We start from the raw sequence: 72,089 nt of genomic DNA on the forward strand, positions 1-72,089 counted from the left end.
GTTAGGTCTTCCCATATGAATTCCACCTATTCCTCTGGAGAATTATTAAGTGGGGACACCCGTGGGGTGGGAGTTGAGTCTGCTTTCTGGTGATCCTAGTGCTTTTACCACTATAAATGATAGCTCCATATTTTAGCCTTGGATCTGGTCTGATATATGATATATGCAAAAGTATGGAATGGTATAGTCTTGAGTAGGTAGAGTTGACTGTACCACTTCAGACTGCAAGTGGGAGGTGCCATTTTTGTATTCTTCCCATTTTTTTCCATTTAAATAAATAAATAAATAAATCCTGAAAATAGGAAAAAATCTAAGACATTAGGGAGAAAAAAATATAGACCAGTTTACTGTGTTGTCCTAAATTCTATAGATATTTATTTACTGTATTTTTTCATGTATAAGACTAGGTTTTTTTCCTAAAAATAATAAGGGGGCATGTTATACACTGGGCCATCTCCCCCCATTTTCTTAAATCAAAATAAACCAAAATAGGGGGCGTCTTATACATAGGGCGTCTTATAGATGGAAAAATACGGTATGCTAATCTGAAGGTCTTGTCTTACTGGAATAAGTCCACACATAATTGTTGTGCTCCTGAAGAAGGTTTCCACTGAAAACATTTATGCAATTTACCCTATGGTTGTAGGACTGGAGATTCAGTCTGGATTATATCCATGGATTCCTTCCAGGCTCATGATTTTGTACCACAGAGGTTTAGAATCCAGTAGAAGAGGCTACTGAACTAGTCAGTACAGTTTATTTGTAAGATAATGGCCTTATATGGCCAATTTAGTGCCGCCATTTACATGTCCAAAGAGGTTGCCCTGCTGCCCTGACCACTGGTCCTGTTAGCTAGGGATGATGGGAGTTGTAGTCCCAAAACAGCTGGAGGGCCGAGTTTGCCTGACATAGACCCTCCTCAAACACTGGTTGTCATAATGACACAGATAATGGAAGGCCCATAGCTCAGTGGTAGAGCATCTGTTTTGCATGCAGAAGATCAGAGGTTCAACCCCTGGCATCCCCAGGCAGGACTGGGAAATCTTGGAGATTCACTACCAATCATTATAGACAATACTGAGCTAGGTGGACCAATGAACTGGCTCAGTGTAAGGCAGCTTCATGTCTTCCTGTCTCTTATCATTTGAAATTAAAGGTCCTGACTACCTTCTTGTGCCAGAGGAAATGCCACTGTTGAAATAAATTTGGCACAGCTTTGATTTCTAAGCACTTTAAAAAAACTCATGCTGGATTCTAATCATTGCTATACACCAGTGACAACATATTTTCATCATGACTTAGCACACTGTCATATATTATGACAACAGCTTTCATTCTGGTATTTAGTTCCATTCTTTTCCCATTTCAATTACCTGCTCTAACAATGTGCACACAGGTCTTTGCCGTACCATTCACAGAATGTTCTCCCTCCTTCTCCTTTTCCTTCAGTAAATTATGAGCAACCAAAACATCTTATAACTGTCTCTGAGGACATCTGGATAAATAGGCTAGCCTTACATACATGTAAATCTCCTTAATCTGAGGAGAGGAAAAAAATAACTCTGTATGCTGAGGGGCTTTGGGCTGGATCGCAAGTGCAAAAACTGCTTAATCACTCTTTAGAGAAAATCAAACTCCAAAACTTCAAAAGGCCCCTTTCATATTGGCCTTCAAAGTAAGATTATTCACCAAAGGTATTTCGAGTTGAATGATTAAAACCCGCTCAAGGCCCAACCCTTGTCAGGCAATGAGTTGCTTGGAGAAGCTTGCTCACCAGTCCAGCAGCTTTCAAATGGAGTTCCTGGGAACCTTGGCATCCCCCAGAAGATTAGAAGAGGTTTCTTGACAAGGGACATAAGGAAAGAAGCCTGCTCATCATTACTGAACTGCTTCACCACATCCTCCAGGGCCATATGGTTCATATGGGGCGACTGCTTGGTCCATTGGACTAGGCCAATCCAATTGGGACAATTGGATTGACTGAGTCATTGATGGATTGGACTATTTACATACTGTCCTCTCATAGAATATCAGGACACTGTGGAACAATCTAAAAACATTTTTAGAAACCCAGACACTCCAGGTGTCCCAATTTTCCAGTCCTGGATTTACAGAAGGAGTCCCAGTTCCTGATTTGGTCCTGGGATGTCCCACCTTTCCTTAAAGGTAAAGGGACCCCTGACCATTAGGTCCAGTCGTGGCCGACTCTGGGGTTGCGGCGCTCATCTCGCTTTACTGGCCGAGGGAGCCGGCGTACAGCTTCCGGGTCATGTGGCCAGCATGACTAATCCACTTCTGGTGAACCAGAGCAGCGCACAGAAACGCTGTTTACCTTCCCGCCGGAGTGGTACCTATTTATCTACTGAAACTTTGACGTGCTTTCGAACTGCTAGGTTCACAGGAGCAGGGACCGAGCAACAGGAGCTCACTCCATCATGGGGATTCGCACCGCCGACCTTCTGATTGGCAAGTCCTAAGCTCAGTGGTTTAACCCACAGCACCACCCGTGTCCCCACCTTTCCTTAGGACAACACTATTTTCATCAGAGAAATGTTGGAGGATATGGAGTTATGAGGACCACCCCACCCCCAAAGCCAAGGAGATAAGTAGTTAAACAACCTTTAGAAGACATCTGAAGGCAGCCCTGTATAGGGAAGGTTTTTTTAATGTTAAATTTTTATCATGCTTTTACATATGTTGAAAGTGTCCCAGAATGGCTGGGGCAACCCAGTCAGATGGCTGGGGAATTAATAATAAAATTCCCTATTTTCATTGGAGAAATGTTGGAAGGTATGAGAAACCAGTTAAAAGAAATACAATTAACAATCGTTAAAATGACTGGCTACTCAAGGAAAATGTTAAACTGCATAGGCCTGTTGGCATAAAAAAGCATTGAAGAGACGCCTGAAAATTGAGAGTGAAGATGCCTGATGAGTCTCTGCTGGAAGAGTGTTTGTCAGCATGGGACTGGTGGCACTAAACACCCAACTTCTGTTTAAGTTGGGTCTCCATAACAAGGGAGCAAATGAGCAATGTTTCTCCAGATGGTGTCGGTGATTGGGCTGGGATTTAAAGGCTCAGGTGGTCCAGGACCCAAGTTCTTTAAGGATTTGCATATCAACACAATAGTCTTGATTCTGGTCTGGTTTCATATGGACCTCCAATAAAGGAGAGTTCACAACTTCCCGAGGGAAGCTCTTAACTGTCAGAAAGTTATTCCTGATGTTTAGTTGGAAACTCCTTTCTTGTAACTTGAAGCCAATGGTTAGAGTCCTACCCTCCAGAGCAGGAGAAAACAAGCTACAAGCTTGAACCCTCTTCCATGTGATAGCTCTTGAGATATTTGAAGATGGCAAGCATATCTCCTTTCAGTCTCCTCTTTTCCAGGCTAAACATACCCAGCTCCTTCAAGTGTTCCTCCTAAGACTAAGTTTCCAGACCCGTGGTCACCTGGGTTGCCCTCATCTGCACACGTTCCAGCTCGTCAACATCCTTCTTCAATTGCGGTGCCCAGAACTGGACACAGTATTCCAGGTGTGGTCTGACCAAGGCAGAATAGCGTGGTACTATTACTTCCCTTGATCTGGACACTATACTTCTGGTGACTTGGTTCAAAGCAGCTTCTTCCATTCCATTCCATGCTGGGAGCCAGCATGGTGTAGTGGTTAAGAGCGGTGGACTTGTAATCTGGTGAACCGGGTTCGTGTCTCCACCTCTCCGCATGCAGCTGCTGGGTGACCTTGGGCTAGTCACACTTCTCTAAAGTCTCACAGCCTCACTCACCTAACAGAATGTTTGTTGTGGGGTAGGAAGGGAAAGGAGATTGTTAGCCACTTTGAGACTCCTTAAGGGGAGTGAAAGGTGGGATATCAAGTCCAAACTCCTCCTCCTCCTCCTCTTCTATATTCCCAAACAAACCAAAGTGAGTGATTTCATCTGGATGCAACCCCAATGTCTGTTTCTCTCCCTTGCATCTTCCTTTCCTTAGCCCCTTCCCTTCCTTCCATGACACCTTATTTGGAGGGGTGCCACAACACAAAGGGCCCTGCTTCTGTTGAACAATCACGTGATCTCCAAAGGAAGGTCACCTTCATCCAGGTCTCAGCTGATGATTTTTAACATATCAGCAAAGGAAAGAAAAATAAACTTGGACACATGACCACAGTATTATCTCCCACAAAGACCTAAAAATGATTTTGTATTATTTCTATATTTTCCTTCCGCAGCCTCAAAACACAGCCTGATATGGCACACCTCAGATATTAGCTTCACTTCAATAACCCTAATGAAGTTTAACTTAATGAAGTAATAAATTCAGGGATGTGTGTCTGCATGCATTTGTTTCATGGATTTATTATCTGCAAATCCACAGATAAAATGCATTGGGATGAAAAGCCAAGACCCGAGAAAGATGCTGAGTATCGGTGCACTATATTCTGCATTACCAATAATTTACAGAAAGGCAGAAAAATTACGTTAGTGATTGTTTAAGACCCAGATTAATGCTTGCTAGGTGTGTCAACAGGATTAGAACAGTTTGAAAAGGGTGTTGGAGGGGGAGAGAGACAGGGGAAAGTGGTACCGAATCTAGTGTGTGACTAATATAATCACACATCTTTGTAATCTTGATGGGTGAATATGGAATTTGGAAACCAAGCCATATGAGGAATGTTTGAGGGAGTTGGCTATATTTAGCCTGCAGGAGACTGGGGGGTGAAGGTGAGCCATCTTAAATATCTAAAGGGCTGTCACACCCACCCCTGACTCGGACATCTGTCCCAGAAGGATACCATGGTCAATAGTATTGAAAGCCACTGAGACATCAAAGAGAATTAGCAGTGCAATGTGATGTTCTTCCATGATTAAGTCCCATTAACCCTGCTGTATGCGAATCTTTTGCAGATTATCACAGTGCCTGGACACAGGCAGTCTGGCCTTCTGGCGGTTCCCTCCCTGCAAGAAGCCAAGTTACAGGGAACCAGGCAGAGGGCCTTCTTGGTAGTGGCACCCACCCTGTGGAACGCCCTCTCACCAGATGTCAAAGAGAACAACTACCCGACTTTTAGAAGACATCTGAAGGCAGCCCTGTTTAGGGGAGCTTTTAATGTTTGATGCATTACTGCATTTTAATATTGTGTTGGAAGCCTCCCAGAGTGGCTGGGGAAACCCAGCCAGATGGGCAGGGTATAAATTATTATTATTATTATTATTATTATTATTATTATTATTATTATTATTAAAGCTGGATGGTTTGACAGTGGCTGTTCTGCACTTCTCTGCTGCAGGAAAATCCCTCTTCTTCCTTTGCTCCTCATTTGAAATCCACACCTCACGCTCCATCTCTCCTCTACCTTTAATACCCTGCTGCTGTCAGAAGCCATGTCATCATGTATGAATTGGAAAGGAAGCACTGCCTACCTTCCAGCTCGGTTCTCTAAGCTGCAAAATCTTTTTGAACCATTTGGTGGGTGCGGTGAAATGAAACCCTCCTGAAAGATGATGGGGGGGGATGCAATTTAATTTTGAAGGGGGGGTTGCCACTTATTCTTTCTTCTTTTGCAGCTTCTCACATCCACAGGGTTGCCAAAAAGTAAAAACCAAGACACCCCAAAATTGTCTTTCGGAAACCACCGAAAATGCCAAAAAAACCATGATCGTTCAGCCGACTTGCTAAAGGTCCAGGACAAAGAACCACCTTTCGGAAATTCCCCCTGGACGTCAATTCTGCCTTTGAAAATCAGGATGTATTGCAAACCCTGCACATCCATATTTGGACAGACACCTCTTCAAGCTCTTCTTGCACCCAGGCCTGCTGTTAGTCTTGGCTTTATTGTATTTCAACTACTGCTTTTATCCTGTTTCTTTTTGTTACTTTGCGTTTCATAATGCTGTTTTTAAAGTGTTGTAAGCCATCTTGACGCAGGTGGCGCTGTGGGTTAAAGCCTCAGCGCCTAGGACTTGCCGATCAAAAGGTCGGCGGTTCGAATCCCTGCGGCAGGGTGCGCTCCCGCTGCTCGGTCCCAGCGCCTGCCAACCTAGCAGTTCGAAAGCACCTCCGGGTGCAAGTAGATAAATAGGGACCGCTTACCAGCGGGAAGGTAAACGGCGTTTCCGTGTGCGGCTCTGGCTCGCCAGAGCAGCGATGTCACACTGGCCACGTGACCCGGAAGTGTCTCCGGACAGCGCTGGCCCCTGGCCTCTTGAGTGAGATGGGCGCACAACCCCAGAGTCTGTCAAGACTGGCCCGTATGGGCAGGGGTACCTTTACCTTTACCTTAAGCCATCTTGAATCCCAACTCAGGAGAAAGAAGAGATATAAATGCATTAAATAAAGTAATCACCACCATTGTCATAATGGGTGGAAGAAAAATAATCGCAGGCCCTTACAACAACAACAGGGTGGTGTGGTGGTTACAGTGATACCCTGGAGCCAGGAAGGCCTGGGTTCAAATCCTCATTCAGACACAAACCTTATTGGATGACAGTGGGTTAGACCAGCCTGGGCTGCTTCACTCCCCTGGAGATATCTCCTCGGGCCGGATCACCCACACGTGTTCTGGCATAGAGGAGGCGTCCGTGTGTGCGTGCGCATGCGCAGATGCTATTTCCGGTGCCAAGTAGGTGTCTGCAGCTTCCTATTGGCTGCAGGAGCTTCCTGCAGCCTATAGGAAGCCCCGCCAGTGCTACAGAAGTGAGTCCCTGAGCCACGCTGCGCCGGTTTAGCGCAGCATGCAGGGACTTGCTGAGCGGTCGGCAGGGTTCGTGCACTGCTTAGGGGCCGGTTGAATGACCACTTTGGGCTGTGTCCAGCCCCCGGGCCTTAGGTTGCTGACCACCGAATTAGACCCTGACTCTCAGCTGAATCTGTTGTTGTTTAGTCGTTTAGTCGTGTCCGACTCTTCGTGACCCCATGGACCAGAGCACGCCAGGCACTCCTGTCTTCCACTGCCTCCCGCAGATTGGTCAAACTCATGCTGGTAGCTTCAAGAACACTATCCAACCATCTCATCCTCTGTTGTCCCCTTCCCCTTGTGCCCTCAATCTTTCCCAACATCAGGGTCTTTTCCAGGGAGTCTTCTCTTCTCATGAGGTGGCCAAAGTATTGGAGCCTCAGCTTCACGACCTGTCCTTCCAGTGAGCACTCACAGCTAATTTCCTTAAGAATGGATGCGTTTGATCTTCTTGCAGTCCATGGGACTCTCAAGAGTCTCCTCCAGCACCATAATTCAAAAGCATCAATTCTTCGGCGATCAGCCTTCTTTATGGGACAGCTCTCACTTCCATACATCACTACCGGGAAAACCATGGCTTTAACTATACGGACCTTTGTTGGCAAGCAGCTGAATCTAACTCCTAGTATTACTGTAACAGTAAAAGGGAAACAAGGAAGGCAATATATGGTGCCCTGGATTCATTGGGGGAAAGGGGTGGAATTGTAGCAAATAAACCCCAGTTTCCACTAAAATCAGTTGAGGACTCAACTCTCCTCTATCTCTTTTAAAAACAGACTACATTCAGTGCACCCGTACACCAGCTTCTTTCCCTTCTCCAAACTCTGGTAAGTATCTCATTCATAAACAGAGAGAGATCCCTTAGCTATCAGGAAATTGCCTCCCAATGATCCAACACCCTGGCCTCTTAGCCAACCACCTCCCTAACAAAGGAAAAGGCTAGCCAGCCGCTGTAACATTAGATACCATTTCATGTTGCTTTTCTGGCAAACTTATTGCTCGCTCTCTCGCTCACACGCAGAGGAAAGAATGAAGGCAATCGTATTCTGGAGGGGACGTTTTATTCTGAATGCTAAGTTATGGGTTTGCTATCACTGTAATAGCTCCCCTGTCTCCTCATCTTGGAGTACTTTGAATTCCTATGGCAGCTTGGTGGTATGATTTACAGCTGTGATTCAGGCTCATTGTTCACTGCAAGCCCACAGGGGGAATGCATGTTAAGTCCAGCATCCTTTTCTGCAAGCGAGCTTATGAGGGCTCAGATGCTGACTTCCTAGTGAATGCTTCGATTTCACTCTACAGAAAACCTTAATACAGGCATAGGCACACTCAGCCCTCCAGATGTTTTGGGACTACAACTCCCATGATCCCTAGCTAAAAGGACCAGTGGTCAGGGATGATGGGAGTTGTAGTCCCAAAACATCTGGAGGGCCGAGTTTGCCTATGCCTGCCCTAATATCTACCATTACCCGATATGCCCCATGGAGGACCTTAAGGTCCATAAATTGCAACACCATAGAGGTCCCGGGCCCTAAGGAAGTCAGATTAGCCTCAACCAGAGCCAGGGCCTTTTCAACACTGGCTCTGGCCTGGTGGAACACTCTGTCTCATGAGACCAGGGCCCTGCAGGATATGATTTCTTTCCGCAGGACCTGTAAGACAGAGTTGTTCCATTTGGCTTTTGGCTTGGAATCAATTTGATTCCCTCCCCCTCTTTCTTTTTTCCTTTCTCCTTCTGTGTTGGAACTCCTATTTGACGACTTCCCTGGCTTTTTTCTGGCCCATGTAGGACCAGTCTGGAGAGCTAGCCTTGGTGAAGACTTGACATTTTTATTCTCAAAAAAAGTTTTTGATTGAGTTTCCACTGAAATGAGGTTGCATTTTAATGTTTCAATGTTGTATTTTAATCTTGTTTTTAAAGCTGTATTTCAATCAATTGTTTTTATATTTGGTGTTAGCCGCCCTCAGCCCGGTCTTGGCTGGGGAGGGGGGTATAAATAAATTATTATTATTATTATTATTATTATTATTATTATTATTATTATTATTATTATATTACCAAGGCAGGAAAAGACACAATATATATTAAAAAAGAAATTACAGGGTGTAAAGTGACTTCCTAGTCTACTATAGATGGCAAACTCTTAAAGGAGGAATGGTGTTGCTGGTATCTTTTTAGTTCTTCACGCAGCACATCGTTAAACTGTGGAACTCACTCCCACAGGAAGTAGCGATGGCTTTAAAAGTGGATTAGACAGATTCATGGAGGAGAGGGCTATTGAAAACTACTAGTCATGATGGCTATGCTCTGGCTTTGCAGTTGGAGACAGCAATGCTTCTCTACTCCACAACCATCCTGATTTTCCTAGGACATCCCAGAATTACAGAAGCCACCCCAGCTTCTGAGTGGATCTGGCAATGTCCCATTTTGGTGCCGTGAGTCAGCTGGTTCTCGCAAGACACCAAAAGATTTTAATCAGAGGAATGCTGGTGGGAATGTGCTTCCGAATACCAGTTGCTGAAATTTATAGGAGGAGAGAGTGCCCTTGTGCTCAAATCTTGCTTGCTGGTTTCCCAGATGTATCTGGTCAGCAACTGCAAGAGTAGGAAGCTGGCCTAGACCGGCCATTGGCCCGGTCCAATAGGTTCTTATTAAGTTCTTACATTTGCATATGCCGTGTCTCACCCAATGGGATTCTCTTTGCCAAAAGAGATGATGCTGGTGATGATGATGATGTTTACAATTTGTATATAGCCCTTCACCTGAAGATCACAGAGCAATTCCCAACACAGAAATACAAAATGAGAACACAAAATCCAAGACCAAAGCAAACAAAAGCAAGCTAATAACCTCACCTCCCACAAACACATTTAAAAGGTCACAGATTGTTAAATCAGCCAAAGGCCTAGTTATAGAGATGTCTCCAACCTGGTGCCCTCTAGATTCTGGCTGGATCCACACTAACCTGTTTAACGTTATTAGAATGATATTAGACATATCGTTTTAAAACGTCACAGGGCATACTTGTAAAATAAAGTGTTTTCTACCTTTGTTTTTTCCCCCTCATCAAAACAGCTGTCTCTCTACTGCTGGTAGCTGGTTGCTCTGCTGCGCTCTCTGGTGTAACAGTTTAAGAACGTATTGTGAACGTCCAAAAAAGAACGTTGCGTGTCCATATGGTTATCAAAACCATTCCTTAACCCCTAAGTTTAAAAACCGTGAGTGTAGATCTGCCCTCTGTTGGACTCAAAATCCCATCAGCCCAAGGTAGGATGGTCCAATGATCAGGGATAATGGAGTCTACCGGCATCTGGGAGCAGGCCAGGTTAGAGGAGGTAGTCCTCTCACTGCTGCAGCCAATGGAAATTCCACTACTGTGTTCCATGCAAGCAAAAATAGCAAATAAATTTGAGGCAGTTTTGTTTGACAGGTTTTCCATTTGAAGAGCGCTGTTGAGGCATCTAATCATAAGCCTGCATTTTTTATCAAAGCTTATATATTGCAATCAAGGCTTGTATTTAAAAATGAGCTTAAAAAAAAAAAGGATTTTCAAATGTTTCATGCCAGGCAGAAAGAACCTTGGCAAGAGGTTTTTCTCCTAAGACAAGGGGGCCCCATTGATTTATAGTAGAAAAACAATTCTCAAAGTCATAAAAAAGGGAGAATTACATATGCTGCCCCAAGGCTGAAAAAACACAATTAAAGGCAAGGGTAAATAGTAAAATAATACCAATGTGCCTCTCAGTAAAATGAGCCAGATCTTCTTTCCAAGGTTGAAAGGCCAAGAGCAGTGAAAAAGGCAACTGGCTTGGCTAGAAGAAAAGAGAGCATTTTTGGGAAATTTTCTAAAGCTGTTGGGAAGAGCTAATGGGAGAAGCATCTAGCTGGCTGGGAAAGGAGGGGGAAAGGGGGGAGGTGTAAACTGAAGAGGCTTCTTTTTAAAAGCTGTTTTTTACTGAGTTCCTTTTTACTTTACAAAGGCTTTATTCTTTTAAAAGGCTACCTATGATAAGTGAATGAAATATATTAGCTTAAATATATTGGCTTAAATGTAATTATGCAAAGGATTTAAGGAATGCTAGATTCTTATTTCATATGGTTGTAAGAGTTGTATTTATCCTGAAATTAAGTCAGCCACCAGCCTAGCCCCCCTGCTAGACAGAAGACGCCATCCAAGCACTCTTGATATATATGGTTGTCAGGCATTTGTTTAGAAACTTTCAAATGAAGGAAATCTTTCAATATTGATGTGAAACTCAAGATCCTTGACATCTGTTGAACATAAAAATGTAAGATTAAACATTTGTTTTAGAAGGCAATAGGGCAAGGAGGGCAAGAGGTGAGCTGGTAATTAAGATTCCATGTAAGATATATTATTACTTATTTGTCATTTATATATAGCTCTTTGTCTCCCTTATAAGGGCAAGGAAGTGGGTGTATCTTTTGTGGGTGTATCTTTTGTGATTGGTTCTACCAAACAGCCAATAGGAATTTCAACCAGGCTGATTGGACAGAGGCAGCCACAGGAGGAGCAAAGGGGGCTGGATTAAGGGAATATAAGTGCTGGCCAGGATGGCAAGAGGCCAGGCCAGAGCTTGGTAACCATATACCACTGAGCCTCTCATTTATTTGTCTGACAAATAAATTATTATTTTAATTTCTCTATTGCTGCGTTGAATATTTCATTCCAGCTAAGCGTTAACCACAAGCAGGGTGCTACATTTTATGGTGCCACTGTGACTCGGATAAGTGGTCTGCTGGAACGCAGCCCCTTCGCCCTACTGGACAGGGTACAAGAGAGAGGACCACTGCTTACCCAGCGCGCACTGGTAAATTTTTCCAGGGGGAACGCAGAAGACTCGTCTGTCTGATACCCTGCTCACTGGCGGCGACGGACCGAGGGAAACAGGGAACCAACCAAGGGTAAGTGCACAAAGGGATTTTTGGCCCTCCAATTAATTGGGAGGAAGAGAAGTCTTGATCAAACTTCTGCGTCTCAGTAAGGGGAAACTGAGTACGCTAGGTGGTTGGGTACATCAGATGTTGGTCTGGTGGAGGAAAAGGGAAAATTGGGAGGTAGAGTGTGGTGAAGTATCTAGCGCATTGTATGTGTGAGAAAGTACAGAGCAATCTGTAGCTGACCTGAGTGTGGAGTGGGCAGTACTTCGGTTCCTAGTAAGGCGACTTCACTAGGCAAGGAAACGCACAAAGCGTGTGTGTGAGTGACTGAGTGGATACTTCACAGGGCCATACAATGGGAGTTGGGGGTTCAAAGGGGGAAAATACACCTCTTGAGTGTATGTTAAATAATTTTAAGAAAGCCTTCTCAGGGGCATATGGAGTCAAAATGACGCCAGAGCGCTTGAGAACGTTATGTGAACTAGAATGGCCGAAACAAAATACTGAATGGCCATCTCAGGGAACTTTTGATATAAATTTAGTAAGCAAACTTTGGTCTAACATCGCCAAAGAAACTGGAGGGTGCCCAGAACAATTTCCATATATAGATTCCTGGCTGAGCACATTAAATAAAAATCCTCCATGGATAAGGGAATGCAAAGTCAAACGATGCAAATTATTGGCTGTAAAAGCTGAAGCTAGGAAAGGAATCTTGCCAAATAAACTCAAACCCATTTTTGAGGGACCAGAGGAAGAGGTGCTTCCACCTCCACCCTATGCTCCACATCGAAGGGAGCTTAATTCAAACACTCCGCCAGTTGTAACCCCAAGGCAAGAAAGTGGAATGAATAATGGGAGTGGAGTCACAGAGCTTGATTCCTTGATAGATTATGATAAATATCTTCAGGAGGCATTGGAGTCCTATAATAAAGCCCAAGCAGAAGTGGTTATTCCACCTGTGGCTCCTAATAGACCTGCATCTACAGTCTCCTTTAGTGGAACAACTGATTGCCCACCCCAAACCCCTGTACATCCAAGTCCTAGAGAATTATTACAGAAGTTACAGGGAGACCTTAATCGGTCAGCAAGCAATACAGCCAGGCGTATAAAGCTGCTAAAAGAACGCCTTGGGACAAATACCATCCCCTATGATTTGAGGCCCCTAGAGCAAAGCGAAGAGAAAGATCACGTAGTAGCCCCTCTTAGAAGAGTATTTGATGCACTTGAGGAGCCTGCGCTGGTTAACGGGCAACCCGGACCACGGCCACCTCGAACTTCGACCCTGCAATATATTCCATTCACAACTACAGATTTGATGAATTGGAAAACACACACCCCATCTTTTGCAGAAAAACCTCAGGCTATGATGGACTTGGTGACTTCAATAGTAAATACTCATAGCCCTACTTGGACAGATTGTCGCCAGCTCCTAAATACTCTTTTCACCACTGAGGAAAGGAGAGACATAATTGAAAAGGCACAGATATATTTGCGTGAGCAGGCCAGAGTGGGAAATATTTTTAATATTGACCGTCATCTCCAAGATAACTTTCCCTTGGAAGATCCTAATTGGGATCCAAACAATGGAATTCATCTGGCCAGACTTACCACCTACCGCCAGACGCTTGTGCAAGGTATCCGCAGGGCATGCCAGAAGCCCACTAATATGTCTAAAGTCTCAGAAGTAGAACAGAAACCAAATGAGAGTCCAGGAGACTTTTTAGAGAGGCTGCAAGAAGCCTATCGTATATGGACTCCTTTTGACCCTGAAGCCCCTGAAAACAGCAGAATGATTACTGCTACATTTGTGGCCCAGTGCGCTTCTGATATTCGTAAGAAAATTCAGAAATCAGAAGGATGGGAAGGGATGCTGATGAGCCAAATTATGGCCATTGCACGCCGAGTTTATCGGAATAGGGATGAGGCTGAGAAGCAAGAGAAGAAGAAGTGGCAGAAGGAAAAGATGGTAATGCTAGCCACAGCAGTGAAGCAAGACCACCGCCCCTTAAATGGAGGGAGAGGGCGAGGAAGGAATCCACCACTGGGAAGGAATCAATGTGCAAATTGCAAGAAGGAGGGTCATTGGAAGCGGGAGTGTCCTGAACCCCTGAGGTTGGAAGAAGTACGCCCAGGCCCAGGCCCAGGCCCAGGCCCAGGCTCCGGCCCAAGAAACCAGGGACGGGGACGGGGAATGATCCGAAATGGAAGATATCAGAGACCAGGACAAGGACAGAATAGAGACAATTTCATTGGACTGGCAGAAGAGGATTTTACTCAAGACTAGGAACGACCGGACTCCATAAAGTTAGGCTTCCAGGAGCCCACGGTCACGATTCAATTAGGGAGCCATTTAATAGACTTTATGATTGATACTGGGGCTGAATACTCAGTACTCCCAGAACTATTGCAGAAAAAGGCATCCAAAAGTGTAGTCATTAAAAGTGCCACTGGACAGTCAGCTAAGAGGTCTTTCCTCCAACCTTTGGAATGCCAGATTGGGGGACATCGTTTAACCCATCAGTTTTTGTATATACCTGAGTGTCCAATACCTCTCTTAGGCAGAGATATGCTGTCCAAATTGCAGGCCCAAATCACCTTCACTCCTCGAGGTCCAGAAATGAAACTGCCATCAAAAGCAGCAGGAATAATTACCCTCTCAGTACCTAAGGAACAATCATGGCGCCTAATGTCAGCCCTGCAAGTCCAACCCACATTGGATACAGAATTAAACAAGCTCCTCCGAACTCTACAGGTGCCACCAGGAGTATGGGCCGAAAATAGCCCACCAGGAATGGCTAAGAATATAGCTCCAATTGTAGTAACCCTAAAACCTATGGCTACCCCCGTATCTGTAAAGCAATATCCCTTACCCCGGCGAGCAGCAGAGGGCATCCAGAAACATTTGGACCGCCTATTAAAATATGGTCTGCTTAAGCCTTGCCAATCAGAATGGAACACACCCCTTTTGCCTGTTCGAAAACCTGGGACAGATGAATACAGGCCAGTGCAGGACTTGAGGCTCGTAAACCAGGCTATCGAGACCTTGCACCCAAATGTACCAAACCCATATACCTTGTTGAGTTTGATCCCACCAGAAGCAACATTTTTTACTGTATTGGACTTGAAAGATGCATTCTTCTGTTGCCGGCTGGCACCACAGAGCCAACCTATATTTGCCTTCCAGTGGGAAGACCCTTTGACAGGAACAAAAGGCCAGCTAACCTGGACAAGATTGCCCCAGGGATTTAAAAATTCCCCAACTTTATTTGGCACTGCCTTGGCGAGGGATCTAACAAGTTACCCCTCAATACCGGGAGAAAAGGTGGTTCTGCAATATGTAGATGACCTTATATTAGCGGCAAAGGATTTTAATACCTGTAAAGAAGGGACAGAGGAACTGCTCCACTTGCTCTGGGAAGCTGGCTACCGAGTTTCCCAGAAAAAGGCACAGTTATGTTTAGAAAAGGTCAAATATTTGGGCTTTGACATCTCACACCAACAACGAGCATTGAGACCAGAGAGGAAAGAAGCTATTTGCCTTATCAAGGAACCTACCACAAGAAAACAACTTAGAGGATTCCTGGGAACAGCAGGGTTTTGTAGACTATGGATACCTGATTTCAGCAGTCTGGCCAAGCCCTTACATGAAAGCACTCGAGGTGCAGAAAAGGACCCATTCGTATGGGGACCTGAGCAGAAACAAGCCTTTTTAGTTATCAAACAACGACTTATGGAGGCCCCAGCCCTTGGATTGCCTAATTCGGAAAAACCCTTTCAGCTGTATGTACATGAACAGAATGGGATTGCAGCTGCAGTCCTGACCCAGAGATTAGGAAGTTGGAACCGCCCAGTAGCTTATTTGTCTAAACAATTGGACTCAGTAGCAAAAGGATGGCCTCCATGCCTAAGGGCAGTAGCGGCCACTGCAAGCCTTGTCAAAGAAGCTGATAAATTTACCTTCGGCCAGACGATGTATGTGAATGTACCTCATGCTGTTCTGACACTCATGGAATATAAGGGTAGTTATTGGCTAACGAACCCAAGGATGGCTAGATACCAAGGCCTATTGTGTGAAAATCCCAGGATTCATCTACGAGTAGTGAATATGCTCAATCCAGCGACTTTGCTGCCCCTACCAGAGGTAGATGATGAGGAATCACATGATTGTCTCCAAGTAATGGATGAAGTTTATTCCAGTAGACCTGATCTGAAAGATGAACCATTGAAAAATCCAGATGTTGTATATTATACGGATGGTAGCAGTTACCTTCATGAAGGTGCCAGACGAGCAGGATATGCTGTGGTCACCAATGAGGAAGTTGTGGAAGCTGAAGCTTTGCCTGCTGGCACATCAGCACAAAAGGCTGAACTTATAGGCTTAACTAGAGCTCTGCAATTGGCAGCTGGATGTAAGGCAAACATCTATACTGATTCTAAATATGCCTTCTTAACCCTGCATGCACATGGAGCTCTATGGAAAGAAAGAGGTCTAATAGGAGCCCACGGGAAGGCCTTGAAATATGGACCTGAAGTAGAAATCCTGTTAGAAGCAGTATGGGCTCCAGAACAGATTGCTGTAATGCACTGCAAAGGTCATGGACGAGGAAGGGATCCAATAACCAGAGGAAATCATGCTGCTGACAAAGCAGCCCGAGAGGCAGCCCAAAAGCCTGTGGGAGGATTTATAGCAGCCCTCATACCAGAGGTAGTTCCAGAAGAAGTTAAACCTCACTATACCCCAGAAGAGAGGAAGTGGGCTGAACAGGAAGGAGCGGTTGTGAAGGACGGTTGGATGATCCTGCCGGACAATAGGATTTATGTACCTCATCATCTAGCAGGCACAATTGTAAGAAATTATCATGAATCTACTCACCTTGGCGGTACTGCAACCAGAGAGAGTCTCAGTCGGAAGTTGTATATTATTAATCTATCACAATTAGCAACTTGCATTTCACAGAAATGTGTTCTTTGTGCTAAAAACAATCCCAGGCAGGGACCAGTACAACCTCCTGGAATTCAACATGTGGGATATGTCCCCATGGAAAGTCTAATTGTGGACTTCACAGAGCTGGTCCCTTCTAAGGGATTCAAGTATCTCCTTGTGTTTGTAGATACTCTTACCGGATGGGTTGAAGCTTTTCCCACCCGAACTGAAAAGGCACGAGAGGTAACTAAGAGACTCCTCACTGAATTGATCCCAAGGTTTGGATTACCTAGATGCATTGGAAGTGATAATGGGCCAGCGTTCATTGATCAAGTAGTACAAGATGTATGTCGAGTCCTACAAGTAAAATGGAGACTGCATGCAGCATATAGGCCTCAGAGTTCAGGGAAAACTGAAAGAATGAATCGGACTCTGAAAACCCAATTGGCAAAATTAACCCAGGAAACGGGATTGGGATGGGTAGATGTGTTACCCATAACACTGTTTCGTGTTCGGTGTGCACCCACAAAAAGACTTAAGTTGTCACCTTTTGAGCTCCTGTATGGGAGACCGCCCTCCTTTGTTCAGGATATTCCAGCTGACCTTAAACAAATAGGAGATCATGTGACACAGGGACAAGTGCAATCTCTCTCCCGTGTTTTTGTTTCTCTTAACAGGTGGGCCCTCGAACGCACGCCGTGCAGCATTGCCGAGCCGATTCATCAGTTCCAGGCTGGCGATAGCGTATGGGTGAAAGAGTGGAAACGTGATCCACTTGCACCAAAGTGGCGTGGACCTTACACCGTCTTGCTCTCTACTCCAACAGCGGTGAAGGTAGCTGAGGTGACCCCCTGGATTCATCACTCTCGTTTGAAGAAGTCCGAAGGCAGTTGGACGTGCAAAGGTGACCCCTCTAATCCTTTAAAACTAACTCTCTCCAAAAACCCCTGTATCTAGCCCTACCGGGAACGGGCTAGGTCACGGGCAACATTTGACGACCGGCCTGCTGCAGCCACAACCTGGAAGCTGGCTGACCTGCGCACGCCTGAAGCTTGAGGAGCGTCTGAACCAGCGACTGTGAACGGAAAGATTCTCTAATACAATTGATTGACTGCCCCCTTGTGGAACAATTATCAGAGATATTACTCATTGGGGATCCTCGGGATATATGTTTTGGTCTTGGTGGTACCCCATTTCTGTCACTGGGGGAATTATATTGGGGCTAATAATTATTTGCTATCACAATAAGGTAATCTTTTGTGGAAGGAATGCATATACTAGACATCAACATGATTTTATTATTAATCCTGATCCCTTGGGAAGGGGAAGGGTCCTTGAATCTGACCAAATTGGCTAAATATGGATTCAGCCATGACCACAATATGTGGGTAGGCTTAGCTGAGATGGTAGCCAATGTTGCAAATAGGACCAATTGCCTTGTTTGCTCTCTTGGGCCAGATGATTCAGAGGGAGGTATGCCCTTATTACCGATACCATTAGATGCCATTGGTATGGTAAGCGAAATGCCACACCAAACAGAAATACAGAATTTCCCCGGATGGAACTCAACTAAACCATTACGAGTTATACCTGTACAAGGGGAATTCTGTGTACATAAATCATCAGATGCAGCTGATTCTCCCATGATAGGCTCTTCTCATTGTCACTATACTTGGGATTATATTAAGAATAGTCATACCTGGGCACACGGTACTACCTATCGAACTCGGAATACCTTGCCCTGTGCACCTCCTTTTATTCACGCATGGAAAGTGGTGTGGAACATAACTGTGACAGAAAAAGGCAATCTAACATACTGCACTGTGAACTCTCTACCTCTTTTGGTATTTCGCCTTCTGTACTCCACGTACCAAAAACCTCAGACCCGATGGTTGTGGTGGATATGTGGAGAATGGGCATACAAAAAGCTCCCTTCCAAATGGAGTGGGACTTGTTTCTTGGGTTGGGTATTACCACCAATGTGGATTATGCCCACTAGTTCGGCCAGGCGAACACGAAGGAATGCTGATATTTCTCATATAGCAGGAGGAAGTACCCAAAGTTGGAGCGGTACTGATGATTGGCCGCCAGAGCGCATTATAGCCTATTATGATCCTGCCTCCTGGAATCCTGGTGAGCTCATACAAGGGGCACGGGATCCTATTTATAATCTAAACAGAATAATTCGATTGCAAGCAGTAGTGGAACTTGTAACCAATGCAACGGCCCAGAGTTTGAGACTTATTGCACAACAGTTGGATGAAAGTAGAGCCGCCATTTTGCAGCTGAAAATGGGAATGGATTATGTACTTGCCAGGCAGGGAGGCCTATGTGGAGTCTTGAACTTGACAGGGAATGCCTGTTGCTTTAACATTTCAGATAATGGTGAGGCAATCCGTGTGTTGGCCACAAAGATGGAGAATATAGCACATGTCCCAGTACAAACATGGGAAGGATGGGATATGGGATGGCTCACCAATTGGTTACCTAATGTCGCAGGACTCAAAGGGATACTATTGTCTTGCTTGTTTTTCTTGACAGTAGTGGTAATGGTTTTGTGTATGATGCCATGTATCATTTCATGTTTTAGAAGTACAATTAGCAAGATGGTTTCAAATGAAACTCTACCTCATATCATGGCCCTATACAGAGCTTTACCTCAGGAATATGATGAAGGTCAAGCTATCAAGGACACTTGGGATGAAGGTCCTTGAGCTTGAAAGGGGGGAATGAGGCATCTAATCATAAGCCTGCATTTTTTATCAAAGCTTATATATTGCAATCAAGGCTTGTATTTAAAAATGAGCTTAAAAAAAAAAAGGATTTTCAAATGTTTCATGCCAGGCAGAAAGAACCTTGGCAAGAGGTTTTTCTCCTAAGACAAGGGGGCCCCATTGATTTATAGTAGAAAAACAATTCTCAAAGTCATAAAAAAGGGAGAATTACATATGCTGCCCCAAGGCTGAAAAAACACAATTAAAGGCAAGGGTAAATAGTAAAATAATACCAATGTGCCTCTCAGTAAAATGAGCCAGATCTTCTTTCCAAGGTTGAAAGGCCAAGAGCAGTGAAAAAGGCAACTGGCTTGGCTAGAAGAAAAGAGAGCATTTTTGGGAAATTTTCTAAAGCTGTTGGGAAGAGCTAATGGGAGAAGCATCTAGCTGGCTGGGAAAGGAGGGGGAAAGGGGGGAGGTGTAAACTGAAGAGGCTTCTTTTTAAAAGCTGTTTTTTACTGAGTTCCTTTTTACTTTACAAAGGCTTTATTCTTTTAAAAGGCTACCTATGATAAGTGAATGAAATATATTAGCTTAAATATATTGGCTTAAATGTAATTATGCAAAGGATTTAAGGAATGCTAGATTCTTATTTCATATGGTTGTAAGAGTTGTATTTATCCTGAAATTAAGTCAGCCACCAGCCTAGCTCCCCTGCTAGACAGAAGACGCCATCCAAGCACTCTTGATATATATGGTTGTCAGGCATTTGTTTAGAAACTTTCAAATGAAGGAAATCTTTCAATATTGATGTGAAACTCAAGATCCTTGACATCTGTTGAACATAAAAATGTAAGATTAAACATTTGTTTTAGAAGGCAATAGGGCAAGGAGGGCAAGAGGTGAGCTGGTAATTAAGATTCCATGTAAGATATATTATTACTTATTTGTCATTTATATATAGCTCTTTGTCTCCCTTATAAGGGCAAGGAAGTGGGTGTATCTTTTGTGGGTGTATCTTTTGTGATTGGTTCTACCAAACAGCCAATAGGAATTTCAACCAGGCTGATTGGACAGAGGCAGCCACAGGAGGAGCAAAGGGGGCTGGATTAAGGGAATATAAGTGCTGGCCAGGATGGCAAGAGGCCAGGCCAGAGCTTGGTAACCATATACCACTGAGCCTCTCATTTATTTGTCTGACAAATAAATTATTATTTTAATTTCTCTATTGCTGCGTTGAATATTTCATTCCAGCTAAGCGTTAACCACAAGCAGGGTGCTACACTGTATCTTACGGTGTTTTACAGCAGGATTGGTACTTTATGGCAGAATGCTTCATACCAGGTCTACTGGTATAAAATTAGGGGTGAAAAATGGCCTGCTGTTTATCGCAAATCTTTCTCTGCTGCTGAAGTTTTCTGGGTTGTAATGGTTTTGTTGTCATGCATTCTTTTTGTTTTAATGCTATAAAGGTAAAGGGACCCCTGACCATTAGGTCCAGTTGTTACTGACTCTGGGGTTGCGGCGCTCATCTTGCTTTATTGGCCGAGGGAGCCGGCGTACAGCTTCCAGGTCATGTGGCCAGGATGACTAAGCCGCTTCTGGCGAACCAGAGCAGCGCACGGAAACACCGTTTACCTTCCCACTGGAGCGGTACCTATTTATCTACTATCACTTTGACGTGCTTTCGAACTGCTAGGTTGGCAGGAGCAGGGACTGAGCAACGGGAGCTCACCCCGTTGCGGGGACTCAAACCGCCGACCTTCTGATCGGCAAGTCCTAGGCTCTGTGGTTTAACCCACAGTGCCACCCACGTCCCTTTTTAATGCTATACCTTTGACTAATTTAATGCTATACCTTTGGCTAATTTTTGTGAGTTGTGTAGGGGCTTTCTTGTAATGAGCAACTAATGCAATTAAAATTATTATTAATAATAATGGATAACAAATTTGCACCGTTTTACAACAGTTCTGCAGCTCCATGATTTGGTAATACACTCGTTGCTTTCAAGTCATATCCAGATATGTTTTCATCATTTTAAGCACCTGAAATGTTATTCAGACTCATGTTCCAGCATTGGAAGTATGAATCTCCATGAGGATACATAGTGACATATGTATAAAGATACAAGGCAGAATTCCTCTTCTTCTTGGAGATTTGTTTTGGATGGCAGCCAGTCTGATGTCAGGAGCTGACATTCTTGGGGACCTGCTGAAACCGACACCCCAAGCTCTTTTCTTCTGAGCATGATAGGAAAGAAAGGGCTGAATAGTGCATGCAGCAGCTTGCTTGGTCTTATTTACTAAGGCCAGAGGGACAGTAAGGAGAAGGTGTCCCACTGAGGGCAATTGACTGCAATTGTAGATGACACTAGGTGGCAGCCATTAATTTCCCACAATGCATGCCGGTCACTGTGGTCTGTGACTGACCAAGGTCAGTTAGCCAGGGTTCAAAGGAGGATCTTCTCCACTTCAGTGGCTGTTTTGTGTCATGAGCACCTTACGGTGACCAGGCAAACACTGACTATGGGGTGCTTTGGGGGACTGTTAAAAAAAAAAATTGGGTGTGTTATTGGTTGCTGTGTCAATGGTTGGTGTTGATTGGGTGACGCTGTGGCAATTGGGAGGGCGATTGGCAGCTTCTGCTGGCAAGGGGACAGACAAGAGGCAGGTTTTTGGCCATCCACCCTTAAAAAAGTGGGCGTCTTATAGACGGAAAAGTACAATATTAAAAATACAATAAAATATCAGACATTAAAAACTTCCCTAAACAGGACTGCCTTCAGATGTTTTCTAAACATCAGATAGTTGTTTATCTCTTTGACATCTGATGAGAGGGTGTTCCACAGGGCAGGTGCCACTACCGAGAAGGCCCTCTGCCTGGTTCCCTGTAACTTTGCTTCTTGCAGTGAGGGAAGAGCCAGAAGTCCCTCGGAGCTGGACCTCAGTGTCTGGGCTGAATGATGGGGGTGGAGACGCTCCTTCAGATATATTGTTAAGACCTTTCTGTTCACTCTGCCATTTCCTGACCATTATTGAGGGAGACAAGTCTGGTTCTACCAGGATGTTTAAATTGCTGTTCCTTATTGATTTTTCTCATTTTGCATATCTTGTACCCCTCAACTGCCCCGTTTTAAGCAGTCAAGACTTCTGTTTGAATCCCAGGATGTCCCCTTTTTTGGTTCCATTGCCAGACCAAAAGACACTCACTTTGGTGTGAGTCAGCTGGGTTCCTTCAGAGCACCAGAATGAAAGCCACTCATTTTTTGTTCTCATGCAATAAAAAAAAGAGTGTATTTGGTCTTGTGCTCTCACACATGCATGAGAGCTCAGGAGCAAAAAGGGATTTTCCCGGTTTAGGTGCTGAAGAGCTTGGAGGGTAAGATATATTGCAAACTGCTTTGAGATTTATAAATGTGTAAATGAAAAATGTCATATAAGTTGTTTTTTTAAGCAGAGCGCATAGACTTCCAGCCTAAAGTGTTGAGAGGAGACACTCCCCCAGTCTAACAGGAAGAACAGAAAAGATGGGAGAAAGTAGGGTGGGGAGGGGACTTGAATACTTTTTGGCAAAGCTCTTCGCTGTTTTCTGGGGGAAATGAGACACTCTGGGAAAATTTCCTTTCCACTGCAGCAAAACCTTTTGTTTTCTTCAATTAAAAGTAGCACAATCCCAAAATGAAAACTTTCCTTTGGTCCTATTGATTTGATTGTCACTCAGGCGACATTCAGAAATGAAACTTTCAAGTGAGATAGGAAACATCAAAAATGCTTCTGGGTTTTTTTTAAAAAAGGGAAAAGACTCTAAGTCTATGCCAGTTCAAAGTCTGTCTTTGTCAGCAAATTGTAACTTGAAAAAAAGAATTTATTTAATTTTTGCATTACTGCAAAATGGTTACCTGAAATATGTGTGTGTGTGTGCGTGCGTGTGTGTGTGTATGTATATATATATATATATATACACACACACACACACGCGCACACACACATATATATATAATGTTGTCACTCCCAGAGTAAAATATAGAAAAAGAAGGACAAATTAAAAGTTTGTGTTGAATTAACAATTTAAGTTATTGATAGTTCTGAGAATTAACTACATGGGTTACATACAGATTTTCACCCTGATCTGATTTTAGTAAGACGAGTCATATGGAAGAACTTGGAGATGGGGCAGGGGTGGGGGATGTGGTTCAGTTTGTATATAAAAATGAATCTGTGAAATTTGCACTTTCTGAACAATGTGCAAACTAAAAACTGTTACTATAAAGAAGCAATGCGGCAGCAAGTAGCAGCTAAGTCAGCTGCTTGTGGCTGGAAAGCCAAACAGGATGTGTGTGACTGTTGCCATGTAAACAAAGGGGTAGTCCATTCTCCTTATTGAGCACCGGATGTGAGCTCAGTGTGTGTCATATGACCTGTACAGGATGTACATGGGAGGAGTGAGATTCTCTCTGTTGTTCGAAGAGTGCAGACATCTTTATCTGTATGGCTGCGAAAGGCAGAAATAAAGACATGTAAATACGTTTCTGTCTGAGTCTGATTCCACTCCCTGGGGAGCAGGGAGGAGGAGAAGCAGTGGTGTGTTTTTCTCACAGCCTGAGAAAAATCGCCGGAATGGACCTCGTCTGTAATCCTGCCAGGAGTCGCCGGAGGGAGGTCAGAAAGGAATTCAGCCGGTGCCTGGAAGACTGGCACATCCCTCTGACCGAGGCTGAATCCTTCCAAATCTGAACTTATTCTGTGATGCTGTTCTCCAACTAATGTTTACAAAAATGCAGATATTAGGGGAATGCGTGCATAACAATGCATGTATTTGTTAAATTGCATACAAAATGGATTATATTATGGGATATCGCTTACAAAAATGTGTACAGTCATACCTCACGTTGCATTTGCTTCATGTTACATTTTTTCAGGTTGCGTCTCACAGCAACCTGGAAGTACCAGAAAGGATTACTTCTGGGTTTCGCCACTTGCACATGCGCACAAATGCTAAATCATGCTTTGCGCATGCGCACAAGCACCAAATCACGTCACACACCTGCGCAGATACAGCACTTCAGGCTGCGCTCTTTTCATGTTGCGAACGGGCCTCTGGAACTGATCCCGTTTGCAACCAGAGGTACCACTGAAAGTTAGTTAAAAATCCTTACAAAAATATGTTTATTAAGATAAATTCATGTTAAAGTGCTGATTTTTTTATGAGGATTTGAAACAAAACAACCACAATTGCTGCATAAAAGTGGAAAACTATATTTAATATTGTTAAAAAAGGAGAAAGAAAGAGAGAGAAAATAAGAGAACTGAAATGGATAGATCCATCCATCTCTAGTAGGAACTGGTGGCTGAGAATGTAAGGAAAACCACAAAGCTCTCTTTCTTCCTTTCTAAACTTCCAGTCTATGAACAATCGTTTCTTGTTTACAGTGCCAAGCAACTATTCTATTCCGAACTTCAAAATGAAAAGCATAATGTTGGTGGTCAACAAAAGAGGTTTAAAGACTGTCTCAAGGCAAATCTAAAAAAATGTAGTATAAACACCGACAACTGGGAAACACTGGCCTGCGAGCCCTCCAGTTGGAGAACAGCCTTTACCAAAGGTGTCATGGACTTTGAAGACACTCAAACTCAGGACGAAAGGGAGAAACATGCTAAGAGGAAGGCATGTTTGGCAAATCCACACCATGATCAACTCCCACCCAGGAACCAATGTCCCCACTGTGGAAGGACGTGTGGGTCCAGAATTGGCCTCAGCAGTCACTTACAGATTCATCGTTAAAACTGTGTTTATGGAAAACAATCTTACTCAGCTACTAATGATTGACAAAGAAGAAGATTATTTTCTTTCCTTCACGAAATAGACTTCCATGTTCTAAATTTGCCCAGGTATTTGGAAATAAAAGAACAGTTTGATGCTAAGTATGCTTGCCTGAAGTCCCGCTGAGACAAGAGGACCTCTTTCCCAGTAAGTGTGCTAAGGATTATGAACATTCCTAAGCACATCTCTGAGGAAGGAAGCTCGTCTGGAGTTAATGGAACCTACCTTTTGAGGAAACATGCTTAAGACAGAGCTATAAATGAGCAAAGCTGCACAGCAGGCTCACCAAATCAAATTCAGCTCACTGCATATGTATGTTGATCCAACAAGAGTGGAACGAACTATACTGGCTGGCTTAGTTCGTGTCTTGCCTGCCTTGGGAATATTTATTGACGGACAGCCATATAAATTCAATAAAATAAAACAAATAAATGTGCTGCTTGGTGTTGCTCCCTGCCTAGGTCTGCAAAAGCCAGGGAGGCTGTCAATAACCTGTCAATCTTATACATATATATGCCCAACAGACAAAAAAGATTGCCATTTCTAAGCAAGGTCTGATATAAATGTAGTCTAATATAGGGAAAAGACACATTTTCTGAAATTACATGATTGCTTTTCGGATATTGCTAGGATCACACACACACAAACACACACACACACACACACACGTTCATTTCCAGCTGCACAGATGGGGCTGCCAACTGGCCGGGGGGGGGGGGGGGACCCGACAGCCATCACTGCCCTCGTGTCTTGAAAGCTACTTCATATGCAGTAATTAGCTGGTGAAGCTGCTTGTGGAGAAATAGCTGGAAGCGACTCCAACTCCCACACTGCGCTGGGTCTGACACGCAGCTGTGCCAGCGAGGGTGAGGCATGGTTGGCAGTGTAGCCTGAAGATGCTGACTCCACTCGCTGCTGCATGGGAGAAGAGGGCTGGGATAGGGGAGAGAGAGCCTGCAACCGAAAGGTGATTGCAGTGTTGCCAGTAGGTGCCGGCAGTAGGGCCACTTCCTTGGCACTGCAACACCATGAGACCTCGAGAAGATGAACAAGGAGAAAAAGAAATGGGGCAACCCTACAAACAGCAACCCTACAAAAAGAGGCTCTGAATATTTGAGGAGTGTGGTTATTACCCCTCTGTTATTGTCCATGCGGCTTACATCATGAAAATGGGATGTGGGTGGCGCTGCGGCCTAAACCACTGAGTCTCTTGGGCTTGCCGATCTGAAGGTTGACGGTTCGAATCCTCATGATGGGGAGAGCTCCCGCGCTCTGTCCCAGCTCCTGCCAACCTAGCAATTTGAAAGCCTGCCAGGGCAAGTAGATAAATAGGTACCGCTGCAGCAAGAAGGTAAACAGCGTTTCCGTGCGCTCTGGTTTCCATCATGGTGTTCCGTTGCAGCAAAGGCGGTTTAGGGAGCCAGTGTGGTGTAGTGGTTAAGAGCAATAGACTCGTAATCTGGGGAACCGGGTTTGCTTCCCCGCTCCTCCACATGCAGCTGCTGGGTGACCTTGGGCTAGTCACACTTCTTTGAAGTCTCTCAGCCCCACTCACCTCACAGAGTGTTTGTTGTGGGGGAGGAAGGGAAAGGAGAATGTTAGCCGCTTTGAGACTCCTTAGGGTAGTGATAAAGTGGGATATCAAATCCAAACTCCTCTTCTTCTTAGTCATGCTGGCCGCATGACCCAGAAAACTGTCTGTGGATAAACACCAGCTCCCTCAGCCTGAAAGCAAGATGAGCACCACTACCCCAAAATCGCCTTTGACTGGACTTAACCGTCCAGAGGTCCTTTACCTTTACCTTTTACCTACATCATGGGGGGGGGGGAATAACTACAACATAACAAAAGTAGCCATCAATAGTAAATACAAAAATAAAAAATACAAAACCAAACTGAACAATCCACATAAATCACAGCAAAACAAAAAACAAAAAACCAGACACACACACACACACACAAACCCAGCAGCAAGAAGAGCAACAACTCACTCCCCAACAACACCTCAGCAGAAGAAGAAGAGGAAGAGTTTGGATTTGATATCCCGCCTTTCACTCCCCTTCAGGAGTCTCAAAGCAGCTAACATTCTCCTTTCCCTTCCTCCCCCACAACAAACACTCTGTGAGGTGAGTGGGGCTGAGAGACTTCAGAGAAGTATAACTGGCCCAAGGTCACCCAGCAGCTGCATGTGGAGGAGCGGAGACGCGAACCCGGTTCCCCAGATTAGGAGACTACTGCTCTTAACCACTACACCACACTGGCTCAGCAGCCTCAGGGCCCACCCTACCAGATCAGTGAGATGCTTCGTGAGATTCTCGGTTCTCATTTCCAATAGAAGACCCAGTCTGCTCAGGTTATGTACCTTAAGATCAGGGCCAACATCAAGGATCAGCATGGCTGGCATCTGCTGAGGGCTTGCCACACGCTGACCAGAGCCCCCAGACCTGCTATTTCTCTTTCACCACTGCAACCTACTAGTGTGTTGCCTTTCATTCTGATCCTGACAATGGTGAAGCAATAGACAAAAAGTATTGGTTGATGCCACTGCCTGCTTGCTTTCTTTCTTTCAAATCCAATCTGCCAGAATGTTTTCCCTAAGGTCAAGCATCCTACAGGGGCAGTAAAACAGGGTATCACTCTTAGAGCGATAAATATCATTGCTCACTAATTGCTGCAGATCAAATCATGAAAAGACCAGAAAGCATTTGCAGATGACCTGGTATTAACATTGCAGGAGCCAGTCTCTAGTACTAAAAGAGTGTTAGAATTAATTTCTGATTTTGGTCAGGTGGCGGGATTTAAGTTGAACAAGCAAAAAACTAAGGTTCTAGCAAAAAATTTGACAACTACAGAAACAGATGAGTTCATGAAAGAAACAGAACTAAATGTGGTTAAAAAAGTAAAATACCTAGGGGTGTATCTGACCTCCAAAAATTTGAATTTGTTTAAAGATAACTACGAGAAATGTTGGTCAGAAATCAAAAGAGATTTGGAAACGTGGTCAAGATTGAAACTTTCCTTGTTGGGCCGAATAACAGCTATAAAGATGAACGTATTGCCAAAAATGTTATTTTTGTTTCAGACCCTACAGATCGCGGACAAGGTGGAATGTTTTGGAAAGTGGCAGAAGGATATTTCTAAGTTTGTTTGGCAGGGCAAAAAGCCCCGAATAAAGTTTAAAATATTAACTGATGCGAAAGAAAGAGGGGGATTTGCCCTGCCAGACTTGAGGTTATATTATGAATCTGCAGCCTTCTGCTGGTTGAAAGATTGGATCTTACTGGAAAACACTGATGTCCTAGATCTGGAAGGGTTTGACAATGCTTTTGGGTGGCATGCATATTTGTGGTATGACAAGGTTAAAGTGCACAAATTGTTTAAAAACCACATTGTTAGGAGAGCAATTTTAATGGTCTGGACAAAATATAAAGACTTATTGGAGAGTAAGACTCCGAGGTGGCTCTCACCGGTGGAGGCCAAGGCACGTAAGAGACCTAACATGGAGGCCAATTGGCCTAAATATGGGGAAATTATTGAAAAGATTGGAGACAATTGGAGGTTGCAGAGCTTGGAAAAATTAAAAAACAAGGTGCGAGATTGGTTGCATTATGCACAAATTCAAGAGGTCTTTAAAGTAGACAAGAAGGTTGGATTCCAGGTGGAAAAATCGAAACTAGAGACAGAACTGTTAGAACCAAAAAGTAAACTACTTTCGAGAATGTATAACCTGCTGCTTAAATGGAATACTCAGGATGAGACAGTCAAATCCGCCATGATAAAGTGGGCACAAGACTTGGGGTATAACATTATGTTTGAAGACTGGGAAAGGTTATGGAACACCGGAATGAAATTTACGGCATGTAGTGCCTTGAAGGAAAACATTATGAAAATGATATACCGGTGGTACATGACCCCAGTCAAGCTTGCTAAGATATATCACCTGTCTGATAATAAATGTTGGAAATGTAAAGAGGCGGAAGGGACATTCTTTCACCTCTGGTGGACCTGCCCGAAAGTGAAGGCCTTTTGGGAAATGATTCATAATGAACTAAAAAAGGTACTTAGATTTACCTTACCTAAGAAACCAGAGGCCTTCCTCCTGGGCATGGTGGACCAGAGAGTGCTTAAGAAGGACAGAACTTTTTTTATGTACGCCACTACAGCAGCAAGGATCCTGATTGCAAAACATTGGAAGACACAAGATTTACCCACACTGGAGGAATGGCACACGCAGTTGATGGACTACATGGAACTGGCCGAAATGACTGGCAGAATCCGAGACTTGGGAGAAGAAACAATCGAGGAGGACTGGAAAAAATTTAAGGACTATCTGGAAAAACACTATAAGCTGTATGAATGTTAAAAAATGCACCTTTTAGGAAACTCTAGCTTCAGTAATGTCAAACTAAAGAAATGGAAATTAAGGCACAAGAAGTCTGAGATAGAATAAGGAAATAACTTTATTGTGTTTAAATGAAAATGTACATGATTCGGGTTATAACACATTTGAAATTGGGTAACATGATAAAACGAAGGATACAATAAGTAATGAAATAAGTTAACAAATTGCTGATGTTATGTTCACAGAGAATGCAGGGTTGGGAGGATGTGGGGAAGTCCAGTAGATTTGGAAAAAAGAACAAGAAAATTTGTAATCTTCTTATTTTATTCTTATAACATGCTCTTTATTCTTTTTTCTGTATTTTATAAACTTAATAAAAAATATTATTAAAAAAAAATCATGAAAAGACCAGACACACCTACACATAGGCTACAGAACGTAACTAGTTGGCTATCTTGACTGTGGCCTGAATTATGAATTTAGCAGGTCTGCCAGACATTCCCCTTCTTCCCTTTTAAGGCCTGTTTATGGCTCGGCTCTCCATCTTTCTAGAGCCTTGGCTAGAGTCTCCCAGAATTATTTGGAAGCTCTTTTTTATTATTTGACTGTTCTTGTCTCCATCTGTACTCCTAGCCTTCATTTAAGCCTTCTAATAAACAGCTACATCTTCCTGCCGTGGGTGGCTGCGGGAAAGATATGAAAAGATGTTTCCGCTCTGTCTCCATGCCAGTCACCCTGGTGAAGCCTGCAAATAAAAAATAATAAAAAATGTTGGGAGATAAGGTGAGGCAAGCTGGCCATATCCTTGATTCTCAGTGTCCACAATTAGAGAGGGACAAATCTGTCAGTTTGAGTTTCTCATTTTTTTCCTATCTTAAATTGAGTTCTCTACATATCTACATCAGTTTGTAATAAAATAAACAACAGCCTAAAGAAAATTCATCAGCGAAGTTCTCCTAATATACATGCTTGTGTGCAATTTTGCTCAGTTTTGGTTTGCATATTGCTTCAGAAAGTGAAAATTAGGTAGCTTCATCTTTAGACATGAACTGGATTGGATCTCTCCCAAATTCTATCCACAATACAAAGTTGTGGAATTTTAATTATGAAGATGAATTTTGGGATACTTGGATGATTATAAATCCACCAACAGAACAACAGCTTTAAGAGCCTATATATACAGGTAGTAGAACCTTAATCACAGGAAGTCCTTCTTTATGGTAGAGGAGACACCTACATTTCACCCAACTCAAACTGGGAAGTTCAAGGTGTCACTGGAAAGAAAAATAGCATAGCACAGGATTGTTTTACATCCAGGTTATTCCTTCCTTAGTGGCTCTCAGGTAGAGAATGCTCTAGGGCTGACTGGCTCTTCTTCTCGCCACCTAATGCCCTGTTCCCTGAGAATGCTGGCTCACCCTGGACAGCCCAATCCAACATGAATCTAACATGACCTGTCTCCACCCATCTAAGGGAAACCTGGACACACAGCCCATCAGCCCCATTAAGTTCTTGCTTTGGCTGAATCTGGTACATGGCCCTATTGTTCACATTTGCATCCCACCTTCCTTCTATTGACTTCAGAATGTTGCAATGGATTTATCTGACCATACTTCATCCTCGCAACAGCCCTTTGAATTATGTTAGGCTGAGAGAGGGTGAATGAGCTGTATGACTTTTGACACCTAATTGTCCGAGTTGAAGTCCTATATCAGGGGTCAGCAAACTAAGGTCTGTGGGCCGGATGCAGCCCACCGGGCTCCTTAATCCAGCCCATGAAACTTGTGGACCCTATTGCTAAACCGTGCGGGGACTGACTCCTGCAGCCCATCCGAAGCCGTGGACACCTCTGGGCAATGAAGAAGAAGAAGAGTTTGGATTTGAAATCCCGCCTTTCACTCCCTTTAAGGAGTCTCAAAGCGGCTAACCTTCTCCTTTCCCTTCCTCCCCCACAACAAACACTCTGTGAGGTGAGTGGGGCTGAGAGACTTCAAAGAAGTGTGACTAGCCCAAGGTCACCCAGCAGCTGCATGTGGAGGAGCGGAGACGCGAACCCGGTTCCCCAGATTACGAGACTACCACTCTTAACCACTACAACACACTGCCCCTCCTTCCCACTGAGGTGGCTGCGTATGGCCAGGAGCCGAGCGGGAGGAGGCTGCCTCCACCGCCCAGGCCAGCAGACCCCTGGCCGAGGCAGACAACGATGACGACGCTGCCAAAGATGAGGTGGTATCGGTGGCTGTGGCATGAGTGGCAGCGGGGGGTCCTTTCAGAAGAGGGGGTTCCTTTTGGGAGGGGTGCTTTTGGGAGGGGTGGATCCAGCCCCCCACAAGGTCTGAAGGACAGTGGACTGGCCCCCTCCTGAAAAAGTTTGCTGACTCCTGTCCTATATTCTACCCACCATACCATTCTTGGCTCAGTACACTCACTAGTAATTCCTCAGTTCCCGCTGATGACCTGACATTGAACTTTGTCAGATATCAGCAGGGTGGCCATGTGTCCTGTTTTACAGAAAACAGTACTTCACTTGGTCCTTTATGTAGTCCAAGTCTGGTTTAAAGATACAGAACCATAAAAAGTGACCCCAGGAGCCAAGAACTTGAGCCCCTCAACTGTGCATAGGCTGCTGCCCTAATGCTGCTAAAAGTCACTCGCTGTCTTCCCCATAGAGCAGTTCAACTTAAATTATACTAATGCTTTCCAAATGTACATCCATACACGCAATGGAGTACTTGCAAATTGTGGTACTTTTTCCTTATAGTTTTTGGCAAGACCGAACTATAAATAGAAGACCATTCTTATCATTCACAATTTGTGCAGGCCGCTCAACCAGACTGCTGTGAAGCTGCCCCAATTCCCTGGTGCCTCCTGACCCAACATTTTGTCCAGCTCCCTGCAATGCAGGAATCTTTCGCCCCCGGGGCTCGAACCCACAGCCCTGAGATTAAGAGTCTCATACTCTTTTAAAAGACATCTGAAGGCAGCCCTGTTTAGGGAAGCTTTTAATGTTTAATAGGTTATTGTATTTTAGTGTTTTGTTGGAAGCCGCCCAGAGTGGCTGGGGAAACCCAGCCAGATGGGCGGGGTATAAATAATAAATTATTATTATTATTAACTGAGCTATTCCTCTCTTCTATTTGCAGATCCCTTTGTTATAGAAGCTTTTTGGATTTAGGTCCATTTTAGAACACTCCACTCATCCTCTGGCCAATGAGAGAAGCACCCCATTGTGACTCCCTTATTTTAGGTATACCTGGGACTAGGCCTCAGCACACATCCTGTACCTGTGATCCAAATAGTTTTTAACTGCTTTCTCCCTCCCTGTTCCATTCTTACATTTCTCTCTTTCCCCCGCCCCTGCCAATTTCCATGTAATTCTTTGTCAATTTGCTGCTTGGCGGAAGGCAGGCTGCTTGATCTCTCCTTAATTTAGCATTTAGTCTCCTCATTTCCCCATCTTTGTTCTTCTCGCCTGCTCCAATTTATCCGAGTCCTTTTTACTCAGCAGTGAGCAGTTTTCCTTTCAAATCCAGCATACCTGGTAAAGAAAAGTCCTATCCTCCTCGTCCCTCTGTTGCTAGGACACTTCACTCTCATTTATAGACTTGCACACAAGCGCACAGTTTTTTTTCTCCATTTCATTTAGGACTTTCTCCCCATACAGCAGCAGACACAAGTAAGGAAATCTTCTAGAACTTTTCACACCATCATGCAGTGGGTTATGCAAATGGTGTGGCTTATTCTGACCTCACAATGATTAGGGCTGAGGGAGAAATTTGGTTCAGTTTGTATGTAAAGTGTTGCTATCAAAGGGTTAAAGGGTAGCAGAAACGCTCTAATCACTGAGCAGCTGGAGGTCATTAGGCTTCCAGGAACATGAGTTTGTATAAATAGTCTCCTGTGTGTTTGTTCTTCCCCTTTTCTCCCCCTTTGGGAAATTTGGTTCAGTTTGCATGTAAAGGCAAACTTACTTCCTTTGTACTTCCTGGAACAATTTGCAAAACAAAATGGAGGCGTCCTTCCATGCGGTTCTCCAGTCAAGCAATGTGTACCAGAATGCATTTACCAGAGTTAAAATGTGGATTAAAGATGCACATATTTCTGCGAACGACTTACCAAAATGCATCCATTGGGGATGATTGCATTTTGAAAGACTATATCGGAAGAAATTTGCAGGGAAATGCTGGTGAATTTTCATGATAACCTTAAAAATAAAATAAAAATCACAAACTGATGTGGAGAACCAAACAGTGGAGAAACGAGAAACGGAAAATGACAGATCCTTCCATCCCTTCCCATGATTACCCCTTTCTGCCATCTGATGGACAGCCTGTTGCTAAGTGGTAGAACACTTGTTTTGCATGCAGAAGGGCCTAGGTTCAATCTCCAGCATCCCACCAGGCAGGGCTAAGAGAGACCAGTGTTTGAAAACCCAAGGAACCGGTTGGACTTGATGATTTTTTTTTTAAATAATATTTATTAACAGTTTAAAGATTACCAAAAAAAGAGAGAAAAAATAAACAAAACAATATGATACAGTACAAAAACAAAAACACTACATAAAACATTGAATTAACAAAACAAAACAAGAACAATTAAAAACACATCCAATAATTTCAATATCTTATCTTTCATTCACTTGTTTCATCGACCTCCTCACACCTCCCTTTTTGTATTCCACTCCAATTAACTGTTTCAGAAATTCCTTTCCATCTTCCTCTGTTTTCTGTCCTGTAATTTATCTTAACATATTCTAACCTTATTTTTCCCTTTAATGCATTAACAATCTATTTGCACTTAGTTCCTTATGACATTTCTGCTAAAGCCATATAACTTCATTCCAACATTTTTCTAACATTCATTAATTTTCCAGTATTTCTGTAAATAATCTTAAAAAATTTTCCAGTCTTCTTCCACCGACTCTTCTCCCTGGTCTCGGATTCTGCCAGTCATTTCCGCCAGTTCCATGTAGTCCATCAACTTCATCTGCCATGGACTTGATGATTCTTGGGGTCCCTTCCAATGCTACAATTCTACGAATCTATGATTCCATGTACCAACTCAATGAGAGGCAGCTTGCTGTGATTCCAAAAGCTCTACTTGGTATGAGAAAAAAACACAGTAGGCCTTTCTCAATGACAAAGAAAGAGTAGAGATGGGGAACCTGTGACCTTGAATGACAATTCCCATCATCTCTGACTGTTGGCAATGTTAGCTGGGGTTGATGGGAGTTGAAGCCCAACCTCTGGAGAGTTCTAGGATCTCCAGCCCTGCCATGTAGACATGCTCTTAGAATCATAGAATTGTAGAGTTGGTAGGGACCCCAAGAGTCATCTATTCCAACCCCCTTCAATGCTGGAATCTCGGCTAAAGCATCCATGACAGATGGCCATCCAACCTCTGATTAAAAACCTCCAAGGTGGGAGAGTTCACAACCGCCCAAGGGAGACTGTTCCACTGTCAAATGGCTCTTATCAGAAAATTCTTCCTAAGAACTGTTAAAAATTAGAATGACACACAGGTCCCTTCAGGTGCTCGGCATATATACTCATAGTGACTACGTGATTTGTTGATTTATATATTTCAATGTATAGCCTATCTCATACTATAGCCTTAGGGTGGAGTAAACAAAGCATGGAGGAGAATAACATTTCATCCAATTAACTAAAGATTTCCTATGGATTATCTGTGCCCCATCTGGCAAGCAAGCAAGCAAACAAGTAGCTAGCACCTTACCTCCAATATGTTTAGGATGATACATCTGACCCTCATGTATCTTTACAGTAGCCCTGTGAGGTAGGTTTAGATTGAGAAAGGATGACTGGCTGAAGCTACCAGTGAGCTTCATGGCAGAGTGAACAAAGATCTCTCCATCCTTGGTCCTATACTGTAACCACTATGCTGTGAGACTCTCAAGTTCAGGAAAGAACAGGGAGTCAGTGAAGATTTTAGTAAAGATCAGACTCCATAAAGGGAAGGGGCACAAATCTGAAGACGGCAAGAGCCGACTTCTTCATTGTTTAGATTTGAGGGGTTTATCAGCTGCCTAGTTCAACACTTATCATACAAAGCTCTCTTGGCTGGGATAGACAGTGTTACTAAAGTCCAGAGTATCGCAGCAGGATCCAGAACAGGTTAAAACTTTGCCTGACCATCTTCTAGTCACCAGTTTATGGCCTGCTGAGGACTCAGTTCCTCACACTCTGTTGCTTGAGTTTGGAAGCAACCAAAGTAAAGTGCCTTGAAAACTCAGGAACTAATATCCAGACACACGTGAAGAATGACTCAATGAAGCATGGGTTTCGCCTGAAGCTTGACTCGCAGCTAAACATGAGAGCTGCTTCTGTGGAAGGAGACTGTGTGTGTATAACACACACTCATGCACAGTCCTCTTCTGATGTTGAGGAGGGGTGTCACTGAGTGCTGAATGTACTGTGAGATCAGTTCACACCCTCGCTCCCAGGGGTTTCTACCATGAAGGCAGTTGCATCTGGAAAGCTGTGTTCCTTTTGCTTCCAGTGCCATGAATACAAGAGGAAAACAAAAGAGGGATTCCTACCCAGGTGTTGTGGATTTTGTCTTAACAAAAATAATCCTTAGTGTTTTGATTGTGGTAGGTTAATGCCTCCATTACCTTTTCCCTTTATTAAGGAATGCACCATTGTTCACACAACCCATTGGATGTTAATTGGTTTTGTTTTACCTACACCTGAGTAAGGTCACTGACACCCACCCACCCGATATTTCTTGCTTTGGACCAAAGTTAATCTAGCACAATATCCCAGCACTGCTTAGCTCAACTGCAAAGATACAAAGGGAACGATTTACTCCTTATTAGCAGGGCCCATTGTTTGTAATTACAGGTTTAAATATCAGCCAAAGTCCTAAAAGCGGGGGGGGGGGGGAGAGATCAACTGATTTCTTGAAAAGAGAACTAGATGGCAGAATTTCATGGAGCTTCTTGTTTTCTTTAAACACTAAAATGGAAATTTCACGCCTAGGACAGGCATGGGAGCAAAGAACGTCTCTGGTTTCAAAACAGAGTTGAATAGATAATGAAGTGCTTTATTTTTTAAAAGCATTCCCTCAGTTGTTACCTATGAGGAACATAGGCATTTTCTCCCCTTTTCTGTTCCCCGTGAAGTTCTGGGGTTTTCCTCCTGTTGGGTGGTTGTGCAGAGCATTGAGGCTGCCACAGCCAGAGGCAATAGTTGAAATCTTAACAAACATGGGAAAGAAAAAGGCAGGAAACTGGGAATCAGGAATTTGTGGTACTTCAGATGCTGTTGGCCCTACATTGTCCCTGACTATTGGCCATGCTGGGATGGGATTTGAGGTAGAAAACCATCAGGAAAGTATGTTTAGTTTACATTTAAAGGTGAACTCCCCAAATCCTCACTTTATACCTGAAGGAGCGTCTCCACCCCCATTGTTCTGCTTCGACACTGAGGTCCAGCGCCGAGGACCTTCTGGCGGTTCCCTCACTGCGAGAAGCCAAGTTACAGGGAACCAGACAGAGGGCCTTCTCGGTAGTGGCACCTGCCCTGTGGAACGCCCTCCCACCAGATGTCAAAGAGAACAACAACTACCAGACTTTCAGAAAACATCCGAAGGCAGCCCTGTTTAGGGAAGCTTTTAATGTTTAATAGGTTATTGTATTTTAATATTCTGTTTGGAAGCTGCCCAGAGTGGCTGGGGAAACCCAGCCAGATGGGCGGGGTATAAATTTGTTGTTGATTAGTCGTTTTGTCGTGTCCGACTCTTTGTGACCCCATGGACCAGAGCACGCCAGGCACTCCTGTCTTCCACTGCCTCCCGCAGTTTGGTCAGACTCATGTTTGTAGCTTCGAGAACACTGTCCAACCATCTCGTCCTCTGTCGTCCCCTTCGTCTTGTGCCCTCAATCTTTCCCAACATCAGGGTGTTTTCCAGGGAGTCTTCTCTTCTCATGAGGTGGCCAAAGTATTGGAGCCTCAGCTTCACAATTATTATTATTATTATTATTATTATTATTATTATTATTATTATTTATGAAACGATATACAAATTTCACTAGCCACCTTTAAATTTTGCTGTTTCCAAAAAAGGAGACTTTTTCTACTTTGGCTTTTCTGATCATAGAATCATGGAATTGTAGAGCTGGAAGGGACCCGAGGGTCATCTAGTCCAACCCCCTGCAATGCAGGAATCTCAGCTAAAGCATCCATGAGAGATGGCCATCCAACCTCTGCTAGAAAACCTCCAAGGAGGAGAGTCCACAACCTCCCGAGGGAGACCATTCCACTGTCGAACGGCTCTTACTGCGAGAAAGTTCTTCCTGACGTTTAGTCGGAGTCTCCCTTCTGTTGTTGCTTTCAGTTCACAGACATAATTATGTTTCACACACACCACACATTTGCATGATGCTTCACTTTCACTGCAGGAGAACAAGACAGTGTTGCATGTGACAGATAAAGGGCAGGATGGTAAAAGGTGCTGCCAGTGTGGTGTAGTGGTTAAGAGCGGTAGACTCGTAATCTGGTGAACCGGGTTCGCTTCCCCGCTCCTCCACATGCAGCTGCTGGGTGACCTTGGGGTAGTCACACTTCTTTGAAGTCTCTCAGCCTCACTCACCTCACAGAGTGTTTGTTGTGGGGGAGGAAGGGAAAGGAGAATGTTAGCCGCTTTGAGACTCCTTTGGGTAGTGTTAAAGCGGATATCAAATCCAAACTCCTCCTCCTTCTCTTCTTCTTCTTCTTCTTCTTCTTCTTCTTCTTCTTCTTCTTCTTCTTCTTCTCACATCTAGTTCTTCAGTGGGTTTCCCTGTGGAGGGTTCCAGGGGACCATGCATAGTGGCCTAGGTCCTCAATCTGAGGGGAATCAGGTTAATCCTCTGAGAACTCCCATGTTTAGTATTGAGTCAGGGCTAGGCATGGCATTATTTGAGCTAGGAGGCAAGGAAGGGAAGGGAAGGCTGGCATTTGCATTTGCTTTTATTTCCTTCGAGAGAGAGAGAGAGAGAGAGCCAGGAAGGAAGGAAGGAAGGAAGGAAGGAAGGAAGGGAGGGAGGGAGGGAGGAAGGAAGGGAGGAAGGAAGGAAGACCCTCATCCACCACAATTTAACCACACATGTGGTTAGCTGCTGTCATTATTGGTGTATTTTGCCATTGACCAAATCTCATCAAACACTCCATTCTAGCAATACTTTGTTCAGCTTCAAAAACAATAAGAGAGTGAATGAGCCCTTAACCCTTAACAAACAATGAGCCCATTGTTTGTTATTACTGGTTTAAATATCAACCAGAGACCTGAAAAGAAAAGGGGGGGGGGAATCAGCTGATTTCTCAGAGAAGAAACCAGATGGCAGAATTTCATGCAGCTTCATGTTTACACCAACCACGAAAACTCTACAGATTCTAACTGGGCAGGGATCAGGTTGCCACCAGGAGCCAATAATGCTCTACCTGATCAGGTGAAGTTTCTAGTTCTGGCCTGATTCTTTAGTCAGTCCAGATTCCCACCCCCCAACGATGCAGCCACTCTTGACTGCCTGCTTGCCTCCTGACCACCAGCCCCGAAGGCCTCTATCTTAGTACTTACTCCATGAGAGGGAACTGTGACTGGCATCTCTAATGATGGCTTACGCTCTGTCTGTGTGTGCTGGGGACGGAGCCTGAATGAAAAGCCCTGTCAATAAGAACACTTGCCAGTGAATGGCAATTTCCTTTACAAGCAGGTGATGTATAAAGGGCACGCAGTATTGATTGCTCGAATGTATGGACAGGCATTTAAGGACGCAACACCTCTTATTTCGTCTAGTGCTAATCACTGTTTAATAGGAATATTTTGCATTTTGGAAAATTGCCTAGTGTGTTTGAGCTCTCTTTCTCTCTCTCTCCCCTGTAAGTTACTGAAGCACTTCATTATCATCTCTCTCCAAACAGTACTGATGAAGGAGAATGGAAAATTCGCCTCCGCCCCCTTTCTCTGTCTCTTTTAAAGGAAACTCTTTCCTGGCACCTCCTTGAACAAAAATAAGAAATCTGTAAAATATGTGCTGAAAATAAAATATGGGAATAGGAACTGCTAGACACTGTATCAGTAACACTGGTGCCAGGTTCTTGTTCACCATGGAGATTCACTTTTTCTCCCACTGATAAGAGCGCCGAAGTCTGTCAGGTTGTATTCCATTTCCCCCCTTTTAATTAAAGATAACAAAATGGCATTTTGTGTTTCTCATCCTGAAACTGAGCCTAATTAGTGGAAATAGTTTAGGGCTGGGGAACACGAAAGCCTGTTTATCAAAGGATGCCGAATTGGAAATATAACAAAATTCAGAGACACAACAATTGGGTGTTTGTCTTGGCTTTGTGTGATCTAGTTAGCTCAGATTTATTCTTCTCGGAGCTATTTGTGAATTCAAGGGCCAAATCAGAGGTCAAAGGGGGTTCATAAAGAAGAAAATAACCCTGCTAAAATAAAAGGCTCTCTTTGCTACTGTGGGCGATGTTGTGGTCCTTATACACCAATGGATTCAAACCTCAGGGCTTCTTGGACCTAGCAATGGAGGAAAATATAATTCAGTCTGCATTTTAAAGCAAACTGTACTTTATGGACCAAACCACAGATGAAAACATAATTATCCACCCAATTTTGTGCTTCTCTGAATTTTGCAAAAGTTTCTCAAAGTACCAAAAGGGAATTGATATATAGGACAAAGTACATGTAGAAATTCATGTATTTACATATAATACACCTTAAATATGTGTTTTGTAAATATATGTGTACTTAAACACAAATTTCCTATTAATTTATTTTATTTATTTATTTAAAAAAATCACAAATCAATGCAGAAATGGGACATAATGGATTTATGAATGAAGACATGTGAAATTGACCCAAAGTGCAAATAGACTGATCCATCCAACCCTGCTTGGAGCACCTCATCATGAACACTGTTCCTTGGCCACCATGTTTTACTAGAAAGACAAAGGCCCCCATTATTGGTAACTTTTAAAACTGACATACCAGGGCCTCAACATACTCAGTGTTTGCTTGGAATGCTTGCACAGGAAAGATGACTCAAGCCTAAACAGAATCAGAGCGATGGAAGTCCTCTTCCCCCCCACATACAGAACCAGAAAGATGTCTCTGGGTGGAGGAACAGTTGCTCCAGAGCTGAGAAAACCTGGCATTTCTCTATCCTTCTAGGATTCCACTCAATGCACAATTTTAGCTTTAAACCCAGGACTACAACCCGTGTAGCCCTGTAGCCACAGTGGGCAAATAGGTGCACTCCCACCCTTGAGGGCCAGGAAGAGAAGTCTTGAAGGCTTCCTTGAAGGTTCTCAACTTCTGCACCATTGTATGGTCCTTAGGAGTTGTAGCTCTTGGAAAACAGAATGTTCTCAACAGCACTGCTAGGAGCTGTTGTGACTGCAGGATCCAACGTGCCAACAAGTTCTATTTGCCATCTCCTTTAATGGCATGTTGGACAATGCCAAGCTCTACATGCTAAGCTGCTCATCTTGTAGATGTCAAAACATAGCCTCATCAGCACAGCCGTTGCCTAGACTTGCAGCCGAGTACAGATTCTGCTCTAGCAAGGCAAGCTTTCGTTCTCCAGACTGATGAACAATAAAATAGCCCTCTACTTATATAGGTAAATATAAGTAGAGCCACTGTGGTGTAGTGGTTAAGAGCGGTAGTCTCGTAATCTGGGGAACCAGACTCGAGTTTCCGCTCCTCCACATGCAACTGCTGGGTAACCTTGGGCCAGTCACACTTCTTTGAAGTCTCTCAGCCCCACTCACCTCACAGAGTGTTTGTTGTGGGGGAGGAAGGGAGAATGTTAGCCGCTTTGAGACTCCTTAAAGGGAGTGAAAAGCGGGATATGAAATCCAAACTCTTCTTCTTCTTCTGAAGGTAAAGGGACGTCTGACTCTGGGGTTGTGGCGCTTATCTCATTTTATTGGCTGAAGGAGCCGGCATACAGCTTCTGGGTCATGTGGCCAGCATGACTAAGCCGCTTCTGGTGAACCAGAGCAGCACATGGAAATGCCATTTACCTTCCTGCCAGAGCAGTACCTATTTATTTACTTGCACTTTGATGTGCTTTAGAACTGCTAGGTTGGCAGGAGCTGGGACTGAACAACGGGAGCTCACCCTGTCGTGGGGATTCAAACCGCCGACCTTCTGATCGGCAAGTCCTAGGCTCTGTTGTTTATTTTTATTTTTTTTATTTTTAAAGATATTTATTAAGGTTATATAAGCAAAAAAGAGTTACAGAATAAAAAGAAAAAAAATAAAACTAAAAAGCAAAAATACAGAAAATGCAAATTAACAAATACAAAATAAAAAAGAATAAATGAAAAATAAAAACATTAAAAGCAAATCAGTCTTTTCATGACTTGTGATTCATTTGCTTATTTTCCTGACCTCCTCACGCCTCCCTTTTTTGTATTCCTGTTCACATGGTTAATTCAGCAAATCCTTACCCTCTTTGTTTTTATCTTAATTTTATATCTTAACATGTTTAACTTCATATTGTCATCTAGTTATCAATCCATTTTTACATATTCTTTTAACTTTGTTGCAAAAACCGTCTCAATTCAATCAATCCTACATCATTTTAACATTCATTAATTTTACAATGTTTCTGCAAATAGTCTTTAAATTTCTTCCAATCTTCTTCCACCGACTCTTCTCCCTGATCTCGGATTCTGCCAGTCATTTCCTGTTGTTTAACCCACAGTGCCACCTGCGTCCCTTATATACATTATGTTTATTTCCTTATTCCTTATGTTTATTTCCTTACATTCATACTCCACCTTCCCTCCCAGGAGCTCAAGGCAGGTTTACCCCTAACCTTATCATTACAACAGCCCTGCAGCGTAGCTTAGGCGGGGATGGGAGAGAAAGGGGTTAGAGATGCATGAGTTCAAGGTCACCTGATGAGCTTCATTACCGAATGGAGATTTGAACTCTAGGCCTCTAAAGCCCTAATGTATTTCTAGCTCACATTCTATACACTTTTGCACAATTGGGTAGCCATTAGGTTTGTGGACACTGTCTCATTAACGAGGAAGGAACTTCTGAAGGCCTGGTGATTCTAAAGGGCTAGAGATCTCCCCAAATATCTGCTGCCTTAGCATGGCCTCTTACAACAGCTTCTTGATGTGCCCCTCTTTGATTATTCCTGTTGGCCTTTATTGCAAATTGTGTGGTGCCAATCCGTTCGTTCCTAAAGAGGGCTCCTGACTGTTTCATGATCAGATTTCTTTGTAGATTCCTTAAGGGGGAGGAGGAAAAGAAAAGAACAAACGCTCCTGTACTGTGAATGGTACTAAATTTTTAAATTGGTTGAGATGTCTCTGAATAATGCTTCAGATTCTGCTAAGAGGTTTATCATTTATAGCCCTGATTTGTTCCATTTATAATTCCAGAGGGTTCTATACTTAGTTTTTATTCCGCAGAGGAGTTTTATGAACATCACTAAATCCTATTTTTGCAACATGTATAATGCACAGTGCTCTCGGCAGACAGCTCTGAATGGGAGCTTTGTCTCTGCAGCCTTCCTTTATTTCCCACTAAGAATGCAAATAGACAAAACACAGGGATCCCACGACCCCATCATCAGTTTTGTCACAAAGTTCCTTGGCGAACAGATAATAATTCTTCGTGAAGGAGCACAATAGGTAGGTGCTACAGAATATAAGAGGATACAAGAAGTCATTTGTTGAAACAGACGCAAGGAACCTTGAAGCTTTAAAGCAGGCATTCTCATACCTGAATGGTACCATAGCTAGGTATGTATACATTCCTGTAACTCTCACCTCAGCCTCTAATGCCTGCTCCACAGTTCTTAGGAACATAGGAAGCCACTGTTTACACTGGGCCAAACTACAATTTTCTCCTACTCCAGGTTTTGTCCATGCCATGATTGAGAAACATCTGGCTTGAAGGCTAGATGTGGCCTATGGGAGACTCCTCACTCAGCCTGCAGCGTCTCTGATTAGGCCTACCCTGTGCTACAACTAGGCAGAGAGAGAGAGAGAGAGAAGTGGGTGAGGTCTTTTTTTTTGTAAGGCATGAACTTGGCATGAACTTGGTGGAGTGGAAGAGAAGATTGAAACTCTCCGTTCCAGTCATGATGAGGCAACAAAGAGATGGGCCTGCTTTTCTCACGTGCTGCCTTCACAGAAGAGGTACCACCTTCGACTGAAAATTGGGGGGTGGCGGCAACAATGTCATGTGCCTGTGATGTCACCGCCAGGAGGAGGTGTGCTATCGGGAGGAATCCTTCCCTAGCACAGTGCAGCTTCAATGGCTGTGGCTCCTCCTTTCTTGCACTCAGATGTTGCGCAATGCCTGGCTTGGCAGTTCAGCCTCCTCCAAACCCTCAGTACTGGGGTGGGGGCATTGGCGGAGGAAGAGGGGGGTGGGGGAGTGCACCACCCCCGACAGCGCAATCCCGGTGGGGTTCCATCACGGTTGCCCCCCTGCCCATGCTGGGCGCCCCGTCCCCGCAGGTGGGGTGCCATGCCCCTAGGATGTGCGCCACGCCCCCTCCTGCTCTCCGCCCCCAGTGCTGGAGCATGAAGCTCCACCACGAGGTGGGGGTAGGGGCTAAGCCCCCTGCTAAGGATTATTGAGGGAGGTGATGACACTTCCAGACCCTAGAATAAGCGTGTCTGCTCCACAGTGAGAACTGGGCTCCCCCTGTACCTAGCGGAGGAAAAATAAGGAGCATAGCTGCCTGTGTTGCATTTGAGTATGTGTCTAGTTTGGCCCATTCTTGACAACAAGTCCCACTAAGCCACTTGGATCTTTATTCTTAATAAGGAGGTATAGGATTGGACAGAGTGTCTGCTTTGCATGAAGAAGATCTTGAGTTCAATCTCTGGCATCAACAGGTAGGATTGGGAAGTACCCCAAATCGGAATCCCAGGAGACCAGCTGCCAATCGGTGTAGACTGCAGCCATCTGAGCAAGATGGACCAATGGCCTGACTCAGTATAAGTCCTGTGTTCCTCATTATATCACTTTCCTGATTCGACCCTCTCCTTGTCTTTGTTTTACAGAGGGTACATTTTAGAAAAACCCTCTCAAAATGATTCTGCAGCAGCAAAGATGGTCTGGATTTGCATTCATGCAACTAAGCAAATGTGGCCTACAGACCTCCCTTGTCATAACATCTGGCACCATTGTAATTATTTTAATGAAAACAGGCTTTGCATAATGGGTTTATATTTAGTCATTTTGAATATGAGCATTTCATTAACAGATGCGCGGAAGTGATCTTGGTCTTCCTCTGTTCCCTTTCACGCTCTAGTCTTTCTCATTATTTTTTCATAGTGAAGCAGCATATATTTCTTTTACAATTTCAGGGTAAAAGCAGCATTTTCAGGGTTTGCTTTGGTGCTGCACTTGGATAGTACCACAGACGGCAGTTTGCAACAGCAGATAGCCCTAAGTCTATATCGATGCAGCAATTTTAATTTACACTGCACTCAGCAAGCTTTTTGCACCTGCCCTCATGGCAACAAAAGTACACAGACGCATACATGTACAGTCACTTAAAAGTTGGTTTTATTCCAGAAAAACATTCCACTTGTCCGAAGCCCTCTGCCCCCACGACTTATGACTACCCTGATGGTGATTCAACCAAATATTCAGCGTTGTTCCACTTCCTCTGGAAACAACGCATGAAAACGAATCTCTTCCGTCATTTCTGTGATGCCAATTTCCCCTTTTCTTGTACCCCTCCTCTAATGCGTTCTTGCATTCTGAGAAGTTTGCAAACTGGTTCAGACAAGCTATCATCTGCTAAGTCCTGTGTTTCTCTGGTCTGTGAACTCCCCCCTGTCCTTTCCTCTGATCTTTCCATGGCAAACCTCCCTTCCCCCCTTGAGCTGCCGACCAAGTCTGGCAGCTGCTGCTGTTCGCTTGCTGGCTCCAGCCTGACAGTTACTCTCATTCCATGGTGAACTGATAGCTGTGGGTTGAGTCTTGGCAGAGGCTAGGCATGAACACAGGGACACAGTCTTGTGCTACTTGAAGAAAAGGCCCAGACTGAAGGATACCTGAAGGAGCGTCTCCACCACCATCGTTCTGCCCGGACACTGAGGTCCAGTGCCGAGGGCCTTCTGGCGGTTCCCTTGGTGTGAGAAGCCACATTACAGGAAACCAGGCAGAGGCCCAGACTGAAGGATACCTGAAGGAGCGTCTCCACCCCCATCGTTCTGCCCGGACACTGAGGTCCAGTGCTGAGGGCCTTCTGCCGGTTCCCTCACTGTGAGAAGCCAAGATGCAGGGAACAAGGCAGAGGGCCTTCTCTGTAGTGGTACCCGCCCTATGGAATGCCCTCCCACCAGATGTCAAAGAGAAAAACAACTACCAGACTTTTAGAAGACATCTGAAGGCAGCCCTGTTCAGCGAAGTTTCTAATGTTTAATAGGTTATTGTATTTTAGTGTTCTGCTGGAAGCCGCCCAGAGTAGCTGGGGAAACCCAGCCAGATGGGTGGGGTATAAATAATAAATATTATTATTATATTATTATTATTAGACTGAAAAGAGTGATGGGCATCAAGCTAATGACACGGTGCCAGGGACCACGTGCCAGGCTGACCTTGCCTGGCAGAACCCTCAGCATCCATTGCCACTCAGAACCTGGCAGCTTTTGGGAGGAGATGGGCTTCAGCAATACGGTATGCTTTGCATGCAGGAGGTCAAAATTTCGATCCTGAAACCCTGGAGAGCCACTGCCATCCAGCATGGACAATGTTGAGTTAGATAAAGCAATGGTCTGACTTAGGATAATGCAGCTTCCCATTCTTCTGTGTGAATAATAATAATAATAATAATAATAATAATAATAGTAATAATATTTTATTTGTACCCCGCCCATCTGGCTGGGTTTCCCTAGCCACTCTGGGCGGCTTCCAACAAAGATTAAAAATACATTAAAATGTCACACATTAAAAACTTCCCTGAACAGGGGTGCCTTCAGATGTCTTCTGAATGTCAGGTAGTTGTTTATCGCTTTGACATCTGATGGGAGGGCATTCCACAGGGAGGGTGCCACCACTGAGAAGGCCCTCTGCCTGGTTCCCTGTAGCTTTGCTTCTCGCAATGAGGGAACCACCAGAAGGCCCTCGGCGCTGGACCTCAGCATTCGGGCAGAACAATGGGGGTGGAGATGTTCCTTCAGGTATACTTCATAGAATCACAGAATTGTAGAGCTGGAAGGGAGCCTGAGGAACATCTAGTCCAACTCCCTGCAATGCAGGAATTTGCAGCTGTCCCGTACGCAGATCGAACTAGCAACCTTGGCATCATCAGCACCATGCTCCAACCAACTGAGCTATCCAGACTCGCAAGTGGAAAGCCTTGCTGGAGCAGCGGTCCCAATTTCTGCACCTGCCCCCTAAGACAGCCCTGCATGCAAGAGATGATTGTTCCCTTTTAAATATGAGAATTCACCAACAAGAAAGTATAGACCAATTATTATTTTTCAAAAAATGAAGAGAGGCAGGAAAAAGTGCCACTTGATCCTTATTTATTTTGCATCTATCAGTACATCTTTCCTCCTGGGAGCTCAGAGGGGCATACATGATTCTCTCTCTCCTAGTTTTTATGTTCTTAACATCCTTGTGAAATAGGCTGAGAGACTGCAACTGGCCCAAGGTAACAATCTCCCAGGTCCTAATACAGCATTCTAACCACTACACCACCCTGCCTTCCTCCTCCTGGCTTTTTTCAAGCGAAGGTCACCACCTCAACTGGTCTATCACCCTTTTGGGGGATAAGCTGAGTGGACAAATGACAGAAGGGAGAAGGCATTGTCTTCCCTCCACACACACAAACCATTCACTAGCTCAGATTGGCAGCCTTTTTAGTGATAGGAGACTCTTCATGCATTGCCCATGTAAATGACTCCTTTGAATAGTCTTTTAATATGTTTGGGCTAAATTAGAACTGACATCTAAGGTGCTTAAATGCAAATTTGACTCTGGCATTTCCTGACTATTTATTTTATTTTATTTTTTTTGTCAGCAGTTTCTGTTGTTCTGGTTACACTGGTTATTACAATAATGTTTTGGTTGGGATTTTTTCCCCACCGAATTTTAATTGCTATTCATGTATTTGGTTCTAATGGGTTTTGTACTGAATGTTCTGAACCTTTTCCATTCTTTTTTAAAATAAATGCAAAGCCGTATGTGTGTGTGTATGACGACAACTAAATAAGTAAATAAGTAAAATGTTAAAAGCAGCCACATTTGTGGGACAATTTGGATAGGGGCTGTAGGACATTTGTGTGTGTGTGTGTGTGTGTGTGTGTGAGAGAGAGAGAGAGAGAGAGAGAGAGAGAGAGAGAGATGTCAACCCTTTCCCCAACCCCCCGCTCTTGTGCAAAATGTTCTAGCCCCCTGTTGTCACTGAGAATTCTGGGTACTCTAGCTTTTATTCCTCCTAGTAAATTGACATCCATCCTAGCAAGTTGGCATCCATCTGTCCCAGGAGCAATGGAAGAGTACGCCTGCTGGGATGAAGTTATACAGCCGTGTATAACCGATGCAGGAGAGAGATGTTTCATTGTGGGGGTGGGGGGCAGATGAAGGGATCTGGTTGTGCTGCTACAGGTGCACCACGGCGTTTCTTCTCTCAGCAGACCTTCCTCCTCTGGTCACTGCTGTGGGTACATGAAATGACTGTCCCCAGGCACTGTGGCTGTCTGCAAGGGATTGCCACACAACAGGGCTAATGATGCTAGCCTTCATGCCACATTTGCAGGCATCTTTGTAATGCTGACCTGGTTTGCCAACAGGTCTAGTGCTTGAAGCCAGCTCCTCATAGAATCCCCCTCCTTGGGGATCCTCTTCCATTCTGTGTACATGACCAAGCCAGTGTAGAAGTCACTGAGACAGAAGTGCAAACAACAACAACAACAACAACAACAACAACAACAACAACAACAACAACATTTTTTTGGGGGGGGAAGCCAGATGGGTTACAGAGAGCCCTCAAAGATCGTGGAAAGCAGCTCCTCCTCTGCGGGGGAGAGTAACCACGCCTCCAGTGGAGAGGAGCTGCAGGGTTCGGAGGAGGCGAGGTGTTGCCAGGACACCTTGCCTGGGCAAAGCAGGGAGGGGAGAGGTCTGCCGTTACCCACACCCTCCTTGCACAGTAAGGTTTCACGCCAAGAGGGGAGGCGCAGACTGGGCATCAAGAAATTACTTTGCTGGGGAAAGTTTAAGCCCCGCCCACTCACAGATTCTGCCAGTGAATGAGTGAGCCACAGGAGAGTGGCTCTCTGGACAGATAAAGTTTATTTTGCATCAAAAACAAGGCTTCACAGCCGAGCAGGGAGGTCTTTGCCTGCTTGCTCTCGAGCAACCCCTTGGAAACCTTACAATACCCTGCCCTCCCCAGCCAAGAGGGCGGCTGAGAAATGTAAACAAGCTGGTGATGGGAAAGCACATCTTTGTTCGAGACTCTCCTGTCATGTGATGCCCAAAGTCTTCCTGATGGAAGGCACTGAGGTGCCACTTCTGGCGGCTGTCAATCACCCATAACTCAAAGCAGCATGCTCAGCACACAAGGCCTGGTAGACTTTCGTCTTGGTATTGGTCATTAACATCACATTTTGCCATACCCTTTTGGAGAGGTGAGCCATTAGTCAGGAAAAAAAAAGAAGCAGTGTCTTCAGAGTCAGCAATACAGGCACAGTACTTTAAAAAAAAAAAACAAAACACCAGCCTTCCGCTTGACTTTTTATTCCCCCTCCTCAATGAGAATAAACAGTGACCATAAACACTTCTGAGAGTTTATGTCTGCAGCAACAGCTTAAGCAGCCTGCGCTCTCTCCCTCCCCATGGCAATTTGAGAGGTTTGTGGAAGGGATAGAGAGGAGAGGGATTTGCAGCTGACTGGGCTGGTTCTGATCCTTCCAAGCCAAGGTGGACTTAGGGCTTGGGCTTAGCTCAACTCATAATGGCTCAGTGTCCAAATTGGCCTGCAAAGTAAGGCAGTGTCATGGAAAAGGTAAAGGACCCCTGGACGGTTAAGTCCAGTCAAAGGTGACTATGGGGTTGCGCGCTCATCTCACTTTCTGGCCGAGGGAGCCAGCGTTTGTCCACAGACAACTTTCTGGGTGATGTGGCCAGTATGACTAAATCGCTTCCGCCGCAATGGAACACCGTTACGGAAACCAGAGCGCATGGAAACGCCATTTACCTTCTCGCCACAGTGATACTGATTTATCTACTTGCACTGGTGTGCTTTCGAACTGCTCGGTTGGTAGGAGCTGTGACAGAGCAATGGGAGCTCACCTCATCACGGGGATTCGAACCACCAACCTTCTGATCAGCAAGTCCAAGAGGCTCAGTGGTTTAGACCACAGCACCACCTGAATCCCCTCCTTACACTGGTGCCTCCCTTCTGACACTAGTGTTGCTCCATCTTACCTGGATGGGACTAGGGCTGAATTGAACTATGCAATGAAAGCAGTATAATACCATGTTAAACACTCATAAAAAGAGTTCCCTGGGGAAAGGGCTTGATAGTTAAAACTCTCTAAAGGAGCTCCCACCACCAGTAGCAACCTCCTCGGGGCCTTCAATTGCCAGGGGAGGCCCTGATGGTGATGCTGCCTCTGGCTGATGCCTGGTTGTTGTTGAACATCGGTAGGCAAACTAAGGCCTGGGGGCCGGGGCCGGCCCCATCACCTTCTAAATCCAGCCCGCAGACGGTCTGCAAATCAGCGTGTTTCTACATGAGTAGAATGTGTGCTTTTATTTAAAATGCATCTCTGGGTTATTTGTGGGGCATAGGAATTCGTTCATTTTTATTTTTATTTTCAAAATACAGTCCAGCCCTCCACAAGGTCTGAGGGACAGTGGACCGGCCCCCTGCTGAAAAAGTTTGCTGGCCCCTGTTGTTGACTCACAACAGGATTTTCTCAATGGTGGCTGGCCATTTGTGGATTCCCCCCCTTGGTGTGGTGTGTCAGTCTCCCTAATTTCAGGAGAAATTTTAAAACATTCTTATTTCCCGTATTTTTCACTCTATAGGACGCACCGGACCATAGGAGGGGGAGAACAGGAAAAAATTTTTTTCTTGTTCTCCCCCTCTAAAACAGGGTGCGTTCAAGGTGCATTCACCCAAAGCCTCCAGAGCACAGTGGGAGTTACCGCTGCGCTCGGGAGGCTTCAGGCGGCTACCTTGGAAGCCTGGAGAGTGAGAGGGGTCGGTGCACACTGACCCCTCTCGCTCTCCAGGCTTCAGTGAAGGCAACCCGAAGCCTCTGGAGCATGGCAGGAGTTCCCGCTGGGCTCTGGAGGCTTCAGGTTCCTTTCAACCTGCTCTTTGGGGCTGGTGGGGGGGGGAAGCGCTACTTTCCCCCACCGCCAGCCCCAAAGAGCAGGTCGGGGAACAGCGCAAAGGCTGTGTGCAGCCTTGCTGCTGCCCCCCGAGCTTGTAGGGCTGGTGGGGGGGGAGCGCTGCTTTCCCCCACCGCCAGCCTTAAAGATCCCTGAAGCCTTTGGAGTGCAGCGGGACCTCGCGCTGCGCTCCAAAGGCTTTGGGTTCCTTTCGCTGACCCAAAGCCTTTGGAGCGTAGCGTGAATTCCCACTGCACTCCAAAGGCTTGAGGCTTCAGGGACAGCCTTTGTAGCCTCCGCAGGGCAGTGGGGTGCCTTCACCCTGCTGCCTTGCGGAGGGTATGCACAGCTAGCCCAAAGCCAGAACAGGGAGACAGAGCGCTGCGCAGCCGTGCAGCCTGCAGTTGCTCTATAGGACGCACACACATTTTCCCTTAATTTTTGGAGGGGAAAAGTGTGTCCTATAGAGTGAAAAATACGGTACTTAGGCATTTGATGGCTGATCGATGCCAGTCTTGGCAATGGTTAAATTAACAATTGTACGGTCATATTATTGGTTTGAACCATTTTCAGATGTTTTTAAATGTTTTAGATGGTTTTAAAATATTTAAAATGTGCTTTATGCTATATTCTGAATTTAGCATTTTGATATTAGATTATTTTGTTATGATTGCGAGTTTGTTAAAGCTCCTTTAATGTTGCCTTTTTAATGTTTTAACCTGCCCTGGGACTTTATGGGCAGGCTGATGATGTTGTTTGCTGCCTTGGCATCCTTTGGAAGGAAGAACAGGATACAAATTTAATCATCATCATCATCTGACTAGCAGTCGCATTCTGATGCACAACCAAGTTCAGGAGCCTCAGAATGTGTCACCCTGTTGCAAAAAATAAAATAAAATAAAATAAGAGAGCCAAGCACATTAATTCCCTTTCCATATAGAATGGTCACCTCTCTTTGTAGACAGGCTCTGTTGCTCACCCTACTTTGAGGGGTTCTCTGCTCCCCAAGTTTCATTGCTGGCTTTAGTAGAAGAGAGCTGCTTTAGACTAATCCTAGTCCGGGCTTCCTTCACTGCCCTTCTAGCTGCTACTTTTAGGAAAGCAGGAATTATAAAGCCATTAGTCACTGCGAGTTAATGGTTGTGACACCCAAATCACACAGCCTGGGAAAGGCTAAGATAGTTATCTCTAAAACACACACTGAAAATAGTCACCAATGATGTCAGGCCCACAAGGTGTTCAGTGGGAGCAATCTGTGAAGATAAACATCTGCTTAGTTGCACTCTTAATTGCTAATTATGTTTATTACTAATTATCTTTTCCTTTTCATATGGCTCCCGAGGAACACCTTGAGGTCAATACCGATTTGCTGCCTCTGCCTGCTTGTGTAGAATCTTTAACCCTTTCCCCCACTTGCCTCTCCAGCTCATGACCTGCTTTATATAGTTTTCTAATTTGATTACGCTTCTACGGATCCTTCTTGTGAGCAAGGTTTGATTCATTCGGTGACTGTGCTTTTTTGAAAGGTAATTACTTGCCCAGCAGAGATAATCATTCATAATGCTCGGTGCGCATTTGTTTCCTTTATGTGGAGATGCCATAATTCTGTGTGCTGGGTATTTGTTTCTAATCTAGCTTTCTTTTACTCAACCTATACCCAAAGCTCAAAGTGCTCACTAAATGATTTTTTAAAAATCATGATAAAACAAATGCAATAGGACAGATATCCAAGAGTCAGTGTGGTTTAGTGGTTAGAGTATTGGACTAGCACTGGAGATGCTCAGGATCAAATCCTCACTGAACTAAGTTACCAGCTCTCAGCCTAACCTATCTTGCAGGTACGGTTGTTCTGAGGATAACAATACAGCAGGGTACATGTTAGGATTCCTGCTCTGTGTTTGCAGTCATGAGATTGTTGTCTATCACATGGCGGTGTATGTTTTCATTCTACAGTGTGGGAAGTGACGGAGACAGGATGTTTTGGTGTTACTGTGTTCCGTGAAGTGGGACTATTGTCCTTTGCTTCTCTCTCTTTGCTGTCTGATGAGAAAGAGGGAGGAGCTAAAGCAGAATGCTCCAAGTGTATTATATGTAAATAAAGTAGATTAGCCAACATGCTGAGCTACTGAGTTCTGTTACACTGCAGGATCTCTAAGTGTGCTGATGCTTCTTGGTATCAGTCGCTGTGATGTTCGGGCTGCAGGAAGCTTTTGAAGCTCCTGAACGATTGACCAGGAGGGAGAGAACGTGCCAGTAGGGCATGTGTCTCTACCAGGGTCCTACACAAGTGTAGGATGATCCTAACATGGTTATGGGCCCAGGGATCGGCAGAGGAAGGACCAGGGGCTGTTTTTGTCCCAGTTGGAGTCTCCTGGGACCAGCAGAGTGAAGCAAGCCTCTTCAGAGATGGAAGGGAAAAAGCAACTGCATGGAGACTGTGTGAGTACAGCAAATACCTAAAAGTGAAAGTAAAGGCAGGATTCCCTTGAGCTTCTTGAAGGAAGGTCACTCCTTACCTTAAATTATGGGTGGGTTTTGTCCCCCCTGGTGAGAAAGGAAGTCTTTCTGGTATCCTTTGGAGGGGAGGGGAGATCTCCTCCTCCACATGTGGCTGGTTTTAGGCCAATAGCATTGGGGGAGAGAGCTTGCGTATAAGAGCTCAGAATCATAGAATCATAGACGTAAAGGGACCCCAAGGGCCATCTAGTCCAACCCCCTGCATTGCAAGAATCTCAGCTAAAGCATCCATGACAGATTGCCACCCAACCTCTGCTTAAAAACCTCCAAGGAAACAGAACCCACAACCTCCTGAGGGAGACCATTCCACTGTCAAAATGCTCTTACTGTCAGAAAGTTCTTCCTGATGTTTAGCTGTAATCTCCTTTCTTGTAACTTGAAGGCATTGGTACTGGTCCTATACTCCAGAGCAGGAGAAAACAGACTTGCTCCCTTTTCAATGTGGCACCATGCTCCCCCTTCCCCTTACATTCAAGATGTAGGGCAAAGGCAAGAATACAGTGTGTGTGTAGTCTGCCTTTATGTTGTGGGTCATGTTCCAGGTCCTCACTACTTCACCTATGTGTTGGGGGGAGCTATAGAGTAAGCCTGGAAGGTTGCCATGCCCCCCTGTTCCAGTAGCTATGAGTCAGCCTGCCCTTTATTTGGGCTGTTCAGCAATGGAGAGGCTGGAGGATAGGGACCTTTCACCACTGGCAACATCAGCAATGGATCAGTAGCCCCTATGATATGTTTTGTCTCCTAGACAATGTAAGCGCAACAGCCATCAATGGGAGCAGGGAAAAGCTAGCCAAGTACCTATGCTGTGTAAGAACAAATCAGCACATTATCAGCTTAATTCTGGTCACCAGTATGGCTTGTAAAATATATGAATTGTTTGCCTATTTGGGGGTCTGTTTAGAGTTCTTGTGAGGCTCAGAGCCAAAGAATGGGGCAGGGTGTATGAAGAGACTAAGATTTTCTCTGCTAGGTTGAATTTATCGTAGTGGGTAAGGATTTTTAAGGAGCCATCTAGCCTGCCTTCGTAGGTAATGCCCAGTGCAGATTTATTTGTGCAATTTCTATTTCCCCCCAGAATGGATTTATGATACTTGTATTGGTGTAATTCCTTCCCCTGGGTAGCCTGAGAAGGAGGTTGAGACTTTGGGTCAAAACTCAAGATATGGTAATCATAAAAGGTAAAGGGACCCCAACCATTAGGTCCAGTTGTGGCTGACTCTGGGGTTGCGGCACTCATCTCGCTTTATTGGCCAAGGGAGCTGGCGTACAGCTTCCGGGTCATGTGGCCAGCATGACTAAGCAGCTTCTGGCGAACCACAGCAGCACAGAGAAATGCCGTTTACCTTCCCACCAGAGTGGTACCTATTTATCTACTTGAACTTTGATGTGCTTTTGAACTGCTAGGTTGGCAGGAGCAGGGACCAGGCAACGGGAGCTCACCCCATCGTGGGGATTCAAACTGCTGATCTTCTGATCGGCAAGTCCTAGGCTCTGTGGTTTAACCCACAGCGCCACCCACATCCCGTATATGGTAATTGTACTAGCAGGTTAATTTTCAACAAACACATTAGTAGTTCATACTTGGTTGGTAATCAACCAAGTTTTGCTCAGAGTAAACCCATTAAAGTTGATAGTCCTTATTTAGTCATGCTCATTCATATCAATGGATCTGTTCTGGATAAAAGTGAGTTGAATACCACCCACTAAGTTTGAATATTACCTCAGCCAACCCCCATGCCCATTTTCAAAGGGGTGAAGCAAATGCAAAATGTATTCTAATATGGCATATCTTTTGATGATGAAGATATTGAACTGAAAGGTAATGTTTATGTTAATGACTTCATTGTACATTCCAAGTTCAAAGCATAGATCAACCTCCAAACCAGTTTCAAGTAGGCCTGGAAAGAGATAAGTGCACTTCAATATGATATGTCCCTTGAAGATTCATATATCTCATATATTTAATTATTAGGTTAGAGTACTTAGTGACCATGAATAGTGATAAATTGCCTAAACTTTGCTTTCAAGAAGAAATTTCATAAAGTGTGCCAAAAGAGTCTACTTGGTATCAGAAGACAATGAATTTAATTCACTGTTAGGAGTTTTCTTATTAATTAATGCCATGGGAACAGCTATGGCTTCAATTCATTTGAAGCGAAGAAGTGAAGATATTTTAAATATGCCTAAACCAAATAATGTGAAAAGCCTCTCATGAACAAATTTTCTCATGAAAGTTATGCACTGATGATTGCAAAATACCAAATTTTCAAAACATTGATTCTTCGAAAGATTTCAGAAGATGCCATCCTGTCTGAGAGGAGGTTTTATTAAAGAAATGAGCAAAAAATGCAAAATTTGGCATCAGTTGAATATCAGCTGTTGAAAATCTAGCCTATTGCTTGATTCAGTGCTGCATGTGTGAAATACATATAAATATCCACTTGTGGGGAAAGTCTCATGGCCAATCCAGCCTGCTCCCCCCACAAAAAACAGTAGCAAACAGGAGACAAAAATTAAAGGGAAAGGGAAAGGGACCCCTGACCATTAGGTCCAGTCGTGACTGACTCTGGGGTTGCGGCGCTCATCTCGTTTTATTGGCCGAGGGAGCCGGCGTACAGCTTCCAGGTCATGTGGCCAGTATGACTAAGCCACTTCTGGTGAACCAGAGCAGTGCACAGAAATGCCGTTTACCTTCCCGCCACCTATTTATCTACTTGCACTTTGAGGTGCTTTTGAACTGCTAGGTTGGCAGGAGCAGGGACCGAGCAATAGGAGCTCACCCCGTCGCGGGGATTCGAACCGCCGACCTTCTGATCGACAAGTCCTAGGCTCTGTGGTTTAACCCACAGTGCCAATAGATATTAAAGGGAGAGATCAAAAGCACCCTGATAAAAGGTGGACTTATTTGTATTTGTGAATGCAAATACATTATCCCTTTTTGGGGGGATGCATTGTGTGATGGCCTGGGATTCCGATTCAGAGGATGAACCAGAGGAATCCCAGCCTGCACAGGAGTCCCCGCCTCCAGGGCCGGCTGAACTGGGGCAAGGCCTAGATGCTGAAGAGCCTGCACCTGTGGCAGAGCACCAGGAGCTGGCCCCAGGTGAAACCCTTCTGGCCCCAGAGGGGCTTGAGGACTCAGTGGCTACAGGTGAGCCTCCTCCGGGGCCCAGTAACCCTTCGGCCTCTCCTGATCTGTAGAGGCTTAGGGCAGAGAGGCGAAGGGAACTGGTTGCTCCCAGGAGGAGTGCTCGCCTTAAGGCCAGAGGAGGCGGGGCTCCTGGGGGCCGGGACCGCCCCCGGCCTTAGAAGAGGATAAAAGCCCAGTCAGCCCGGTCCCAGGTTGTGGGAGCAACGTCGTTGTTGGCTTCGGACCTTCCTGTGTTCCTGATCCCTGCTCGGCCTCCTGTTCCTGACCATCCGGTGCTCCTGTTCCCTGCTCAGCCTCCTGTTCCTGACCATCCGGTGTTCCTGTTCCCTGCTCGGCCTCCTGTTCCAGCGTTCCTGTTCCCCGCCCGGCTCTCCGCTTCGGACCTCGCCCCTCTTCGTGTGGACTCTGCTTACGCCCACGGTACTTTACCCCCGGGACCAGCACACATTGCTTGTTTTTATGAGAATTGCATTTTGTCCACTCTGAACAGATCAACTGAGTACTGGTTGGTATGCATGTGCAACCACCCTGATCCAGGGGCAGAGCAAGGTGGCGGTGGTCCACCCCTGGTGTCATCACCGAGGGGGGGAGACATTTGACACACTGCCACCCTCGACTCCTGCCTACCCTGAGCCATTGGAGGAAGGGGTGAGTTGCACTGCTTTGCCGGCGGCCTTCCCCGTTTCCCCCTTTGTTTTGATAGCCCCACGCTCCCGGGCTGCTGGAGGAGGTAGGCAGGCAGACAGGGAGATGACAGGAAGGTGGATGGCTCTGGCAAATATTCATATTTCATCCACTTTGCTAGAGCAATGTTAAATTGGGGGCAATGGTGAGAAATTAAAATGGTGGGTAAATCCAGCTGTTGGATATATATTTTTCAAAATGTGGGGCTAGGGCAAACCTCTTTGACCAAACTGTGGGAGGCAGTGGAGGACAGAGGTGCCTGGCGTTCTCTGGTCCATGGGGTCACGAAGAGTCGGACACGACTAAACGACTAAACAACAGGGCAAACCTCATCTGTGGGCCTTGCCAGGTCCACAGGGCCAGAGCAAGCATGACACTAGCTAGGGTTGCAGAGATCAGAATAGCTTGATGCGTTTGTCAGCTGAAACAGAATCCAGAAGTGCCAGGTGTTATGTAAGCTGAAACCCTAAATGGACCAAAAGCACTATTAGATGTCAATTTGAAAGAGCTGCTAAATGGCGAGAAATGCGAAATTATTCTTGCTTTTCTGGAAGAAAAAAAAACCCCATTAAAGTAGCTTTCCTACAATTTGGGAGCTATTTCTATGTTTTGATAGCAAGTATCCGAAAGCTCATTAAACACCGGACTCAGACTGCTCATTGCTGCTAAAACTCTTGCTGATTGGATTTTTGCAACATGTTGTCTTATCAGCTTGCCATTTCATTTTCACTGCAACACTAACCTTATAGAAATTGGGTTGTATGGGTTGTACACAGACAGACATGTTTAGACCTGCAGCCAAATTCATGGAGGTCAAGGTAGGGCCCTCTCTGTGAATGGTGCATAGTTCAGCTATGGAACTTGCTCCCAATAGGAGGCAGAGATGTCCACCACCTTGGATGGCTCTAATTAGACAAATCCATGGAGGGATAGGCTATCAGTGGCTACTAGTCATGATGGCTATGCTTTGCCTCCATGCTTCTGAATGCTGGAAACTGCAGGAGGAGGTAATGCTCTCGCACTCAGGTCCTGCTTGTAGGTTTCCCACAGGTTGACCACTCTAAATGTTAAGTGCAATTGGTTTAATTATTACTGAAATGGTGAATGCCTAATTGTGTACTGGTAACTCTGGAGAAATTCCACTGCCATATTCTCAGGGACTCTGAGCTTTAACTGAGTTGATGATTAACTTTTGTTGTTTTCTGCTAGCTGACACGTGAGTGTTTAACCTTGGATCAGATGACAAAGTATTTGGTTGTGATCTCCATTTTGAAGGAAGTTGCCTTTAGTTTTTGTTCTCAAACTCTGGGTAAACAGTTTAAGGCAGGATTCTGGCTGGAATGCAGGCTGTGGGGAGAGGCAGACCTCTGTTTCTAGGTCAGTTTGGAATTATTTAATATTTTTTTGCTGAACCTATGCCTTGGCTTGCAATGTCTTATGGAACCATTTGGTTGTATCATTTGATGTTTTTTGCTATGTTTTGAAGAATGTTCTGCAAGTAAAGCTTTGAATAATAGCTTATGTGCCCTGAAAATGTTTTATTTCCAAGAAGGTGTCAGTTAACCATGCATCTAGTCACTTCAAACCCTAGACTCTTGCACCGCTCAGAGACTGGGGTAGCATGCAACGTATCTTGGAAATCATTACAAGATGTCTACAAATACAGTTCAAGACTTTGAAAGTTTATCCTAGTAGGGAAAGAAAATAAAAACAGGAACATCAGAAGATCTTTTATACTAAGTCAGACCATTGGTCCATCTAGTTCAGTGTTTTCTTTTTATATATAAAGTTTTTATTGAATTTTACAATTTAATATTCAACCATATAACAGAATATAACATTTATCATATAACTCCCCCCTCCCCATGACTTCCCTCAACTTCCCCTTCTGGTTCTTAAAATATTTACTACTTCTGCTTAATTGTAGTCCTATTTTTATGATCTTATACCTAAATGCTCTTATTTTCCTATCGATTTTATACCAAATTTTCTTTCATAATTACATCTTACACTCAATTAGATTTCGTTTTATTGCTTCTTGACCTTTGAACTTGTTTTCTTAGTTGTAAGTGTTTAATCAAACCCTGCTAGTGAGTACATTTCTTTGCTGTATTTCTGCAAGTAGAACATGAAAAGGTTCCCAGCCTTTTAAAAAGTCTACATTGTCATTGTCTCTGATTCTTTCCATAAGTTTTGCCATTTCCACATATTCCGTAAGCTTAGCTTCCATTCTTCTTTTGTTGGTATCTTACTGTCTTTCCATTTTGGGGCTAGGAGAACCCTAGCCGCCATTATAGCATACATGAACAACTTCTTCCGCTCTTTTGGTAATTCCTGTCCTATTATACCCAAGATCTAGTTCAGTATTTTCAACCCTGAGCAGTGGCAACTTTCCTGGGTTTCAGGATTGGACCTCCGACCTTTTGCTTGCAAAGCAAGTTACCCGCCATGGTGCAACAACCTTTCATTCTAAGCACCTTTGCTTCGTCTTTCTGATCCTTAACACAACCAAACCTATAAATGCCAGTGACCTGCTGGAAGGACCAAGTAACCTTGCCACAAGAACATTCGAGAAGATTGTCACAAAATTACCGTGGCCCCTTTCTTTTAAAGGTGCCAGTTACTACTGAAAGATTTCATTTAAATAAACAATCTCTGGAAGCCGCTGAAACCATCACTCAGAATATTGCTGTTTTAAAGACTCTATCAAAATGCTCCGAGTGTGAGGTGGATTTAAATAATGCATTGTGTGTTAGTGTCTAGTCTCTGAAAGTAGAGCAAATTGAGGGGAAAAAGTTGCTCGTGAAGGTTGACTTAACATATACTATAGCCGCTGACTTAGCAGTATTCCTTTAAAAAAAAGAAAAGAAAAAAGAAAGTAAGTAAAGCAAAAGTCTCCCTTGAGCTGAATACTGATACTAAGTCAGTGAGTGAGTGAGTGAGTGAAAATGATTTTGAAGTGGCAAAAAAAAAAAAAAAGTTTAGTGAGAATGAGAATATCCAATCAGGAGAGTGATACCCTCAAAAGCTCATCTTTCAAGCTACTTGTACCAGGAAACATACTTAGCTTCACAAATCATTCTAAAAAAGAAATACCGATATCTTGATCTTGGATAGTAATCTGAATATCAGATAATAATTTCAAGGAGGTCATTTTAGGTCCGTTTTGGCAACCCTGCAGAAAACATCAGGCTGATTTGAATGGCTTAATCACTGTATCCCCTAGGCCTGAAGACTTCTAAAAACTTCCAAAGTAGGTCTGAAGAGAGATGATATGATTGGATTATCTTACTTTGAATTGTTCTTCACTGTATGTTTCATATGCTGCATATTTTTTTAAAGTATTTTTTGTAGGTAACTTTGAGATGCATGTGCAACGCAACTGATAAGTTTAAACACTAGCAGCACAAGACTCAAGATTCATCTTATATGTGTATCTGTATTTTTTGTTTGTTTGTTTCTGAGTCACTCTCTACTCTCTGCTTCAGCCGATGCTTTGGGTCCTGAGCAAATCTGTTTTCCCATAGACACCATTCCCTAATTCACATCATTATTCAGTCCCGACACAGAGCCAATGCACACCCTTCCCATATGCATACCAGTAGATGTTCCTTTCAGTTTAGCAGTGGGATCTTGTGTTCCTGCTCTGCTAGGAGCTACTGACATTATTTTAACAGTATGCTGGAACAACCACGATGATGCAGATCTCTCATGACAGCATACATTTGGACTTCACTGGCACCAGAGGAGTTAGTATCTTCTCAGAATCCAGCTGGTGTAACTTGAGGAGTCAGTATCTTCTTGTAATCCAGTGTAATTTGAGGATAATATTGCACATTGTATGGGGGGAAACACAGTTATGGTTGCTTTTGGGACAGAGAACATCAGAACACAATTGCACAGTGAATATTTTGAAAATATAAATAATCACACTCCAGTTTTTCAAATTTCTACCCATCTGAAGATCCCGAAATCAAGGCTTCTAGGTGTTGCTGGATTATATCTCCCATAATCCTTGACCACTGGCCATGCTAGCTCTGGCTGATGGGAGTTGAAGTCCACAATATCTGGTGGACACCAAATCAGGGTTGACTGTTGGAAGCCAACACAATATTTTAAATACACACTATTTCCACCTGCTGAAACCAGGGCCTGAGTCTCTTTCTGGTATATTCCAAGGGGGAAAGGGGTAGTTTTCAGTGCTTAAGCATCTGAGCATTTGTGGTGAGTGGGGTTATTATTTTAATTCATTAGATTTTAAATATATTTTCAAATATTATAACTGATCTAAATAGTCAGAGTCAGCAGCGCAAAATTCAGGGGGTTGGGTGGACACACAACAATATTATCATATGTCAGGGACGCAGCGGGAGCGCAGGGAGGGGAGGTGATGGAGAGCGAGGGGGAGCAATCCGAGGGCAGCGTAGGAGAAGATGACAGTAGCCCGAGAGATTCCATGAGCCTCTCCAGCGAATCGGAAGATTCACAGAAGGGGGCGCCGATGGCCGGGGCAAGGGGGGTCCCAAGAGGGACACCCCAGAAGCAAGGGGCCAGCGGAGACTCCCAGAGCAGCAGTTGGAAATCAGGACCAGCTTCCCCACCAGAGCGTAGTGGGGGGGAGGAGTCCCAGGTATCAGGGCCAGCGTATTCACCACCAGCGAGAGAAGATGAGTCAGGGCTGACCACGCCTCCATCGGAGAGCGAGGGAACGGTCAAGAGGAGGGTTGCCGGCTGGGCACGCGCGCCAAGTTCAAATGTACAGGCGAGCGGCACAGCAGGTAGCCCGGATAGGGAACCAGGTCCTAAAGCCCGCCGGAAGGAGGGGCAAGAATCAGGGGGGTCAACGTCAGAAGAGTCCAGAAAGGATGAAACCCCAGCGGGCAGGAGGGCCCAGAGGAGGAAGGAGCTAAGGAAGAGGTGGAGCAAGGCTAGAGTCTTAAACTGGTGTGGAAGGGGAGGAGATTCAGACGGAACTTCGCCGGTCTAGACTTTAAGACGTAGAGCTGCACGCTGCGGCTTTGAAATGGAAACTGAACTTCAATAAAGACTTTTGTACATAACTACAGCCGGGCGTTGGTCCTTTGTGAGCTGGGACCTAGGGGCGGCTCTGACATCATACAAACTATATTTTCCCAATATAAATTAAAAGCCTCCGTTTATGTGTACATGAAAGGGGAATAATTATTCCAGAATGGAATAGAAGGGTCAAGCAAGATTAAATTTCAAACTCCAGCCTATGTACATGTTAGGGAGACTGCGGAACAACTTGCACGATCCAGGAAATGCTTTAGAAAATGTTGTTGCACAGGTTGTCATTGTAGACACACCAGAAAGTTTTCAGATATGTTGCAGTGTGTCACAGAATGATTGCCGGTTCAGTCACACTGGGCGTGAAGCCCTAGGGGCACAGCTGGGACTCCACAACTATGATTTACAATGAAGCTGGAGGCAGAGGGTTGATGAATTTTGGCGTGGCACAGAGCACCACTGGAATTGAGTCTCCGAGATCCAAGGGATGGTTGCAGCAAGGACTTCTGACTGGGGTGAGAAGCAGAACAATCTGATAAGAAATATCGCTTTAAAGCTTCAGATCTATTAATACTGAAAAACAATTCAAACAAGCCCTGTCTTTTATCACAGGAATTGGTTAAACGTTGTAAGTTCAGATCAGGTACGTTTCCGAGCACAATTCAAAGTGTTGTTGCTGACCTTTAAAGCTCTAAATGGCCTCGGTCCTGTATACCTGAAGGAGCATCTCCACCCCCATCGTTCAGCCCGGACACTGAGATCCAGCGCCAAGGGCCTTCTGGTGGTTCCCTCACTGTGAGAAGCTAAGCTACAGGGAACCAGGCAGAGGGCCTTCTTGGTAGTGGCACCCGCCCTGTGGAACGCCCTCCCATCAGATGTCAAAGAGATAAACAACTACCAGACTTTTAGAAGACATCTGAAGGCAGCCCTGTTCAGGGAAGTTTTTAATGTGTGACATTTTAATGTATTTTTAATCTTTGTTGGAAGCTGCCCAGAGTGGCTGGGGAAACCCAGCCAGATGGGTGGGGTACAAATAAATTGTTGTTGTTGTTGTTGTTGTTGTTATCTATTATTATCCCAGAGCCTTCATTACCGCCCAGGTTAATAGAATTGCTTGCTGGTGCTAACCTGACTTCCTGGCAGTTGAATTGCTGCTGCTGCTTACTGGGATGGAGAAGGGGTAGGCAGCAGGGAGGTTTGTTGGTGCAAAACTCTTCACTGCTTTCCCACTTGCCTTCCCATTTAGCAGAAACAATTCAGTGGTAAGGTGAGCACTACGCTCCTACTACTGGTACTACCTATATGCACGCAGGGCTTTTTCTGCAACCCAGATCTTTCTTCTTCCATCCAATCCCAGATCTCTATCTGTTTGATGGACAGTGCTGAGCAAGATGGATCTATGGTCTGCATAAGACAGCTTCTTATATTCTTAAACTCTAACTTTTCTTTTTTTAAAACAAAAAAAATGCAAATGTAAATATGGTAGATTGTTTTCTCTCCCCCGTGATGTTTTGTTAGCACCCCCCTCAAACACACACACACACACACACACACACACACACACACACACACACACCAACTAGAAATAAAATGAATAGTAACATTTTGCTTTAGCTATATTGTATGCATCCGTGCTCCTTAATTTGCAGCGATACTGTGGACCTCCTGGGGCGAACTGTGACTGGATAATCTGATTGATCGGCTTTGTTTGTTTCTGCAAAAGAGACTGAAGTGTTAATAACAGCTCCTCAAGTGCAGGCCAAAGGCACCACACGATGCAGATGCAATTCTGGAATGTTCTGACATTTGAATATATAGTTAAACCTCAAAAAAATAGCTAATCAGCTCGAGACCACGTGATCCCTGTGAACAGCGCTGTGCTCAAAGCTGTCCCCTGATTTCTTCCACCGCAAAAGAAGCTTGCAGGGACACCACAGCCCAGAAGAACACTTGGGAGACATAGTTCAGATGTACAGCTCGTATCCAACAGAAGTGATGGGTTGAGTACTGTGGGCTCCGTTTTATGGAACTCCCTTCCATTTGAGGGCAGCAGACCCCATCCCTACTGAACATCTGGTGCCTACGTTGTATTTGTATCATTATTATTTCGGTAGGCATTTTGATTGATATTTGAATTCATAACTTCCTTCCGCAGGGCCTGTAAGACACAGCCATTTCACCTGGCTTTCAATTTGAACTTAGCCTGATCTTTTATTCCCCTTCCTTTCCTCCCCCTCTCCTTTTTATGAAGATTACCCACTTTGGGATCCCACAGCTAATTCTCCACTGGTCTCATCGCTGGCCCAAATAGGACTAATTTAGCCAGCTAGCCCTGGTGATCATCTAATGTTTATTGGATGAGTTTCCCCCTAAATTGATTTTTCAATTCTGAATTTATTGTTATTCATGTTTTATACTGTATTTTATGCTGTTTTTTGTCGCATTGATTAAGTGTTTAAAATTTGTTGTTAGCCACCCTGAGCCCGGTTTTCTGAACCAGGAAGGGCAGGGTATAAATAAAATATTATTATTATTATTATTATTATTATTATTATTATTATTATTATTATATTTTATTATTTTTTTATTATTATTAATTATGTTAACTGGTTTTTATTTTTTGTATGGTATCTTTGTAAGCTGCTTAGAGACTATTTCAGCTGAGCGGCATATAAATCGTTCATGTAAAATAGAATAAATGTGTACTGGTACCTGAAAAGCAAATGACCCAAAGTGTAAAGTTGGCCTGCCTAGGGGCCAGGAGAGGGAAATCAATGCCAGATTTAGGGAGGTGTGGATGGTTCCCCCGCACAGGGTGCCGAGCCGATGGGATGCAAAATTGAGAAGACCCATAATTGAGAAGATCCATTGGAGGCCAAATTTAGTCCTCGCACGGAGGGCCATATTAACAAAGTCTGCTTCTGAGGAAATGGCCAGTCCTGAATAGATTAAGCCCTGCTGTTGTCTTTGCCTTCTTCCCTTGCTCTCTTTGTGGAAGAAGAGAGTTGATTCTGATGGTGCCTTTGCCTCCCCCCTCCCTCTCTTATTGAGAACTCTCTCTCTCACACACACAGTTTTTCCCCCCAAGGGGAACTCACAGGAACTGAGTTCCAACACCTCTCAGGTGGGCGCCATTTTAAGAGAGCGAGGGAGATGTTCATGGTGAGCTCTGGCACCCCTTTTTCCACACACACACACACACACACACACACACATACTGCAGGAGAATTTTCCAGGATAGTCCTATGAATGAAAGCTTTATTTTTGCTCTTACAAATCAAAGGGAAAGAAAGAAAAGAAAAGAAAAGGAAGGATATACTAGTTGAAAAGAAATATATCCTTTTGTACCGTTGCCTCAGTATTTTTAAACCTCTTCCCCTCCACCCTCAAGAACTTGCTCTCACTTTTTCTAAGTGAACACCAATAATCCCTTGATCTCCAACTTGGAAAAGAAACCACAGCCGTTTGTAAGCTCAAATGAGCAGATGACATAGGTTGTGGCCCACAAACCAAACTAATATGTGTAAACCTCAGCAGGCTTAATCTCTTTGACTTTGATGAGGAGTAAGTTATTTAAGTGCAATTACATGGCTTGAGCTTAAGGTTGCCGTTTCCCCACTTCTCTTTCTGCTACTCTGCCTTTAAACATGAAGAAATTAGGCAGGCAAAGCGTCCCCATTCCTTTGTCTCCCCGCTAGGGAATGCATCATTTGCGAAATTTCTTTGGGTTAAGCTGCCATTGAAAATGGGGGGAGAACTAGGGGGATGTATCCAACATAGCGCTAAGCTTCTTGTTCCTTCAATGCAAGGATTTCTGCTTACAAAACAGAGAGCGTTCTCCATCTCTCCTCCTCCCAGTGCCCCCCCCAAATTTGTTCCAGAGGTTTCCCCAACCCTCTGGAGCAGAACTGGGGAGAGCATGGGGTACATTCAGAAGAGTTTGGATTTGATATCCCACTTTATCACTTCCCGAAGGAGTCTCAAAGCGGCTAACATTCTCCTTTCCCTTCCTCCCCCACAACAAACATTCTATGAGGTGAGTGAGGCTGGGAGACTTCAGAGAAGTGTGACTAGCCCAAGGTCACCCAGCAGCTGCATATGGAGGAGCGGAGATGCGAACCCGGTTCCCCAGATTACAAGTCTATCGCTCTTAACCACTATACCACACTGGCTCTCGTGGGTGGGAGGAGAGGCAGAGGAATCAGATTGCATGAGCAGAAATCATTCTGCTGATGGGATGCAGTAGCTGAATACTGTCCAGTGTTTTATAGTGTTACATTTCCCCTTTTATTTTTTAAAAAAGAGTTATTTTCGGCTGCAAAGCCAGTGTCCCTAGTCAAGGCGTGACCAATGTTGCTAGACTACAACTCCCATCATGCCTTGCTATTGGCCATGGTGGCTTGGGTTGATGGGAGTTGTAGTCCAACAGAAGGTTGGAGGCACCTGTCCTAGAGAGCCCCTTTGGCACAGAAAATCTCATGGGGTGAGGCAGCCTTAAGAGTTTGCAATCAATAATAGTTGTGGAAACCAGGATTAGACCCGGCACTCTTCTTTTCCCTAGCTCAGCACTGGCTGCTGTTAGTGCTTTCCTTGTAGAGTTAAATCAAACCATTCACTAGGAAGTCATAAGAACATGAGAAGAATCTGCTAGATCAGGACAAAGTCCTAACAAGTCCAGCACTTTGTTCTTAAAAATTTCCGCACCACTTGGTTGTAAAAACAAGAAACCAACCCTCAAAGTGGTTTACAGAAAAGATAAGAAGAATTAGCAATAATTTACAACTTTCACAAAATTCAAGGACTTCCGGAGGCGGCACCTCTGACAATGGCGGATTCCCTCTGATCTAGAGGGAGACAGCTCCACAGAAATCGGGTCTTACCGCTGCAGCGAAGCGGAGACCCTCTCAAAAATCGTAGGCGCAAGAAGCCTACGACCGTGGGACTCGGCGGGCACCGTTTGCGCCCCTCCCCGTTTAGCAAAGGGACCCTATTAAGGGCTCCGGAGTGAGACGGGGGTTGACGTGGTGCTGAGAGTCAATCGCTACTTCTGCGGAGCGAAGCTGCATAGCCGATGTCGGAGAGTGCTGTCCTTTTTCCTGTGACTATTCGGATTTTAAACAACAACCCGTGAGTAGGACAATTGAAACTTTTGGACTTAAAAAAAATCTTTGAATTTGAACCGAGACGGGAAGGTGTAAACAGGAAGTCCGCCTCCCATTCCTTGTATAGAGAATAAAGCAAAGATCTTATAAGCTAAAAGCCGGGTAAATTGACAGCTGGGAATTTCCTGCATTTTTAATCATTAACCCCCCCTAGCCAGCAGGAGGAAATTTGACTTTTAAATCCTGCTGAGAGTGTGTTAAGAAAGTAAGCTTCCACTGCCCCTAATCTGGGGACGGAATGACAGGAAAGAAATCGTCGGTGATGCCTACAATTTGATTATAAAAAACTGACAGATAGAACTGGAAAAGGGGAAAAATAATCTTAATGCTCCCTTCTGCCTGTTTGTTTTACTTTGAAAGGAAACAAAATATCTGAGAATTGAAAGTAATTTTTTCCCTGTTGGTTACATTTTAAAAAATGGATGCCAAAAAGTAACTACACCCCCTAGAGGAAGCTAGCCAGGGTGTTTGTTACAATCTACAAAGAGAACACTGTAACTGGGAAAAATAGACCGTGGGACTAGCTCCCTGACCTTGACAAAATGACTAGAAAGGAAGTTTTATCTACCCTGGACAAAATATATGATGTACTGCTCCAGCTGGATGAGAAAGTATCTCGGATGAATCAACAGATGGTCTATATAACAGCTGCAGTCAGCAAGGAGGTGCCAATAGGAAATGTAGCCACAGAAACTGCACAACAATCCACTCAGGAAGTTGGCCTAAAAGAGCAAGTGCAAGGGCAGAGAAAGATGGAAGAGGCTGTGAATACACCTCAAAAGATAAAGAGACTTCAAGTCCTACATGACCAAAAGTTGCAACATTGGGAAATGGAACTTGGAGGACACTGGCTAAACTTGGGATTTCAGAAAAGTGTTATCTCTGGTGGGACAGTGAAACAGGTGGAAGATTATTTCTGGAATAACTGCTTTCTGGATTACAAACTAAATGATGGGGAGTGCATCAACGGGGAATGGGACAACTGGATGAAAGGGAATGAAGAATATTACTGCATGGAACTCCCCAGAGATTGGCTCCCCAAAGAGAAAGAGAAGAAATTGCAAAAGAACCCAACGGGGAACAAGGATGTATGCAACTACAAACAGAAACAAGAAAACCCACAGAGGGGGCTTAGAAGTGACCTGAGGGCCTCAGACATTAGAACACCGGACTGAGGATGATATAATGATATAAGGACTGACATTATCCAGAACCAGAAAAAGGGACGTTGGATAAATTTAGAATGAGAATTGCTTTTTGTAATAAACCTATATTTATGGAATTAGTGTAATACTAATGAAATATTAAGAGATGTTGGAAAGGAATAATTGGCTTTAGCAGAAAAGTCAAAATGGTGTATGTTTAAAAATTTCCAAGACCAAGAGGATGAGATAAGGATTAATGTGATTAATATAAAAAATGAAGAGGTTTGAGTAATAAGGCTGAATTTGCTGAATAATTTTCTAAATGGAATACAAAGAGGGAGGTGGGAGGAAGTCAGGAGAACAAGTGAAAGAATGTCAAAAAAATTTGAAAGGAGGGATTTTATTTTATTTTTATTTTTTTTTCTATCTTTGTTTAGTTTTTGAGTTGAATTCTTGGTTTTTGTAATCTTTCTTCTTTGTAATTTTTTGTGTGTGTTTAATTTTTGTCTTTGTAATCTTTGTAATCTTTTTCTTTCCTAAAATCTAATAAAATATCATTTAAAAAAAACAAAATTCAAAACAGAAACAAACTAAAAACGCATCAACTTTCTAAATGCTAAATGTCTAGATGTGTTAGCTATATGCAATGCAGTTTTACTTTTCGCCAACTGTAGATCACTGAATCGGCACACATATAGACACTTAAAGCTAAAGTGGCATTCCAGGGATAGCTTACTGCTTGACACTGCTGAGGGCATAATTAATTAATTAACTAACTAACTAATGTCTGTCCTGCCCTTCCAAAGCCGCTCAGGACAGCAATATAAATTGCCCCCTTAAGAGCACAGTGAAGGCAGCCCTGCAGTTCTCTATTGGGCTTCACAAGAGGTCTTGCTTTGTGATGTACTTTGAGCGACTCGTACGTCTTGGTCCAATGGTTATGGATGTTGTTTGGTTTTGAGTAAAGCTGATGGCTCTCCTGGTTTAAGGAGATTAGGGCTTAAAAAAGAAACATACTGGGGAATAATGCTATGTGCTATGGGGTTTTTTTTTGTTGGTTTTTTAAAATTATAATAATTTCATTGTAGGTTTTTGACCCTTTGGGGTTTTATGGTGGACTGAGCATGTATCTTTTTGGTGTTCTGCCCAGATGAAGAGCGAATTGTCCTCGCTAGACATATGGAATGCAAACATGAGTCTTTTTTTAACTCCCGCATCTGTGCTGGCTGTCCATGTGGAAGTTAAAAATCCTCTGGCCCTCTGCGATAACCTCAGTCTCCTGGCTAACATTCCCTCGCCTAATAAAAACAAGATTTCAAGGTCTAAAGCTCTGTGTTAACTGTTGCATGGTGCTTTTTTATTTGTTTGCTTTCAGTCCTGCCCTTCCAATGTCTTTGCTATAGAAGATATCTGAAGGGCTAAACCAAATGTTTTCCTGTGAACATTTGACAAGGACAGGAGAGGTGTCCTACAAGGGCCAAATATCCCCCAATCAGTCACAATCCTATAATACCTTCCTTGCCCCCATTATTGACTGCAGGTTTGGTTGCATACAAGTGTAAAAGCAACCTAAAATGTCTCCTGATAATCAGTGCTATTTTTCAAGGGGGGGCGGGGAAGGTGCCAGAACTCACCATGATCTGCTTCCTCATTCTCTTAGAATGAGAGGTGCTGGAACTGAGTTCTGGCGAGTTTTCACTGGGGAAAAAAAGCCATAATAATAATAATAATAATAATAATAATAATAATAATAATTTATTACTTATACCCCACCAATCTGGCTGGGCCTCCCCAGCCACTCTGGGCGGCTTCCAACAAAATATTAAAATACAGTAATGCATCAAACATTAGAAGCTTCCCTAAACAGGGCTGCCTTCAGATGTCTTCTGAAAGTCTGGTGGTTGTTGTTGTTGTTTAGTCGTTTAGTCGTGTCCGACTCTTCGTGACCCCATGGACCAGAGCACGCCAGGCACTCCTGTCTTCCACTGTCTCCCACAGTTTGGTCAGACTCATGTTTGTAGCTTTGAGAACACTGTCCACCCATCTCGTCCTCTGCCGTCCCCTTCTCCTTGTGCCCTCCATCTTTCCTAACATCAGGGTCTTTTCCAGGGAGTCTTCTCTTCTCCTGGGGTGGCCAAAGTATTGGAGCCTCAGCTTCAGGATCTGTCCTTCCAGTGAGCACTCAGGGCTAATTTCCTTAAGAATGGATGCGTTTGATCTTCTTGCAGTGCATGGGACTCTCAAGTGTCTCCTCCAGCACCATAATTCAAAAGCATCAATTCTTCGGCGATCAGCCTTCTTTATGGTCCAGCTCTCACTTCCATACATCACTACTGGGAAAACCAAGGCTTTAACTATACAGTTCCCTGTATCTTGGCTTCTCACAGTGAAGGAACCCCCAGAAGGCCCTCGGCGCTGGACCTCAGTGTCCAGGTAAAAGAATGGGGGTGGAGACGCTCCTTCAGGTATATTGGACCGAGGCCATTTAGGGCTTTAAAGGTGAGCTCGGAAATGTACTGGGAGCCAATGTAGGTCTTTCAAGACCAGTGTTATGTGGTCTTGGGGGCCACTCCCAGCCACCAGTCTAGCTGCTGCATTCTGGATTATTTTCCGGGTCACCTTCAAAGGTAGCCCCACGTAGAGCACATTGCAGTAGTCCAAGCGGGAGATAACCAGAGCATGCACCACTCTGGCGAGGCAGTCTGCGAGCAGATAGGGTCTCAGCCTGCATACCAGATGGAGCTGGTAGACAGCCGCCCTGGACACAGAATTAACCTGTGCCTCCATGGACAGCTGTGAGTCCAAAATGACTCCCAGGCTGTGCAACTGGTCCTTCAGGGGCACAGTTACCCTATTCAGGACCATTCCACACCCGCCTGCTTCCTGTCCCCCCCAAAAAAAGTACTTCTGTCTTGTCAGGATTCAACCTCAATCTGTTAGCTGCCACCCATCCTTCAGCCGCCTCCAGACACTCACACAGGACCTTCACTGCCTTCACTGGTTCTGATTTGAAAGAGAAGTAGAGCTGGCAACTGGCATTCAGAAGCATTGCTGTCTCCATCTGTAGCGACAGAGCATAGACATTGTGGGTAGTTGCCATCAGTATCCCCCTCCTTCATGAATTTGCTAGTCGTCTTTTAATGCCACCACCTATGGGCACGAGTTTGACAGTTTATCTAGGTACTGCTTTTCATGCAATTAGGAGACATGGAAGTATTTTGGGAAGGTGGAAGAGAACCTCCGTATCCAAGGAAGAGATGCCAGGACAGTTTCTGCAAGCCACGGTACTGCCAGAGCTATAGATAGGGGCCAGGCCATTAACATTTGAACTTCATCACTGTAAATATTGCCTCATTGTTTCCAGTCTTTCTCCGTTCTGAACATGGGCTTGGCTGTAAATGCTGCAGCATGATAAATGCTCGGGTTGTAATGGCACCCGTTCCATGAGCCCATAAAAGAGGCAGTTTAGTGGCTATGTTGTTTTTGTGGTGATGGCTGTTTTAATTCACTTAGCACTAAGTAGTTACCAGAGGCACATTGAGGCATGGCTTGATTGTTTTTATTTGCCCTTAAACTTCTTTTTTTGATTCCCTTTGGAAACCCAC

This window comes from Podarcis gaigeae (genome assembly GCF_964106915.1).
Source record: "Podarcis gaigeae genome assembly, chromosome: 3".
Lineage (NCBI taxonomy): Eukaryota > Metazoa > Chordata > Lepidosauria > Squamata > Lacertidae > Podarcis > Podarcis gaigeae.